This window comes from Trachurus trachurus (assembly GCF_905171665.1).
Source record: "Trachurus trachurus genome assembly, chromosome: 24".
NCBI classification, from domain to species: Eukaryota; Metazoa; Chordata; class Actinopteri; order Carangiformes; family Carangidae; genus Trachurus; species Trachurus trachurus.
Window position 1 is genome coordinate 22687865 of NC_139910.1, and position 70497 is coordinate 22758361.

The 70497-nt window shown below is 42.7% G+C and overlaps 5 protein-coding genes and 1 long non-coding RNA gene across 14 annotated transcripts in view; 4 read left to right on the forward strand and 2 right to left on the reverse strand.

Annotated features, from left to right (window-relative positions):
• The first annotated feature begins 22624 nt into the window (after positions 1 to 22624).
• fkbp3 (FKBP prolyl isomerase 3) lies at positions 22625 to 25589 on the forward strand. The gene is made up of 7 exons (XM_084000499.1): positions 22625 to 22757; positions 23131 to 23232; positions 23898 to 23996; positions 24100 to 24235; positions 24876 to 24943; positions 25029 to 25126; positions 25240 to 25589. The coding sequence occupies exons 1-7, from the start codon at positions 22653 to 22655 to the stop codon at positions 25292 to 25294; spliced, it is 663 nt and encodes a 220-aa protein (XP_083856625.1). The 5' UTR covers positions 22625 to 22652; the 3' UTR covers positions 25295 to 25589.
• Positions 25590 to 25803: 214 nt separating this feature from the next.
• On the reverse strand, positions 25804 to 27561 carry faua (FAU ubiquitin like and ribosomal protein S30 fusion a). Its single transcript, XM_084000646.1, has 5 exons — positions 27480 to 27561; positions 26931 to 27012; positions 26684 to 26828; positions 26162 to 26217; positions 25804 to 26014 (listed from the first exon to the last, which is right to left on the reverse strand). The coding sequence occupies exons 2-5, from the start codon at positions 27003 to 27005 to the stop codon at positions 25889 to 25891; spliced, it is 402 nt and encodes a 133-aa protein (XP_083856772.1). The 5' UTR covers positions 27006 to 27012; positions 27480 to 27561; the 3' UTR covers positions 25804 to 25888.
• A 632-nt stretch (positions 27562 to 28193) lies between these two features.
• Positions 28194 to 35393, reverse strand: prpf39 (PRP39 pre-mRNA processing factor 39 homolog (yeast)). Of its 8 annotated transcripts, none has more exons than XM_084001252.1 (15): positions 35255 to 35393; positions 33775 to 34206; positions 33273 to 33472; positions 33028 to 33153; positions 32665 to 32783; positions 32310 to 32477; positions 31843 to 32023; positions 31314 to 31421; positions 31058 to 31222; positions 30492 to 30618; positions 30074 to 30342; positions 29539 to 29723; positions 29356 to 29430; positions 29034 to 29148; positions 28194 to 28880 (listed from the first exon to the last, which is right to left on the reverse strand). In XM_084001252.1, the coding sequence occupies exons 1-15, from the start codon at positions 35265 to 35267 to the stop codon at positions 28794 to 28796; spliced, it is 2370 nt and encodes a 789-aa protein (XP_083857378.1). In that variant the 5' UTR covers positions 35268 to 35393; the 3' UTR covers positions 28194 to 28793. The 8 variants fall into 8 exon arrangements, with proteins under 8 accessions (XP_083857378.1, XP_083857377.1, XP_083857376.1 ...); XM_084001251.1 differs by having other exon boundaries at positions 28194 to 28883; XM_084001250.1 differs by having other exon boundaries at positions 29347 to 29430.
• A 2241-nt stretch (positions 35394 to 37634) lies between these two features.
• Positions 37635 to 40931, forward strand: arf6a (ADP-ribosylation factor 6a). Of its 2 annotated transcripts, none has more exons than XM_084001035.1 (2): positions 37635 to 37787; positions 37960 to 40931. In XM_084001035.1, the coding sequence occupies exon 2, from the start codon at positions 38667 to 38669 to the stop codon at positions 39192 to 39194; it is 528 nt and encodes a 175-aa protein (XP_083857161.1). In that variant the 5' UTR covers positions 37635 to 37787; positions 37960 to 38666; the 3' UTR covers positions 39195 to 40931. The 2 variants fall into 2 exon arrangements, with proteins under 2 accessions (XP_083857161.1, XP_083857162.1); XM_084001036.1 differs by having other exon boundaries at positions 37653 to 37783.
• A 9972-nt stretch (positions 40932 to 50903) lies between these two features.
• Positions 50904 to 59996, forward strand: LOC311007604 (E3 ubiquitin-protein ligase pellino homolog 2). The gene is made up of 7 exons (XM_084000853.1): positions 50904 to 51225; positions 56154 to 56283; positions 56635 to 56736; positions 57796 to 57993; positions 58181 to 58366; positions 58494 to 58699; positions 59482 to 59996. The coding sequence occupies exons 1-7, from the start codon at positions 51146 to 51148 to the stop codon at positions 59864 to 59866; spliced, it is 1287 nt and encodes a 428-aa protein (XP_083856979.1). The 5' UTR covers positions 50904 to 51145; the 3' UTR covers positions 59867 to 59996.
• Positions 59997 to 69089: 9093 nt separating this feature from the next.
• The window catches only part of LOC311007605, a 7703-nt gene continuing 6295 nt past the window's right edge, over positions 69090 to 70497 (forward strand). The window contains exon 1 of the long non-coding RNA XR_014596430.1: positions 69090 to 69203. This is a non-coding gene — a long non-coding RNA (uncharacterized lncRNA). The remainder of the gene's footprint in view (positions 69204 to 70497) is intronic.

A 70497-nucleotide genomic window follows, 5' to 3' on the forward strand; every position in this document is an offset into this window, starting at 1 on the left:
GTGAATATTGCCAACATGTTGTTTTCTAAGTCAGTCTTTATCATCATAAAATATATTCAGACACAAATCTGAGCAGTTTAAATAAAAGACGAGCAAATGATGAACAAATGGAAAAATATTAAATCTGTGTTATTATTCAGAGTAAGGAAAGTCCTAGAAGTGTCCAAATACTCCACATTCTCTGTTTTCTGGTATTAATATTCTGGCTCTCCATCACTCTGTAATCACATCCCATTCAAAGCAAGTGAGGCTGAGAAAACAGCTCATAATCCAAACTTCATAATCGTGAAATATGCCTTTCAAAGCCACTTAGCTCAACACCTTTCTGCAGCATCCACTGCAGAATCACCATCCATCACCCAACCGTCCTGAGGCTTCCTACTTTGAGTTGCATGAGTTTACAGCATGCACCGCTGGGGGACGCGCCCGCGCACCTCATCCCAAGGATGAGTTGCAAATCAAAGCTGCATTTGGTGATGGATCCTTGAGGTAGCGTCAGGGAGACTGGATGATGCGTGTCTGGATGAGATGGGACCTTGATCTCAGGCTGTTTGGCCAGAGGAGATGACTGGGTAGAGGAGGGAGGCTGAGATTGCTCCCGGGGTAGACAGGCAGGTGCACATTTAATGCATTTATGAATGTGTGACCATGTGTGAATATGAATGTGTGACCATGTGTGAATGGGAGAGTGTAGTTTCATCTTTGTTGCAGCATGAGCTTGTAGCATGTAAAAGTTGGCAAAGGAGTGTTTCATGTGTTGACCTGCACAATGTCTCCTTCAAATTACGTTCATATGTTTGGAGCCATTTGTGCACTGTAGGAAAATGGAGACACCAGTTGTTTTTTAAATGATTGAATGCTACAAGAACATAGACCCTTTCCACACAAACACTGAACACACGGGTGGAATCAATAACTTTAATGAAGACTGCATTTCATTCAGCTGAGCCAGACCCAGGGTGTCATGTCTGCAGTTGTGCATCTTCACTCAATGACATGGTTTAACTGAGGGCACCTCAGGGAGTGTATCAGTTACGTTATTATTGTGAGTCTGTGACAACAAACATAAGTTAACATATGATGATGAGTGCCAAACCATGTTTTACCCTTCAGTGAATTAACAAAACAAATATTTTAATCATCTAATTAATGCCAATAATCCAAAGTGAAAGCCAATTTCACTTGGGGGCAGTTTTTGATTGATAGGTTACCAGTGATGGCCAAGCTCCAAAAAAATGGGCTGAAATACTTGCAGAGTGAATGAGCCGTGCATGCAGCACTCAGAGATGATATCATCCAGATTAGAGGTTAGTAGGTCAATCTACAGACCCCGGATCAGAGCCATAGAGATAGAAGAGTTGATGTCACCGCCAGAGCGAACACGTGGTTCATGTAGCTCCCAGTAGTTCCAAACACAGCTGCTGCGGTTACACCCCGTCTTTCTGAAAATAGACTTCCAATCTAAATATCGCCCATAGGACTCCTAATGACACCAAAGTTATATGGGTGAGACAACGACTGTATTTTATGCCAAAAATAAGGTCCAGGTTGTTTAAAAAAAAAAAAAAAAAACGGCACTTCTTTAATTATTAGTATGGTTTTTTTTTGTGTGTGTGTGGTATTGGTGGAAGATGGATATGCAAGGTCAATATGTAAACTATAGGCTAAACAATCTGATGTTACAATCACTCTCTCCTCCAAGTTGGAACAAAATAGAAGATGAGAACGAAAGAAAAATGTGTGTGAGAAATGTGTGCAAGCTCCTCAGGAATTAAAAGTGTTGTGATCACCATGTTTTACTTTTCAGTGAATTAACAAAGCAAACGTTTTAATACTCTGATAAGTAACAATTATCCCAAGTGAAAGCCAGAGAAGCCAATTCTGCCCCTAAAAATGTTTGTAGAGACATATCTGCTGCAGGATCTGCACAGATATGGAGCTTCACGAACAACAACCTGGTTTCTTTTTAAACATTTGAAAACATTTTTTTCTCTTCTGTAGTTAAAGGGACAGTAGGCTAGCCTATGTAGCTTATTTGGCTTTTTATTAGCAGAAATCAAATATTGCTTTCATAAATACCGAAGTCTAATCACAACCGCATACAAATTAAAGTCATAGCTCAGAATAATTTGTTTACAAATACATAGGCGGTGGGTGCACCCACATGTTGCATCGCCATCTTTGAATACGATATGCGAAAAGTGGACAAACCTCAAACGCACTATTGAGTGTCTGTGACTAGGCTTGTGCCCAGAGGATTTGTTTTTTTCTGCTGTTACAAAACACTCACAGTGCTGGGGTTCCAGGGTGCCATTCCAAAGGGCCGCCATTCCGAACGTTTACTTTAATGTGTGGGAATGCCGGCCCTTAATAATTTATGGAAAAGGGGTGCCTTTCCGAACCTGAAAAAAGTCCGCCATTAAAAGGTTTAAGGAACTGGGTACACACATCACAGAGTGCTTTGGTAGTACAGTGGTTAGTGCATCCACCTCCAGTGTGCAAGATCAGGGTTCAACTCCCGGAGGAGCTTCATATTAGCAGAGACTTTCTTGGCTTCTACCTGATCTTTTTACTAAACTTAACCAACTCCTTTCTACATTGCCTAAACCCAACCAAAGCACAAAGCAAGGATATTTATTTTTCAGCAGGAGCGCTGCGGCTGCATCAGACTCGCACCTGGGTGAAATTTTGGAGGGGGAGGGGGGGGCTGTCTAGCCTGATGCATCAGCCGCTTATTTCATTACATTTCATATAGCGTCTGAACACGAGCCATAGGGATTCGTTTGCTTCCGGGAGGCGGTTGCTTACATTTGCTTCAACTAATCGCTGCTGCTTGGTGGTCACGTGTGCTATACACCGGTTAAGCTCATAGGTTAATCTTGAGCGCTTGAGTTCAACGTCATCGCCTTCACTTACCCGTCTGTTCGCTGATTGGTCCGTCCGCTCTGGCGGACGGAGCAAACCGAAACGCATTGCTAGTTTCCTGACTACATGGTTGAGGCAAATTAAATTTGCCGGAACCAGTAGGCGGCGCTAGCCTGGCTAGGGGCTGTCCCCGTGGCGCGATCGTGTCAAGCCGGGCAGGAAGTCAAACCACGAGAGAATCCGGTCAATTTTCGGAACAGCGGCCCCTCGGAAGGAATTTTCGGACTGGCAGACCGTCGGAATGGCGGTCCTTCGGAATGGGGGTCGCCCCCCCCAGTGCTGGTTAGCATTAGCAGCTAGATCTTGCTGAGCTGTTTTTATACAAAATGCAGCCAAACACCAGGTTGAAGAGAGAGGGACAGAAGAGGCTCCTCTGACAGCTGTGGAGCTGCAGCTGAACCGGCTGGAGAGCACAGCGACCCACGTCTTTCTTTTTTTCTTCTTTCTTTTAGCAGCACCGTTGTTCCAGCTGATCATACTGTATCTATGTCCGAGTACGTTTGTCCTCTGATCTTCCTTAATGGGACCGCACTGCGTCCTCCTGTGTAACTTTTTGCTGTGAAATATGACTGAAGGTACGAGTGTCTGCAGGTGTGTTAAAAAAAATAATGATTAAAAACCGAAAGTAATTGGTCAGAGATATTGTTAGCAGTTAGTTTGCTGTGTTTGTCCTCAGCGGCCACCGTCAATTTGCCGACAGGAGGGGTGAGCGAGTGAGTACTGCAATCTAGAATCTGAACACTGGATGTCACGATTTAGCCCCAATACTACATACTGAGGCGCAGGCCTACTTCCTTTGTAAATAGTATTTATCACTGTGGACATTTTCACACCTGAAAGTCTGAACCAGTATGTTTTTCCTACATCGACTACATGATCCAGTTGGTTGTGGTTTCACTCTGCATTAATGCGAGCGCTCAAAATAATTTTTTATGACTTGATGTCCTGGCCTCATTGGTTTGTAAATAGGCGTGTGTATGACGTGGAACCTTGCGTCACCCGAGCTGTCCCAAATTAGCTAGTTAGCAAAGTAGCAATCTAGGAAAAATGAATAAGTTTGCATCATGGTAATTATACTGTTATGGCATTGCTACTAGCAGCATCAACACCCAGTGCTGGGCAGTAGCGGCATTACAAGTAGCTGTTACTAATTTAACTACATTTCTCAGTAGCGTGGTCTAAACGTTGCTGTTTTCTACATCAAATAATCTTTCAGTAGTAAAGTTATTTTACAGATCAGTAACGTGGTAGCGACCACAGAAGCTACATTTCCTCAGGGATTTCTAAACCGTAAATGCAGCACTTCCATGTGACATACCCGTCTGCACAGGGCCACAGCACCCAGCAGGTGACAGTAAGACAAGGGAGAGACGTGTACTAACTAATCAAGTCCTTAGAGAACAATTACATGTTCGGACACTTACCCCAGGATTGGATGCGGATCCATTGCGGGAACGGCTCCGTGCTCCACCATCCGTCTGTCTGTGATGCGCACTGTTGCGGTTCTGCCGGACAGTGGGAATCACGAGGAATCTCGCGAATTAACGCATAATCGTGTGATATAACAGGAGGTACAACCACAAAACCAAAAACAGTTCATTTAATCTAGAGGAGTAGTAAGAGAACAACTCGGTGCTGAACTGTTGATCTGCCTATCTTGTGACAGTCAGCATCTCCTCATTCATGGTGTCAATGGGGTGAAATGGTGTCTGAAAACCTCTGACCTGTTGACTTCAGGCCAGCCATTGCCAGTTTTGTTTTGTGTTTTATACACATGTTCCTGTCCAGCACAACCTGCTCTGCATTAAATTTATGTGCCATGCTCCGGCGTCTGGCAAAAACAGTTACTTGGCTCGTTTTCTCCCCCAGGATGACGACGGAGGTTGGCCCCGGCCGATCAGCTCAGTAGACCGGCTGCTGCCTCTGTGACAGCCGCTGCCATGGTCCCCGGTTGCGGCTCCCACAGACTCTGCACTTCTCCCAAAACAAACATCAGAGCAAATTTCCTAATAAACGAAACTGACCACTAGGGCTGACCCAAAAAATTTGAAGCTTCGTTCGTTGCCATGGTAATCAATCATAAAGTCCGTGGTCGATTTTTTTTTTTTTTCCCCTTTTTGACAACAGTTCTCATTGGCAATTGTTAAATTAAAATGAGTAGGCTACTTGGCATCCTGGAAACCTGCCTGATTTTGGAGATATGCAGTGTTTGTTTGCCATTACTTTCATTATTTCCGCTACGATCGCGCACCCCCGTCACAGCCCGTCACCAGAGCTGCTCAGCCAGGCAACAGGCATCGTCACCCCGGGGGAGAAAATGAGCTGAGTAACTGACCCACAGGTTTTTAGAGGTTTACCATCGGCTGGTAAATGTAAAATAAATTAGATAAATGTTGCTCTGATGCAATGTAACACACAACCACACTGGTTTGTTTGAATGAAAAGTGAAACGTCATGTGTATTGGACAGAAGAGCAGCGCTGCCTCAGGGCTCATACAGAAATCACCACTTTACATTAATAAATAAATGTTTTACAATGAACCGATCAGTCTGCATTACATTTTATTTTATTTTAAGTTTAGTATGTGGTGTTATAGCATCAGCTGCACTGCTATGAGGAGTTCATGCGTGCTCCCGTGCTCCAACTGCCGTTACCCTTAAGGCCTCAGCAGCCGTTGTGTCGCTATTAAGTCTTATTTCTTGATCCCGGCCCCAAGTCCCTTTAAATTTCATATTTTTATGCTGTATGGGATAATATATTAATGATTATTTAATGTAAAAAGAATTAGATTATAAAAGAACTACGGTACATCATTTGTATTTACATTGCACATCTTTGTATTGGGGGATAAAACCAGTGTACCCACATAGGAACTGGAATAAGTCAAAAGAAGCTTTTTTTGGGAGACGCCAGAAGGATCTTCTTCAGAACTTTTTTTACTGCTGAAGCTGCCAGCGGCTTCTCTCATCTTCCCTGGATGTTCATATCGCCACGCTTGGCGCTCATTGATGCAGGAAAAAGCAATTGCAGTTGCATCAGTTCCCTCTGCACCCGAGCTGCAAAGTCATTGGGTGATGTTAGTCCCAAATTGTTACCACCAGTGTGGGTGACCAAAATATCAGGGCAGCACTGCGTGGATAACTCAGCCTTTAAAAAAAGGGAGAAAACCACTCCCGTGCATGTCTCCTTTACCAAACCATTCCACTTTGGCATCGAGTCCCAAATTCTTGCCGCCTTCTCCCCTCGATGTATATAACTCGACCCGTTAATCCGTATCTTGGTGGAGAACCTCTCTCTGACTTTAGGATGTTTCCAGGAGTCTCACTGCTGGGCCATCTCACTGAAGATATCGCCCCACAGCGCATATTAGGCTCTATCTTTGTCTTCTCTGGGGAGGATTCTGGGCTTGTACTGGTCCTCATTTGTTTCCTTGGTGGAGAGGTTGTCTCTCCACAAATGTTTTTGTAAGGTCTTTTCCTCAAAGATCTTCTTGCCCAGTCTCAGCTTGTTGTCTCTGTGTAGCTGGTTCCCTGTTGCTCCTCTGCACTTGTGGACATCCTCATCCTCATCCTCCACATCCTTCCACAACAGATCTTTCTTCTCTTCCTCTCTGGGGAGGCACAGTCCAAGTCCTGATATTTGTCCAAAATGTTTTTAATACCGCAATCAGAAAGTCAACTAACTGGCACTGAATGTTCAGTAGAAACCCAAACTTGTTCCTGTATGCCTCCATGTCAGTGACAGTGAATGTTTCTACTTGGTATCGCTCCTGAGCTTCCAGTGGTACTTCAAGCTCTGTATTCCTACAAAGTGCCCAATGTCATGACTACCTTGATGCCTCCATCACTGAAGAGTCTGTTCCATCTATGAACCTGCACAAAAGGCATAAAGACTGCATGAGGTAAAAAAAAAAAATGACTTGCATCTTGACAACAGCCTTCTATACTGTTGACACCCACCAAATTGAGAAATCATATCAGACAACTTTATTAGTCCCCAAGGGGGCGATTCAGTTTAAGCAGTTCCTGAAAAAACACCAATGGATTAACTGGTTCTTGTTCTTCCAGTGAGCCTATAGCCCATTATAACTTCCTGACATGTTACTTGCATGCCTGGCCTTGGCAGTTTGTAAGATATAGGATTTAACTTTCAAGCTTAGCCATTACAGTACTGTCCAAGCTCTCCCATGTGTGATTGGCTCAAAGCCAACAAATCGCTCAATTATTTTGGCCTCTTCATTTACAAATCTAAAAATGAAGGTCAGTTGGTCAGTATATGACAGATCAGGAGTGGAGTCCACAATCACAAAAAGTACTTTGCATGCTGTATCTATGCAGCTATGGTAGCCTTTACTTTGTCACCCATTTGCTTAATCATCTCCTCATATATAGAGCATGAAAGATAGGATGTGCTATTCGGGATAAAATTGTTCACTAAACGTACCACTCAATGCATGTGTCTGTGTTTTATAACATTGGCAAGGGAAAAAAACCTAGTCAGACACTCAATAGAGCATTTGAATCTCATCAGTTAGTGGTTATTAATAGGTTAACAAGGGTTAGTAGGTTAACAATAGTTTTTTTTCCTGATTTAAACAGTTGGTGAAGCCATAGACTGCACAAACTTTAGACATTCTTAAGGCTTTTTTGTAACGGCAAATCACTTCCTTACCCCAAACTGCAGTTGTGATGTTCCATGTGATGTATATAGGTTCCTGTCATTTTGGTTGGGCCCTGGTTGCACATGGGACCAGCTGACCGGGAGCAGCGGGTCATCTCAGAGGCAGCAGCCGGTCTCCTGAGGTGATCAGCGGGTCAACATCCGTCATCTTGCCCGCAGGTCTTTAGAGGTTTAGTGCCGGTTGGTTAAATTCTAAGATAAATGTTGGGTTAGGGTTAGGCGCTACATTTACTCCGTTACATTTACTTGAGTAACTTTTTGGATAAATTGTGCTTGTAAGAGTAGTTTAATGCTGCATACTTTCTACTTTTACTTGAGAAGAAGCGGTACTTTTACTCACATTGAGCTTCATTCCGCTCGCTACTCGCTACTTTTTATCGATCCAATGCGCAAACTGTTTTGTCTTGACGAACATACTTCCAACAGAGGCTCTGTCACATGACTGCCACCAATAAAATAAATGTAGACACAATAGCCATGTTTGACTCGCGGTAAACAGGGCAGCCACTCCATCTCAAATTTGAGAAAACACATTACGGTCAGTAGTAAAGATGTTCTGGCAGTGAATAGATGACGTCAGCCCTGGTATGTGAGGGATAATGCCCAACGAGATGTCCACTGATCAGGAATTAAGGCCCATTTATGCTCAATGTTAAATACGCATACGGATGTCCGTACTCTGCGTTCATTACATCTGTATTTCTGCAAATTTCCGTAAAGTTTACGGATACGGACCAAACGGATCAATACCACCAGAAACTGTGGGGGGCAGTGTTGCTGTCACTACCCGATACGTAGCCTAGCTCCAATGTGAGACAGAAGAAGAAAAATGGCAGAACTTTTTGAAGGGAAGTTGTGTGAGTTGGAGAGGAACTTTAAAGGGATAGTTCAACATTTTGGCAAATTGGCCCATTGCCATAATCCCTATAGTCATAGCAGTAGGTTCGTTACCTATAATTGTCGGTGTAAGCTATTTTTAGAACGGCCGAGCCGTGAGCTGCTCAGAGCTACGCTTTGGAGGCTCATGGGATTTATTGGTGTCCCTCATCAAACTCATCAAATAGCCTACATAATCCAACAACTCCAAAACGCTGTCATGGACAAGATGTGACCTTCACATTCAGCATGCCATGAGATAATAACGGAACGTTACAAGATGGAGTTGTTTTCAAGGAAAATTCATGCAAAACAGCTGATGCACTGTACTCTCAGGGGCAGTTTTCCGGCAAGCAGTCTCTGCATTTGTATTTAGCCATGACTGACAGTTGTTACGCCTCCCCGATGACCTATGAACACATGCAGCGTCATGGTCGATGATTAGTCGGGGTCATACCAGTCTCCTGAAAAAGACACGTTAAGAATTCATGCCACTGATTGTATAATGTGACATTGTCTAATTCTGGCATTAGTGATGAGTAGCCTATCACCTCTGCAGTTTCATACTTCATTTGCAAAGACTGAAATGCAGCCAAATTCTAACAATATTTAGATTGAGACTCTAAGTAATAGTTGAGTGTGCTAAGTGTGTAAAGCTCAATAAATCAGAATGTGGCACTTTATAGTGAACAGGATTGATCAGACTGTTTTTCAGTGAAATGTCTGGTGGAGCTCAGAAATAAAGATTTCAAATGATATTTTACTTGTTTTTGTAATTTGGTATGAATAGTGTTAAATCAACAGATGATATTGTCTCATATTGATCACTTGTCCCTGAATTCAACCAAATCAAAATTGTATCATAGTCGACTTCATGATGTCAGCAAACACTGAACTGTTCTCCATTGAACTGATGAAGCCTACAACAAATGTGATGGTGGTGCAAGAAGAAATGTCAGATCATGAAAGTCCCTAGATTTCATCACTGAGGAAGGACAAATGTGTTTTATGATAATTTGTGCAAAAGAGATATTTTAGTCCTGACCAAAGTGGTGAAGCTCCTGACAGACCAATAGACGGACACTGCAATCCCTAGAGCAGCAGTGTCTCTGGCTTGGCAAAAAGAATAATTCAGGCAGCACTACTTTTCTGTGAAATGTGCTGCTGCAAATTTTTAGTATATAAATGTAATTTAAAGAAGACGGGCTCGGCCTGGAATGTAATTGCTCCATTGTGCACATTCTCATAGTGAATTCAGGCAGGAGACTGACTAAGGGAAGTAATAGTCCAACCCTCCTCTGCTGCAGTTATAACAAACAGTGTTTTTTTTAGGTATAAGAACAAGGAAATGATGAGCTGTGGACATAGGCAGAGCTCAGGATGAAGTTATAATGCAGTGTTTTAAATGTATAATTTGCACTGAGGATGAAGTCAGGAATTCCATTGTTTAAATGCAAACAGACAGCATGAGTGTAATATATGGAGACAAGAGTTTTGGGAGCATGTGGCTCATAAGTCTGTCCCTCTAAGCCCTTTGAGATATCATACTGGGACCACTTCCAATTGAAACTTCAAATCCATCTTTTCTCTTTGGTTTCTCATTAGCCGTTAACAGATGATGCATCCTGGAGACAGAAGGCAGAGAGCACATCGCGGGTACAGCAAAGACTCCGGCGGCTGATATCAGCCCCGTGTGCCACCCAGTTCTCGTGATTTTGAGATTTTTCAGGTGAGTGATTTCCCTTTTTCTTGGCACGCCTCGAATCGGGGGTTGGGCTGATCTCAGTTAAACTCTTAATAAGCCCCATTTCACGGCATGCAGCCAAAAGATTAGATCTGACAGGGCAGGCGTGGGCTAGTACTGAGACTACAGATCTGCAGGCTAAGCTGTGGATTGGAAAAGTTCCAAATGTTCCTGGTGCAGCTTGTTGGATGGAGAGCTCCTTGCTGCATGATGATACCACGAGCATGTGTGTGAGAAATTTCACACTCCCTGTTGACCATCAGCACCTGGTATATTGCACCCCCATCCAGCCCTCGCTGTCCTCCCAGGATGCACTATTATAAGTGGGAGTTTATGGAAAAAGGCAGCGGTTCCAACTTTATGGCTGCCATGTTGGCTGAGTTTTCAACTGCTGACTTCCACCACCTTCCACTCTGACAGAGCACCCCGGAGGTGCTCTGCCTACCTGCCTGCCTACTTTATATGAGGTGTAAGCTGTTGGTTTGAGCTGCAGCAGCATATGAATCACGCTCCAATACGAAGCTAAAGATGTGTTCTCGCAGTCCGGGGCACAGGCAGGTGAAGCAGGTTCGCCATATGGCTTAGGGGGAGCTTATTAGACTCTGAGCAGAAAACACATTATCCACAGTGGACCAAGGCCACCGAGGGATGATTTCCATTATGAAAGCCTTTAATTCCACAAGTATGAGTCGGAGAAGGGGAGTGGAAATGTGAAAAAGAGAAGCTGCTCGTGCCGGGGCCAATGATATCTTCACAAAAAGAAATGTGATTTCTGTGGTTTGCGCATAACTTTGTAGGTAATTGCAATGTTTGACAATACAAGCGAGGAACCATCTGACCTCAGTAACTTTTTTCCTGCTTTGTCCGTGTTGCTGTCTCATTTAAACTTGTAAAACTTGACAGATTTACCCCTCTGGGTGTTTGTTCCAGGTAGATAAGTGAGGAGAAGGTTGATAAGAAACTTCAAGGCCTGAAAATGAATAGATTTGAAAAGCATTGTTGAAAATAAAAAAGAAAGGCATGATGATTATATTTCCTCCTGTACTTGCGCTGATTTCACTGGTAAAAGGAAGAAAGAGATAAAGATATGCAAGTCACTTTGTATTAGTGCTGTCAAAAGGTTTTCTTTTGCACGAGGAGACCAGTAAATTACTCTAATGGTTACACATGAAGAATGACTCCTGCTCTGTTTTCTTTCTGCACATAAAGAAGAAACTGATAAAAAATTGTCAATTTTTTTTTGCCTGTAAACACTAATTAGCACCATCCACCCAGACAGTGAATAGTTGACTGTGTAGCGTAGCAGCATTGCACTCTGTTTCCCCTCACCATGCACTTGTCATTTATTTACACTGTTTATGGGATTTGTTATTGTTGTGCTCTTCAACAGGATGAATCATGGCCATTTTCCCTCCTGTCAAGCCTCATTGTAAACCTCATATATTGAAAATATCAATCTTTAGTAACTGTGCAACAGACCCTGCGTCACCCATGTTAACAATGTGTACAGACTGCCCCCGTGAGGTTCAGGGCTGGAACTGCAGTCAGACTGGACTGAAGCGACTGCAGTGGAGACAGAGTTACTACAGATAAAACATGCTCAGTCATAAATGCACATCTTCATATTCCTCACATTGTCTAGGTTTATGTTACCCTGCTTATAATATATACACACTACCTGAGTGTCAACCACAGACTGTTATAAATAAAACTGTATGGATGTGCTTGTGTTTGAGTGTGTGGGAGCGTGAGAGACAGTGAGTGAATGTGCACTGTTGGGCTAAGTTCTGGACTTTGTGTATCTTCATGACTTGGTGCTCTTGTTCCCTGTTTGTCAGTTTGTTCTGTCCATTTTCAAATACTAATGGCCATCATTTCATTTTATATTTCAATGATTTGAATATTATCTTTTCATCTGCTCCTGCCCAGGGACTACAAATGTGGAAATTAACAAATGCTGTTATAACCTAGCTCAAGACATATTTTCTTGTCCTACAAGGTTAATGTTTGCTTGCGATTGTCCCTGTTTTAAATTAATAAATTCCTATCCCCAAGCCCATTCAAAACAATTTGACTGACTGTACATGTGCTTGAATTGAGTGTAACTAAGTGTACAGTTGTGCAAACATGACTTGGAGACTGTGGATCACTTGTTTGTGTAACCTGTAGATGTGGAAAGCTCTCAGGAGCTGTGTCAAATTAGATTCCTCCCTTGTCTGATATGTGAGGTCGTTATACACTTCACCACAATACGATAACACCAGGTTTGTTTGTTTTTTGCACAAACATATCATTTAAAATATGAACAATTATTATGGTTGTGATGAGCGAAGGGGAGGTATGAAACCTGAAAGGGCTTATATGAAGACCTCACCCATGAAGAACATAATCAAAAAACAAATTTGTTACAAATAAAGACAAGAAAATAAGGATAGGAGGAATAATTAAATGATGAAATAAATAAAAATGAAATTAGAATCCTCCCACCTATGTGAGGTCGTTATACTTCACCACAACACGGTAACACCAGGAATGATCCTCAATCGCCTTCTTTCCTTTTCTCCTGAAACTCCATGTGATGCAAGTTTCATCCCGACACTCCACACACACACAGTCAGCGGGTTGGTCATCACTGCAAAATACAAAAGCAAAACATGATGCTGGAGGCATAAGAATGAAAGAAAAACAAAAAATAGAGATTTAAGGATCAGCTTGGCACAATAATAACTCTAACCAGTTGTATTGTACACAGATTAATATTAGCTGGCCTATATGTATGTCACCGTAAAGAAAATGTCACTTTGCAATATCAAAATGCAGTAAAGGCTCATTTTGTCACTTTTTTCCTCCTTGTTTTGTAAAGGTACAGAGCACTAAAATGATTCCTCCTGAAGCCAATTCACCTCCACAGTTTGTTCTGCCGTGACAATCTCTTCTTCACAGGCAGCGCCGAAGATGAAATGAGACCTGGGAGATTTCCTCTAAAGAGATAATTAGCCCTCTCCTCTTCTTCATGAGCTTCTCACCCAGTGTCACTGTTGTTGCCTAGTAACCAATCGGGGTAAAAACTCAGCATGACCCTGTTCTACAGCTAAGTATAGTGGTGGCAAATCATCATCATCATCATCACAGCACAGCTTTTCAAGGTTATTGATGAATAGAAGCGAGGGAGGTCAGTTATGAGCTACATTTATGCAGGCCTTTTCATGCTGTTGGTGCATCAGTCTAGGATTTACACTTGAACAGCACAGACAGAAAGGCTGGCTGGTGTAAAAAAGATGAGATTGACCAGTTAGTGGAGAACGGCAGCAGGAGGCAGAAATCTGACACAACACACGAGACTGTGGCTTTGTAGAATGAAGGTGCAGTAGATGGCTGCTTAGAAAACATGTGGTGACACACGTAGGCTACTGTACATAGCCTACATGATAGTTTCTAATTTGAGGCATCCTATGAGTGCTGGCACAGAGAGATACGGTGGCCCTGAGAGACGCATGCCAAGACAAAGATGCTGAACTTCATCAATTTGACAGCTGCCTGAGCATACTTCAACGTTGATTCAATGGAATTTTGCTATAACTATGTAGCCTGACATTTCGTTTCACTGATGCTGTTTCAATGCACTGAACTAGGTGAGACCACATAATGAGAGGAAGGGGGTGTCAAACATTCAATTAAAGCAGAAGTAAGCGATATTTTTGTGTTAATATAAGTAGGGATGTGAACGTGTACGAAAATATGTACACGTGTACACTGTGCATTTTTTTTCGTGTACACGTGTACACGCTTCAGGACCGCTATAGGTTGCTATAGCCTTATTTTTGTTTAGTCTGATATGCGCAGCCGGTGACACTGCAGCCGCCGTGCCGGTGTTACACCGGAGCGGAGGAGACCGGACGGCGGATTCGTCCCGCCCCCCTCCCCCCCGACACGCACCGCACCGTAACTGGAGAGATCTGCCCGGTGAGCGTTCAGAGTCGACCACCGTACCCCCGTACACCCCCCCCCCCCCCCCCCCCCCCCGGTCTCGCTGACCTCCACCCTTCCTGATCCGCTGCAAGTTGCCAGAGCCCCGCGGAGCCCAGTCTCTCCCCTCCTCTCCCACACTTCAGCACCTGTCCTGGGCTACAGCTTGGCTCGCTCCACCGTCCTTTATTTTTTAAGTATAACTAATAATAATGCACCGTACTGCCTAACCATACACACGTATGAGTGATCAGAACAGTAAATACTTTACGCTACTTTTAAAAGGAGTAAAGTCATTTAAAACGAGGAGCGAGCCGAGCCGACACTGTGCAGCCCAGGACAAGTGCTGAAGTGCGGATGAGAGGAGAGGACAGACCGGGCAGGAGCAACCAGCCCAGAGGCGTCTCGTCAGTCCTCGGCCGTCTTCAGTGTCTCTAGACACCCCTTTCAATCCGTTTAAGGTTATTTGTTTGTGTTTAGGGAGGCTATATTTGCATAGAATATTTTTTGGCAACCAGAAAAGCAATGTTTGACCCGGCGTTTATTTCGGATGGGCGTTTACTCGGTGGCGGCGCCATCACACTCGCTCGCAAAAAAAAAAAAAGAAAGGAAAAAAAAACTCACTCACGCACATTTTGTCTGAAGGAGGGAAGCGCGTCACAGCATCATTTTTATTAAATCATAGTTTTCTCTAAATTAAGACAGTGTGAGGGACTATTTTTCACCCAGCCCCCCAAAATGTACGCTATGTAAAAAAATAAAAAAATAAAAAATAATAATTGCGTGTATCGTTTAGGGATTTTTTACTAAACGTTTACAGTTTCATTCCGTGTAAACGTTTACACGTGTACACAGTCACACCCCTAAATATAAGTCTTAAATAGTTGTATCTTCCGACAGCAATCACTTACATAGAGTGTTTGGACCGAAACACGGGTCTGTCAGTCACTCTGCTCTGCTCTGAGCCGAGGAGAAAACTTTTCTCGTATCCTACAAGTTTTATCCAATGAGGAGAGAGAACGGCATGAATGGCTGTGTGTGCAGCCAAGGGATGCGCATGAATGTGGTGACGTAGAGACGAGGACCAATAGATCCATGACGAGGACGGGGGCTGCTAACTCCATCGGCTGACAAGACGTTATGGTGCGTTCAAGGCAACCCGTAACTCGTGTTTTTCCGACCTGTGAAGTCGTACCAGTTCGATCTGGTACGAGTTCACGGGTCGGAAGTTACGAGTGGCCGTTATAGTGACTTTCACAGGTAAAACAGGTCGGAAAAACACGAGTGGGTTGCCTGGAACGTTACAAAGTCGTAAGTTGTGACTTGAAGCTGTAATTTACGGTTTCAAAAGCCTGCCTGGAACGCAGCATTAGCCAAAACGACCAGATCGCTTACTTCTGCTTTAAGCACCATATGCTGTAGACGTGATTTTTTTTTTTTACTATGTTAAAATCCTCTGAAGGCTTGTGTGTAATTCATAAACGTCTAAAAGTTGTTTTCAGACAGTGAGAGCAAGGAGTGGAGCAGTCCAAAGCTCCACACTTTACACCTAGTGGTGGTAGGCCTACATCCCAACTGCCAGGCGGCAGCAGTCGGCTTTTTTTTTTTTGCCCCTCTCTCCCCTGTTTGACAGCGCTCGGACCCTGCTCCTGTTCAAGCAAGTAAAAATATTTTTATTTTATTTTACTTATTATAAAGATATCGGCTGTGTTTGCTTAATGGAGTTTATTAAATTTTGTTCGTGATGTACTTTAACTGTCTTTGTAACAAAAAGACACACCAAAAAACATCCAAATACCTCCATGCTGCTCGTATGTAATGTCCGTCTTGTATTGAAGCCCTGAAACGCGAAATTGTCCCGAAAAAAAATTAAATAAGTCTATATTTCAAGCTTGTTTGTAGCGGAAGAAGACAGACCCTGGTTCGTCCAAATTTGACGAACCGTGAAGAGGAGCTTCCGCTACAAACCAGACGACCACAGAGTCTGATTTGTGTGCTTCAAGCCATGAAGCCACAAAGAAGACAAAAGGGAAGACAAAGTCCAGAATCCCAGAGAAACAGATCGACGCCACCTGTCTGTCAGATGTCACCATCGAGCCACTAAGGGAACGCTTGTATGCTTCCTCAGACTGTGATGCCATAGACAAGACAAACAACAAAACCTTGTCATTTATCATCAACCTGACAGTAGCACTGCTTCACAAGTGCAACGTTGGAGACCTCAAGAAAGCAAAGGAGCAACCCTATGACACCTACACCAAGCCCTTAGTGAACAAACCACTACAGGGACTCACTCTGAGGGAGGATTTCTCCTGGGATTATTACCACGTTGACCAGATTTGCAAGGCCCTGATAAAAGAACTGAAGAGAGAGTTTGGCAGCATCCGCAAACTAAAGAAGAAGATTTTATCAAAGGAGCCAACTATTGAAGATGCCATCGCCAAGAGTATACAGAATCACATCATGGTCCACTACGCCTACAACCGTGACAAAAACAGACCAAGATGGAGACATAGTGTGGAACCTCTTGCCAGCCGTTGTCATCGCCGTAGTGCTGGTTGGTTTGGTGTTTGTGATACTACTCTTGTAAAGACATGAACACCGTCATCTCACTGTTGCTGCCAGAAAATCATGCAGCCAACACAAGTAGAGACCAGTGACTAGAGATCCTCAACAAGATGAAACAAGGCCATGTGGGTTTGCCATACACTCATAATTTTTGACAATACACAAGAAGACACAAGCGGAGACCCCGGCCTCAACAACATTTCCACCAGTTTCCACCAGTTTCTCCCAGTGTGATGTGGGTGTGTGGGTTTTTCTCCGGGTGCTCCGGTTTCCCACACACTCATAATTTAAAAAATAAAAATATTGTGGGTTTTTCTCCGAGTGCTCCGGTTTCCCACACACAAAAAAAAAACATTTAAATAAAAATCTCTGACTGATTTTCTTTTCACTGTTGAACACCAAACTCTTTAAATTGTGGATAAGTAATATGATTGATGAATAGATTAGAATCAAGCTGACAGGTGTTACTGGTACTTATTCATGCTTTTTGGAAATAATGAAATATGAAAGGTCTATAAGAGATAAACACATCTGATATTAGGAATAAGTCATGCAGGTATCAACACTCTAGAAATGCTTTGAACTGTGTTACACAGTCTGCAGCAAAATTATTTTTGCTCTTTTGTCATGCGTTGGAAAAGGTTTGTTGTGTTCTTAATATAAATACTGTATTATTAACAGAGCAATATTTTGCACAGAATCTATCCTTTGTAAGAAGTGTTGGAAAGATTTAGATAATTGTTGTGTTTTCTGCAATTCAGGCAAGTTTTACAGTATAACCTATTGTTTTTTTTAATGGGAACAAGCAAGCTTGTTTTGGACAGAAATGAAAGACTATATAAAAATAAACAATGATAGGCTACTAATTAAGGTATTTTGTTTTGTTTTCAGTGGGTTATATGTCAATGTCAAATATGATTTTTAATTCAGCTCCTCAAAATTATTGGAAAATGTCACATACACAAATCAAAATGGATGGCGTCAGAACTCAGCTTTCATTCTTTTATTGTTGAAGACAAACAGAACTGCACCTCAATTGAATATGTGAATGGCAACAAAACTGCAAAGAGTTATTGTATTCTCTGCTATCACATCTAAACCCCCCAATGGCTGACAGAGGTTGACACCAATGAGTAACTTTGTCTTTGTTCAGAAGATTTCATCCTTTGATGCCGTGCAGCTGCTGTGTGTAAGGTTGTAGTTTTCTTTCCATCAACTGAGATAAGAAATGTTTTTCTTTCTTTCTTTTTTTTCTTAGGGAGAACATACAGTACATATTCTCCCATCTATTACTCTCCTTTTCATTTTACAATGTGTAAAAGGGGAACATCTGGACAACGGATGTCACACTTACTCATTTTTCCATTAAGGTCTACTGACAGCAATTTTCAGTCATCCCAATAGTTAATAATCTGGTACTTCAAAGCCATATAATAAAGGTACTTAAAGCAGAAGTAAGTGATATTTTTGTGTTAATATAAGTCTTAAATAGTTATATCTTCCGACAGCAATCACTTACATAGAGTGTTTGGACCGAAACACGGGTCTGTCAGTCACTCTGCTCTGCTCTGAGCCAAGGAGAAAACTTTTCTCGTATCCTACAATTTTTATCCAATGAGGAGAGAGAACGGCATGAAGGGCTGTGTGTGCAGCCAAGGGATGCACCTGAATGTGGTGACGTAGGGACGAGGACTGTTATGGTGCGTTCAAGGCAACCCATAACTCGTGTTTTTCCGACCTGCGAAGTCGTACCAGTTCGATCTGGTACGAGTTCACGGGTCGGAAGTTACAAGTGGCCGTTATAGTGACTTTCACAGGTAAAACAGGTCGGAAAAACACGAGTGGGTTGCCTGGAACGTGTGGCAAGGTGAAGAGGGCCCGGGTGGGGATTGAATCCACACCTCCCGGGTAAGAGTCATGCGCGCTTGCCACTTGGCCAAAGGGACATCCCCTTGGCCAAGTAGCCAGGACGCATGATCAATTGGAGGCATAGTGACAGGAACCTCAACTGTCACAAACGCTACAAAGTCGTAAGTTGTGACTTGAAGCTGTAATTTAGGGTTTCAAAAGCCTGCCTGGAACGCAGCATTAGCCAAAACGACCGGATCGCTTACTTCTGCTTTAAAGCAGTTCAGGCCTCCATGATCTTATATCTGATCCATTTTGACCACCATCTCTTAAATTTCTCCAATTGTAGTTTTGACCGAGTAGCGAATGTCAGTCTCCCCATGATGTAGATTTCATCAACAGCTCTTTGCCAGTCAGATGTTTTTCATTTTAAAGGTTTTCTACAACTAATTATGTGGAAAAGCAGTGCAGTACAGTAAGATAAGAACATAAAACACTGAACTCTTACTTTGTAATTGAATGCACCCCTAATTTCCATCCTCTAGGGGGCAGTGGTGTAATGTGGACCAAGCTGCAGCAGGTCCTATCGTCAGTAGAGGACTCCATCAGCTGCAGAAGGACCTGGGCCGCCCCGATCACAGCCTCAGAGCAGAGCAGTACAAGCAAGAACTTGGTTAAAGCCACTCAGGTGTTAATGCATCAGCAAACTCATCATGGTTTCATTACCTGTAACTGTTTGATTTTTTTGTTGTTACCTCTGCAAAGACGACAAAAAAAAGATATTAAATGTCATATCAACTTGATCTACATTTAGTGATGGCTCACTGGTTGCAGATGTTGGAGGACATGGAGAGAAAGTTTGGGATTTGATTCCCATCGGCGTCAGCAAAGGACCAATATCAGGGGGACATTGTGGACCTGGAGAAACATGACTCTGCTCTCAGGAGCCCATTGGCCTGCCACCTCTAGTGATACCTCTATAATTTTACCATGATGTGGTATAGGTTTTTAATGTGATTTTATCTTGATGATTGTCGAGAGAGTTGTCAAATCAAGATCAAGATTGAAAAACCATAAATGATAACTGAGGGGTGAAAAGAACTACAAGCTAATTTTCCTTGTAGCAAATTAATCGAGGGAGTGTGTAATAATTGAGAAGCTGCATTGTTCATCAGTCTGCATCATGTAGGGTGGGCCTGCCACTTTCTCACCTTCACTTCTTTACAAATATTTGGGACTACGGTGGAAATTAATATGAAAATTAATCTCACAAAAATTCTGAAGTAGAACAGAAGAGCACAATCAAGAAGGTAGTGATAACACCCCCGAGGATGTTTGCTAATCATCAGAAGAAGAGCTTAAAGAGAATTTGGAATGTGATAGAAAATTATGTTTGACGGTAGATTGAAGTCTTAGTATTGCATTCATCAAAACAGGGGTGGAAGAACAGGTGGATGGTTGTAAATATCACTGAGTAATGCAAAAACTGAAATATGGTGTGGGCTATGAACACATGAAAAGATGGTGGCACATGGAGGATGCTTTAGTGAGAATCTTTGTTTTCGTTCTGGATATACATGCATTTAGAAAGAAACAGATTACTGTTTACATGTTGCTGGGATGGCATGCTCTCTCCACAGAGAAGGTTTCACTGTATTGCTAAAGAATTGTGAGTTTACCTTCACAGACATTATCTGGCAATCTCATGTAGGGGAGACTGGGGTAAGGTTGCAACGCCTTTTACATTTTTCTCAGTTACTCAGAGACTATTTTGACTAAGCTCACCAAACTTTTATAGATTAAACATACAGGACATGTGTCTGCTAATTATCCATGCCATTTAATGACGGTTACATATGACATAGCCTATCACAATATTTAATTGAATGGAAGAATTCAGACGTTGCAACTGACCCCAAACCTGGGGACAGTTGCAACACGGATCAGGGACGGTTGCAACATATTAAACATACATTAAATTTCACTAATTAACTTTTGATTTTTGTCTCAATAAGCATATGTATTCCTAAAATATGCACTGTCTTACAATGATACTATGTGTTAGCCTATTTATTTATTTCAAAGAACAGTTTTGTTTAGCGTAGAACATAGGCCTTGAGCCAATGTGCAGAAGTTACCGGTGGTATTAAAACTCAATAGCTCATGCTCAAGAATGGAACAATTTGCAACACAAAAAACTAAAAAGAAAACATTTACTCTACTTTTGGATGATTTTGTCACTGTATGACATCAAATGAATGGACTTTTCTCCAATTTTCAAAGGAAAATATGTGTGGCTTTTGTTGCATAGAACAACGGATCATACAACCATAATTGCATATTTCATTTGCAAGTTATTTCGGGAATTTATCTTTAGCATTCGATATTAGATATGTGCCTATAAATTGTGCCTATTTTAAGCTAAAAATGTTCAATTTTATTCATTTGTGTTTGCATTATGCTCTTCCATATTCAAATGGCAGTTGCAACAAGTTGTTGCAACCATCCCCATCCAATCAGCCATGACAAAACATCACGTTTTACCTAGACACAATGACATTGGCAAATGCTAACCATGTCCCTTCATAGTCAACAAAACAGTGATTCAACTAGGTAAGGATTCACTCATACAAAAGGTCAGGACAGACAGAAATACAGCTCATGAACAGAGCTACTTTCATACCTCCAAAACAACTTTGTCCTAGTACAAGCAGGAGCAGATCGTGAATATAAGTCTTCTCTATTCTTGGTAGGCAGAGGGTCTGACTGAGCATGTGCAGTGTGAGTGTCATCATTCCAGCATGTTTCTGATTTTAAAAAAAAGACTTGTTGCAACCATAGACTGTAAAAAGAAGTTGCAACCAACCCCCTGTTGCAACTGTCCCCAGTCTCCCCTAATTAAGTGTAGTAGAATTATTAATCAAACTCATTTGATTGTGCTATGACAGGAGATTTTTGAAGTTGTAGCATTGTGTAGGCCTAATGTTTGGCAAGATTGTGTTTCCACACAAGCCCATGCTGTAGCTACTGGCATCTCCTGAAGTGTAACACTTACTTTTGTCCACTAGGTAGCAGGAGACTCACCTCAGAGAGCTGTAACAGTGCCCATCATTTAGCCACAGGCACATTTTTAGTAATTTCAGATATCTACTGGGTTGGTAATTGCTGATTGAGCATTCATGTTGAATAACTTTGCTCAGTGTGCAAAGAATATCACAATCTATTATCTAAATTTAAAAATACATGGACTCTTATGAAACTCAAACGTTTCCTCTTTTTTTTTTTTTTTTTTTTTTTTTTACAGTCTATGGTTTCCCCTTTAGATATCTACCAATAAAACACCAAAGTATGTTTCCTAAAATGCTTTACTATTTAAATCAGTTTCCATTTCATCTTCAATTTATTGATTGAGTATTGACCACCAAAAATGTAAAAATCTGTTGAAATGTCTGAAATAATGATAGCAGAGAGGATATGAGCAATATTGAGTAAAAATGAAATAAGATTGGACAAATAAGAACAATGAAATAAGCATAAAGTAGCCTATGTCAAGAAACATAACTACATACATATGAAATAAAAGGTAACAGACAAAGATACTGAATAAAAAATATTGAAAGCTTTATCTCCTGTCCATGAAGCATACATAGGCTATCAGTTGTCTGTAGGCCATACGACTTTGATCCTTTGCATGTGTGGTTTCTTTTTAGTCCACTTTAAAAAGGATCCAAGTACAGTCTTAAGTGTTTTAATAGCTACAATAATACACTTCAACAGGATGAAAAAAAAAAAGAATTAAATTAAAAAATTAAAAAAAAAAAAAAAAAAAAAGTTGAATAGCCTACACCAAACCTTTAAATAAAAGAACTGATTGAAGAGATGTTTCTTTCTATTTCTGCATGTCACTTTCAAAGTCTTAACTGTAACTGTATTACCGTAAGCCTCCTCTTGTGTTTCACTTTCACCAAAGTCTTTGTGTTTGGGTGCTTGCAGTTTTTTTAAATACGCCACGAGGGGTCAAAGTTGATTAGTACGCCTCTCAAAATGGCGGCTGAACCAGTTCGGGAGTGGAGCGATGAGCAGCTAAAAAGTGACGATTTACCCAAAAAAGACCTTATAAAGTTCATTCAGGACAATGCAGCCCACTCGGTATGTGTGTCCCTTAAAGTCTCTGTGTGGATTCAGCATGAGTGTCAGTGGGTTTCTGTGTTAGCGCTCAGTGGGACCTGTGCAGCATGCTGCATGTTAGCTAGGAGCAGCCACAGGAGGGGAGCTGCTGTTTAGCATGTAGCGAGGCGGAGTAACGTTACACAATAACATGATGTACCGCATGATACAACAGAGTGTTAGTGGTTTTAGAGAGGAGCCACTGCGGACAGCTCAGTACTTCGTCTGACTATCAGTAGAGACTGTTGTATTTACCGCATGATATAACATGACTCATTGTGCCTGTCGTTGATTTCAGGAGCACATGGTGGATAAATGAAACTAACCCTTATTGTGTCTCTACCTTCTCCTGCAGTTCCTCAATGAACACAAGCTGCTGGGAAACATCAAGAATGTGGCCAAAACAGCAAAGAAAGAGCAGCTGGTCATTGCCTACAACCAGCTGTTTGAGAGCAAAGTAAGCAAATTATACTGAGCACTCATTTTGTGTATATTGTATGTTTTACTATTGTAATGAATGTGGGTGTGTATTGGATGTTTGGTATGCATTGTTTTATTATATGGTGTGCTTTTTAAGTTGGGCCACAGATGAAAATAAGCTTCTGCTAAATCTGGTGTGCCCATCATTTCGTTTCTTGAAAATGAGCAATGCAAGCACACATTGTCCTTAAATACATGAAATAAATAAAAAACAAAGGGATGTCTGTCACACACAGAGGCAGCATCACTGGTTTCATTTATATAGGCTCAACAGAAGTTATCTCAAGGGACTTTAGAAATAGAGAGCAGGTCTAGACCTTCTCTTCATGATAGTAGAGACCAGTCAAGAGCAAGGGAACATAGCAACAGCATAATGGAAAAACTGGAGCAGAATCAGACTCGGGGTGGGTGGCCATATGCCTTGTCTGGTTGGGTTGGAGAGCTACTGTTGTAGTATTGTTGAAATCTAGTAATACAATTAATTATTATAGTAGAATTAGGCAGGATCATGTGGCTGAAGGTTGGCTCACAGTAGCAGATCTGGACTCTTATTACTCTGGAGGTGAGCAGACCCTGAGAAGCACAAGTGGAATATGTGAATAAGTTCGTGTGTGTGTGATGTGTTGTATTTTGTCTTTGCAGAGGTTTAAAGGCACAGAACCAATAGAGGAAGTGACGGAGCAGGTGAAAGCTGTCAAAATTGACGAACCCAAAGAAGTCAAGACAGAGGTGGTGGATGAGGTACTGGTCCACGACGGTCCATATGAACACAAGTGTTCATCTCTGCTTTGATCACACTTGTATTAAAATGATGATCATATGTTGCTGCTTTTGCTTCTCTCAGGGTCCACCCAGGTACACCAAGTCAGTGCTGAAGAAGGGCGACAAGACAAACTTCCCAAAGAAGGGCGACACTGTGAGCTGCTGGTACACTGGCTCCCTGGAGGATGGGACTGTGTTTGATACCAATATCCCCTTAAGTAAGACAAACCTGCACCCACTCTGATAGTGATGTATACGCTGATGAAGATACACAAACAGTATGTGTGTCTTCTTCATTGACATGCTGTGGATATGTATTTTCACCTGTTCTGTTGAGGTGAAGCTGCATATGTGAGGAAAAATATCAACTATACCAATAAGAGCAAAGCAGAGCACAGCAGATACACACTGACATAACTCAATGAAAATATAGCTTTAATTAAATCAAATTATCCGTACCAATAAAGTCAGGTACTCTGCTGTTTTAAACTGCAGGGTATCTAGATACTTTTTTAGTATCATGGCAGTTTGCCCCTAAAATTTGAGACAGTGAAAGTATTTTTTTAATTTACTTGCGCATGTACAATCAGTAAATTTGCTTGTTTTCTTTTTTTTTAACACTGGTGATACATGACTGGTCGATTGATGGTATGCACCCCTAAATTTTCTGCTTGCGCTCCTCAAGTGAGGGGCCACTGTGCTCCTGATTTTTTTTTTTTAAAGTAAGCCTGGAGCCCTGTACAGTGTTAAGTGTCAAACAGGAAACCTACAAACTGTGTATGTTTATAGATGCAGATCAGATCCTTCAATAGTGACTCTGTCCGCAGGTTATAACCATAATTGTATTTGTCACTACAGCAGCCAGAAAGAAGAAGCAAACCAAACCACTGTCCTTCAAAGTCGGCCTGGGCCGAGTCATCAGAGGAGTAAGTCAATCCTGCTTTTTACTCTGTGCATACACGTCTTCACTTCCTCCACCGTGTCATCATCAGTAATTCTTTACTTTCGCAGTGGGACGAGGGCATTCTGACGATGAGCAAGGGTGAGACGGCTCGACTGGAGATTGAACCAGAGTGGGCCTATGGAAGGAAAGGTCTCCCTGACAACAAGTATCCTTTTCCTCGGCTGATTCAGTTTGTGCGTTCTGTCTAAAGATGTATGCATTTTTAACTTAATTTCATTCTGTCAGACTTTGTCTTCTCCTTAACTCCAGCTCTATCAGAGTTCCGCCCAACGCAAAACTCTTCTTTGAGGTCGAGCTCGTGGCTGTGGATTAGCCGACAAACACCGGCCAGCATGCGTTAACACTTTACAGAGAACCCTCATCCGACACCACCTTGCTGTAAAGTATAGAGTTGAAATGGCATTCCCTGCTATTACCAGTTCCTCTGCACTTTGTCTCAATCATTATGTACAACATGTTGGATTAAGAAGAAAATGACCGGTTATTACATTTTGTTTTTGGCCAAATTAAGATGGCTTGTCAATAATGTATATAGACACTGAGACAGTCTTTTGTTGTTCTTTTGCATGTACTCTGTAAATGGAAAAATAAACCTGGTTCATACAGAACTAATCGTTTTCTGCTTTTCACTTAAATGACCTGCACACAAGTACACATGTTTGAACAGCATTATCTAAGGCTATCTAACGGCTGCCTCTAAGTACCAATTGTGTTTAAGAACAAAACTTCCATCTCACATTTATGAATTCCACAACAGGACATAAAGTTTTGAAGCCACGGGAGATTTCAACTTGTGGGACACAGCACACAACACTCATCATGTCCAAGCCAAATTTTATTCTGTACAAGACAACATTTAACTTGGTAAAACTGACAGTGATCAAGCTTCTTAGGGTCACTGAAGCATTTAGGAGTTGGCGTTGGGTCCCTTCTTCTTACCGAAGGTGGGCACAACGTTCACGAAGCGCCTGTTGTACTGGATGCGACGCTTGGCGCGGCCAGTCTTCTTTTTCTTCTTCTCCTGCTTGTCAACCTGGACGATGTGACAGCAAAGAGATGTTTTGTCATTTCTCTAAGCTCATAATATAATGCATTTAGAGTCACAAACAAATGTGAAAGTAATTTTAATGCAAGTCATTTTGACATGAAGTGTTTAAATGCTACTAGAACATCTCCTTACCTTGGGTGTCTGTCCCCTCACTTTTCCGGCACGGGCCAGAGAGCCGTGGACTTTACCTGTGGAGGAAAATAAGTTTTATTGGACATTTCGGAATAAAAGCTCAATATACAATAAAAAAACAATAATACAAGTCCTAATTAATGAATCTGCATTTAATAACACCTATGTGAGGGTAACAATGCCCGGAAGCATCTAAACTAAGTGCATTCAGGAGTCACTTTAAAAACATCTTGACTTCTGTTTTAGAGGTGATAATTTAATTAACCATACATCAAGTTTATTTATTTATTTGAAAGGGACAATACACATTAATGAACATCAGTACGGGTGTACAGATGTAAATGTGTCGGAGTTAGCAGCCTGCTAATTTACATCCGCAGTCCCTATTAGTATTTACTACCCACAAACTCCACAAGAAAAAGGGAATGTGCTATGAGCAACAGAAAGCACCAACTTGTAACTGATTCCCATGTTTAGTGCATCTTAGATGGACAGATATAACCAGATTTAAGAGACACTGACCTCCCAGCAGCCTGCCAGCTACCTCCAAGGTGCAGTGCTCTGAGACTCCACAGGATGCCAGGGAGGCATCATCCTCCAGTGGGCACCCAGCGAGCAGCAGGACCTGATCCTCGACCAGGAGACCCTCCACAGTCTGGACATGGGCCTGGGAGATAAAGAGCATACATTTAATCCATCAGATATTTGAATATGGCAAATTGATTAACCCCAACTTTTATAGATATTACAGATGGATAAAGATATTTACCTTGATCTGTCCAACAGTCTCCTGTCCGGTCACCTCAAGGGTGTGAGTGTTCTGGGCACGCAAGAAGAGCTGCATCTTGATGCTGAAAGAAAAGCAAAAGAGAAATTATAAAAACTTAGGTCGGTAGTAACGCGGAAATCAACCAGTGGCGTTTAGGTTTCTTACTGACAGCTAACAACAGCTACCAAACCCGTCATGTGTTCACTTTATGTGAAATCAAACCCATCATCCACCGTGTTATTTCCCAACACAACAGCACAAAAGCTCCCTACGAAACATCTCAGTGAAAACTAGAGGGGACCGACTGGAGGCAACGTGCCGGGAGCTCGCTCCTCTCCACCAGGGTCCAGCTAATGCTACGCTAGCTTAACTAGCCACATGGGGCACGCGTTTCACAAAATAGCGTTAAAACACGATAAATATCCGACAACTAACCAAAATAACACGTCGTTTGTGATAAATGATGATTCTGGTGTTATATTCGTCAACAAAAACCTGCTGAGGGTTTACATAATATGAATTTTTTTACTTATATTGCACCGGCCTTACCTCGTTTGATGCTAGACGTTCAACGCTAGGCATAAAAAGGGCTGATGAAAGGCCGAGACTGCGCATGTGCGGATTTACGTAGGCGCAGTCGGTCTCAGAGGCCACGCCCATTGCACTTTGGAGCTTGATAGTGAGTATTTACACAAATAAAAGAGCTTGATAGGGATCGATAATTGGCTTTTGCTTCATAAAAGTAGGGAACAATCCTCTATATTGCACGGCAACAGCACGTTTAAAGTTATAAAGTAAATCATTCACATCAATGGTCAGTAGATCTGCTGAAAAGTGATTTACAGACCATGAAATCATTCACAAACATCTTAAATGTACTTAACATTTTCAAGTCTCATGATTCATATGACTGAGCACTGGAGATGACACTGACTGGACAACATTTTATGACACTATGGGTTCTGCCTGGTCATTTGCCCACAGACTGCACAGGGAACATGGAAAATGTTTGTGCTGTATTTAAGACGCATACATAGGCCCAGTTCCACTCTGACCCCTAAAGACTCAGGTCCTGAACCCTCACTGACTTAGTTGACGTCAGATGTAAGTGACTGAGAGCCTGTAAGGGCTCCAGATGCTATAAACAAGATGTGACAGCACTATAATTTATTGTAGGATTGTTGTGTGTAATGTCTCTAAAAACCTCATGTGATCTTTTATGACCCTTTGAATACAATTAAAATCAACAAAACAAACTTCAGGATATCAATCTCTTTATTATGAAATCAAGTCAAAAAACAAGGAACTCTTCATTTCTCATTATGGAAACATAACCATGTAATATTAAAAATCTTTCAGTTTTGGGAAGGAGAAACACATGACTCAGAGGTACATCAATGAACACCTCCTTTACAAGTTTAAATCTTAAACACAAAGAAAGAGACCAAACTAAGTCATCCAATCAAAAAATTAAAAAGCCTGTCTTAGGGAAAAATAACTCTGCTCTCACAAATAACATGCATTAAAGAACCTCAAAAAAGCAGCCCGTTTTGGAGATGATGAATGTAGCAATTCATTTTTTTATTTTTTTTTTATCTTTTTTTATTTTTATTTTTTTAAACATGACTGGTCAACATGACTGCCATGGAGGGCCAAGTCTATTGTACTCCAGCGGCTACAAAGTGTAATTAAACTGATCACAATCTAAACCAGAAAGAAGGAACCAATTGGCTTCTGTAGCATGTGGTTGGACTAAAATATCCATGACACCGTGTTAAGAAGCTCTGTTCATGTTCAGAGATGTAGGCAGGTCAGAAAGGATGATTTTCTCGAGTCTCCGTCTTCATGTCAGGATTTTGTCCATCATGTGGGAGGAGGTGGGTAGTACTGGTTATACTGGGCGTATTGGTTGTACTGCCCCCAGGAATTCTGTCCCCAACCGCCGTACTGCTGCTAACCAAAAAGGAGAAGAAGAGAAGAGCAGAGTTACCTTGGAACGACATTTTAAGCAAACATGACCTCATGTGTGGTGTGGTTTTGTCAGCCCATTTTCATTAAAATATGTTTTTCTTGCGAAGTCGACGACTCGATGACGAAACCTACCTGGTACCAGTTGTAGTTATATGCAGAGTTGTTTGCCTGCATGTCTGTCATTGTGGTTGCTGCAGCTGCAGAACTGTCATCCACACGCTGTCTCTTGGAGTCAGGTTCTTGAGAACTGCAGACAAGTAGATTCATGTCAGCAAAAATCCCTTGTAAATTATTTCACTCAAGAAATAGCCTGTTACAGCCTTAACAAATACTGGGAAACAATCTGTAACTGCAAAAACTGTAGTTATATTTAGTTTTTTTTGAGAAATTTGTGAAGAATATTGATGATGTGTTGAGGTGTCCCAAACCCAGTTCCCTTATCCACCTGTCATACCCGTTCTCGGCTTTCCTCTTTGTGGATTCGCTTTCTTTCTGTAGTTTCTGCTGTTCTTCATATGCAGCCACGAGTCTAAGAGATGTACAAGAATACACATCAATCAGGATCAAACATTCTCAAAGAAATGTTAAGAACATACAATACGCATGTCTGTCTTTCTGAAAGTGGCACAAAACTCACATATTGATGTCGCTCCCAAAGTCCTCCAGGAACTCCACCTTGCGCTGGGAGAAGAGGAGGCGGGCCTCGAGCGGCATTGGACTCTTCAGGGCTCGATCGAAACAAGCCATGATCTCTGCCTCGTTCTCCGTCACGTCCCCACTGTATTCCAGCTCAAGCAGGTTCAGATACAGCTTTGGACTCGTCTGTAAAGGCAGAAAATTATGAGCATCTGCTTGACCAAACCATTTTTTTAATAATAAAAAATATTCATAGGTTAAGGCAGTGAAGAGTCTCTGTTTTCTCTACACCCTGAGCTGAATGAATGTCTGTAAACCATATTATTATGCTACATACAAGTTTCATCAACTACAACTAAAACGTGTTGAACAGCAACAGGAATAAAAGAAAACCCATTCTTGCTTATTATAAGAAAAGCAAAAGATGTGAAGTAAAATATCATGGTGATTAAGGATTGAAGTGTGCAGAATTATAATTCCGTCCGTTAAATCCACCGTGTGAGCATGTGTGTGTCTGTCATCACCTGGTTGCTCACCTGGTCTTTTTCGATGGCTTCCAGCAGAATCTTCCTGGCTTTGCTCAGACTTCTCTGCACCTTCATCGCCATCCTTGCCAGCTTCACGGCGTAGAACGACGTCTCGGTGGCGGTTTTGGCAGACTCCATGGCCTCCTTCAGCAGTGCCTCGGCTTCCTCCAGGTTTCCGTGGCGACGCTCCAGGCTGACCCTACGAAGGCGCACCATGGCCAGGCCTGGAACCGCTGCCTCCAGAGACTTCAGGACGCCGCGTGCCTCTTCTACTTCCCCTGAGAGAAGGTAGGCAGAATACTGTGAACATCCAGTCTAATCACAGCCATTTAGTATTTTTAGGACCACGTTTAAGTTCCTCGTCGTCCTGGGTTCATTTGACTGCCGTGGTCCATTTGCATGACTGATTTGAATGAGTGTCGCTCACCTTGCTGCTCCTCAAAAGCTGCCCAGAGCAGGTGGATGGCGGGTTTCTTGGGCAGATGCATGGTGCACGCCTTCTTGTAGACATGTCTCACGCCGTCAGTGCTGTAGCTCTCTAGATACTTTGCATACTTCAGAGTGAGAGAGAGGAAACGAGGAGAGGACAGAGAAACAGAGCAGAGGAGAAAGAGGAAAGAGAGAGAGGCAAAAACAGACAACACATTTTACATCGACATTTCCAGGCGGCGGAAACAGTGAATTTCTTCATTGACAAGATCGTTTTTAGAAATTTTCTGTGTAAACCCATCAGCACCTTCATGGAACCAATTAGATAAGTTTCTGTAAGGTAGTGGGAGACGAAGTAGATGCAACGTAGTAGTTGGCAAATGCTGCAGTCAAATCTTGTGTGGCAAGCTGGCCATCCCCTAATACAACAGATACAGTCACATATCAACGTTACACGCAAAGAGAGTGCAGGACGATTTACTGTGTCGATGTGATTATCATCGTTGATGGGGGGGAAGTGCAGGGAAGTAGCAGGAGTGAGAGAGGGGTCGACGGCGGCGTTACCTTGATCCAGAACTCTTCGTAGAGAGCACAGGCGATGAGGCATCGTTCATACAGAACGACCACGCGCTCCGGAGTCCCATTCTCAATCTCAAAGTCCAGGTACTCCTTCCAGTTGTTCAGCTGGGTCTTCTCTAAGGCTTTGACATGGAAGTATGGTCTCTTAATCTGTGATGACATGAATGAACGCTTGTTAAGCAGAGTCAAACATGAAAACGCTCGACGGTTAATATTGTGGGGGAGAAAAGCTGACACACACCCCTTCTTCAAAGGCCCAGCGCTTGCTGACTTCATGTTCGTTGTGGTTGAACACCTCCTGGCGAACCTCGATGGCTTTGTGGCGCATGTTCTCGATCTCTGTCACTCTCTACATAGAAACACACAAAAAAAGGAACACAGTCAACACCCTCTTGCATGTTTTGCATTTTCCACTTGATGTAAAAACTGCTAGTCCTGCAGCCAAGGATTTACATCACCATGAGCTTGCCAGAGACAAGAAGCCTGCAGAGGGGAGAGGTTTGTATGCACCCTGCATATCAGCCTCAGGGTGCAGGTGCTGGGGTCAATGGGCCTCAGGTGATCCTTTAAGAATTAGGACGAGCCCCTGACTGGACTTGAATCCCCCCTGGCATTCATTGGCTTGGCTGCTGACATAAAAACACCTCTTCAAACCTGAACAAATTTTGCTTTCCATTTCAAGATGGAGAACAGGCAACCTCCTGCTATCCCCTGCAAGCAGTAAACTTGTGATTTTGTCTCCCCTGCAGGACTGGAAGTCAGATTTTTACCTTGGCAGGGTCCGCCAGATCTTCTGTTCCGGGCGGAAGTTCCTCCTCAGGCGCCGGCGTCTCTTCGTCGGTGCTGCTGACCATCGCTAAGCTGGCTTTAGAGAGCTCCAGCCGCAGCTGAACAAACTCCTGCTCTGACAGGAAATGTTTGGGGTTGTTGCTCTGGACGTGTTCCTTGAACCTGCAAAGATTGAAAAGGATAAATAAGACTCGGCTTAATGAGCCATTTCACACAATATGGTCCAAGTCTGGTCTGGTGTAATGGAAAAAACTCTAAGGTTTACATGTACTGTGCAGCTCAGTAAAAAGAGAACCCTGTTCTGGTCAAAGATATTTTTAGTTTACATTCAAAAATAAATGTTGACCTTTTGATACACAGAAACTGTGCCTCTGGAGTGTAAATGGAGAACTGATGAAATCAGAAACAACGTGACAGCAACCAGTCTCATTCTGTTCCTTCTCCCTACCTCTGGAAGTGCTGGGAGTAGAGCTGGGTTGGGATGCCCAAGATACGATCGTAGATGGCGGTGACGTTGGCCAGCTTCTGCTGCTCCGTCTCCCAGGTGATGAAGGACTCCCACAGACGATCAGAGCGAAAGTCTGTGCCTGCCGCAAGCACCGAATGATCGTAGGCACTAATGGTAAAGAATTAAAGGAAAAACAGTTAATTATATGAATCTGTTTTTCTGTCTAGACCACTTGTGTTCTACATCTACTCAAATTCAATAATTTATACTGAGAAATAAGGCAAATTAGATTTCGACTGCAGTCTGTACTGTGATAGTCGTCGCATAACCTTGGAACTATATAATGGATATTCACCCTCGAATGCGCCCCTCAGTCTCTGGGTCAGTAGGGTCTGAGTTCTCCTTAATGAAGGTCAGGTAGTGCAGCCACAGGTCCACACTAAGAGGGATGGCCTGCAAGCCTCTTCTGTACACCTGGAGAGCAATAAAGATAAAGTCTGTCAACTACAACATTATAACTGGAGCAATGCCAGAACAGAACTATTTGAAGGAGCAGTTTACAGCACTCATTTAAAGGGGTAGTTCAACATTTTGGCAAATGACATTTTATGACAATGGGTCAATTTGCCAAAATGTTGAACTATCCCTTTTAAATTGAGAAATTACAAATACATAAAAGAAACATGTGTAAAAAAAAAAAAAAAAAAAACATATTTACCTCTTCTGCGACTTGTATATTGCCGTGCTTCTTCTCTATGTCGGCATACTTCTTCCAGTAGCCATAGCAGTAGGGATAGCGCAGGAAGAAAACATCGAATGCCTTTCTCACAGCTGTAAGGGCATTCTGTAATGAAGAGGGAAAAGAAACAAGATTTACTGAATGTTATGTTGAAAAGTTATGGATTTGATTTCCTTATGTCCAATTTCCAACAAAAACAAACTGAACATTTCTTATTCTCTCACCTCTTGCTCCACATACTGCAGCATGTACACCCAACCATTAAAGTCTTCTGGGTTGTCCTCACAGCCTTTAAAGAGCTTGTCAAACTCGCTGGGCAGCTCTGGCTCTGGCTCTGTCGGAACAGTCGGTTCTTGCGTCGTCTCTTTGGACGGCTCTTCCAGCTCCATGCCATCTTCTGTCGCCTGTGTTGCCTCAGTCCCATCTGAAGAAGTTAATGGGGAATTAATAAGCGTATAGTGTTGTTGCAAGCAAGATACTGGTACTGGCCCTAGTGACCCAAAATCTTAGCTTAAACTGAGGGAACTAGTTTAGTCCTTTTTGTAAAATGGCTTGGGTTGACCAGTGATAAACCTCCTTATTTCCCATTTAAGTTGATTTCATTGCTGCTATACAGACAATCTTTTATAATAATAGCCTTTATTTATACAGCACTTTTCAGACAAAGTATGGGAGTTAAATGCATCATATACACAGCAACAACTAAACACTGCCTTTTTTGATTACCTTGGACACCATCCTCTACAGTGGCTGGAGGCTCCACACTCATCTCCTGATTGGATTGCTCAGAGTCCTCAGACTCTGCTTTTTGTTCTGGTGGCTGTGCCACTTCTTCTTCAGCAGGCAGGGGCGGCTGTTCCTCTTGGAAAAGCTGAGCACTGGCGATCTGAAACTGCTCCACCGCCTTCTCCACAGATCCCAGCTCTGTAGAATTCATCTGCTCCTCCGGCGGCTGCGGTTGATCCACTGCCTCCTGGGAAGCATCGGAGTCCTCGGGCAAGATGTTGGTGAGTGACTCGGGGGCAACCTGGTCCAAGGACCAGTCAGCAGTTTGGCCTAGAACAGGAAGGTCAGGAAGAAACGCATCCCCATTGCTCTCCATGGCAGGGGACTCAGTGTCCAGCATTCCAGTAATGGTGTCGTCTGAGAGGTGTAGGCCTGTTGAAAACAACACCCACTTATCAATACGCATATAATAGAATCCTAATAGAAACAATGCACTCATATCAGGCAGGTAAAGTAAACATTATTGTATTCTTTTAGCACATAAATAGACTTATAGGAACAGGTAAAAGTTTCAATTTGTGCCTAATGTAGAAAATAAAGTAACCAGCCGAAGGGCACATACTGTGCGTTAAAGAAAAAAGGGAGATGTATGGTTGCATGTTTCACTAAACAGAAAACACCACGAGATTTCACAACTTGCCACTTGTAAGTATAATCCAAGTTGTAGGTTACTAGGGCTGGCATGTGCAGTGTTTTTAGTTACAGTTGTTATAGAAACAGACACAGTTGAAGTTAACTACCTCCTCCTAAAAAGGGCACCGCGGCGCAGCCAGTAACCGGTGCAACAGGATACTTCCTTGTTGTAAGGCTGAAAACGGCCGCCGGCTTTAGCTTAAATCCCAACTTGACTACTAAAAATAATACATCCACGTATCCGGTTACTTAAATAACTCGACGCGTAGCTAATAGTCCTAACGACAAAGGTTCACTACATGTTCAAAATCGGTTAATAGTTGTATAGTTAACCGTGTGTGCTGCTCGAGTCCACCCGGGAGCTTGTTTGCACAGTCAAAGTTCAATTAGAAGTTGGGCCTCGGTGTCCGTCTACTTCCTGCAATCTATCGCGGCGGAAACGTGACTAAAGGTCGACGGTAGCTTCATACAAGCGACCGGTTAACAACGTTCAAAGTGAACTCAAATTCATTTATAGTTACTCGACTATGATTACTGACACAGCAGAAATCACCTCGGTGACAGTACCAAAGTCTGTACGACCGTGGTCGATTACAACATAGCGAGATGTTAACTACACCAACTACAACGTGCCAAGACTTTGCCTCGATCTCCAGTTAATAGACGGCACCGGCGGCTTCTCCGCGCTAGCTAGCACTAGTAGCTAGCGTTAGCTAGCTGTTGAGTTGCCACATTTGTAGCCACGCTACTGCAAAGCCATGGGTAAAGATGCGTTCAGGGTCCTTACCGGTATCTTCCATGAAATTTGGGCCGATCTTGTTGACTTGTGAGCAGCTTCCGAAGTCACTTAATCTAACCTACTAGGACCAGGCGCGCTTCGCCCACCATTCTTATCAACTTAAAGGAAGCACTGAGGAGACACGGCGCATGCTCCGTGTGTGTGTGTGTGTGTGTGTGTGTGTGTGTGTGTGTGTGTGTGTGTGTGTGTGTGTGTGTGTGTGTGTGTGTGTGTGTTACTGATAACAACTCCACAGTTTTTATTTATTTACTACAGCGTGCCACGGTATCAAGGTCATATATGCAGACAAACTAACGGGAATAGTAAGAGAGGTCAAATAATAAATAAATAGGCTAAATGAAATTCACTTAATATTAAGTAGCCTAATAAGAACATTTAGGGATTTGTAGACAGTTCGGTTTTAAATGTCTAAATATGTAGGTAGATCATTAACAGGACAGAAACTGATAATAGTGTAATTCATTACTTTTTCATCTTTTAACTGATGATCCAGATGAGTATTCTTACTGTTGTTACCTAATATATATTTAACTAGAACCACTACTCATTAATTCGTATCAAAATGTCTAATAAAAACAATATCAGCTAATATATCAGTGATCTAAAAATATCAGTCTAGACTAGAGTAAAGTTATTTGAATAACATAATCCCAAATGTCTGGGATATAAATAACATTTACATTAGATAAAATCTGCCAGATATATTTTGCTAGAATGATTTCATATCACTTCTGTTAATACATTTATAAAGAGGACCCTAAAAACATTTTTAAAATGGCATGAGCCCTACAAAGTGGACATACTCTAGGCTAACTGTAAAGTTTAGACCACTGCTGCTAACTTGATCTCATAACTTCCCCCCAACAACATGATTGGGTTCTCAGATAATGACAGTGTAGGTTATTTAATGTTTATTGTGTTCTAGCCCGGTATAATAAGCAGGTGTGCTTCCTACAATGAAACTTCCTACTCACTTACAGCCTCCACGTCACAGACTAATCATACAGGAACCGTTTGAATGAATGATCAGACATGTCGGACAGACCCGGCTGTAAACCCCCTTCTGAGCTCATTGATCCTCCTAAATCCTTACATCTGCTTCATATGCACAGGCCTTTGTGTGTTTCCTGTGACACACGTAATGCTAGAGGTGATTAAATACATAATGAAAGCTCAAATGGCGTCAACAGCAGCTAATGGGCCGGTCCGCAGTTCGCTGTTTGTGCAGCGCGCATGCGAAATGGCGTATGGTGCGTTTGGGGGAAGTCGGAATTCTTGTAAATTGTATGAATGATGTACTATTTGATTCAGCTTTGATTGAAGTCTGGACCTGAGACATGCAGGGTTTAAATTCACTGAATCAATTAACAGAAACATTTTTAAACAACTAATATAATTTAGTTCCCGAGTTTTGAACGATCAAGTCAAAGTAAAAACCAAAATACGTAACTTATAGGCCTATCTGTTTCTTATCTCAAATGTCATTGAATTGATAAATTACTTATCGGCCAGATGTCATGTGCTCCTTCTTCTGCTCTGTGTGTTGGACCTCATTTCATTTGTCATTGTTTCATATCTTTAAATAGCTAGTTAGTCAGCTAAAATGATGTAGAAGTGTATCCCACAATGAGTCAGTGCACCTGACATCACTGTCGGGTGTGGTCAGATGTGGACGTAAACCAGAAGGGCCAGTGAAACCCTCCTCCAATTTGGTGTGAAAGATAGACAATAGAACTATTATCTATTGAATAGTGATTATTCTGTCGTCATCTTCTCCTAACAGGTTTATCACTGTAGTTTTTACAGTAGGTCTACTCTTTTTTCTTCTTTTTTTTCCTTGCATGTTTGAGCTGCTTTGAAATTAGAATTTATAAAACTTAAACTTTGTACACTTTCCTTCCTTCCTTCCTTTCTTCTTTCTTTCTTTCTTTCTTTCTTTCTTTCTTTCTTTCTTTCTTTCTATTGACACACAGGCACTGTGTATAGAGAAAGCAAGCAGGAAATAACTCAAAGACATGTGATCTGTAAATAAGCCTGAAGCATTTAGTGCTTAGTAACAGCCTAATGAATTGGTGTGAATGTAAACTGAACAAAGAACAAAACTACAGTAGCCTAATGAAAAAAATGCATGATTGTTATTTATTGCATCTCTCTATTAAATCCTAATCCTAAAATAATACTAACTGTTATAGAAAAATGATAAGATAAATGAAAGACAGGTTTAAAAAATAAATAAAATACAGTAAAGTTATTTGGGGGAAGAAGAAAAAAACAGTTTGGGTTCATATGCATTGCGCTTCAGATGTCGGAGCTCATGATGAGTCCTTGAACGCACCACTAGAGTGTGTGTGAGCAGTGTAGAGGAAGTGGCGGCTGATCTGGGTCCGCACCTTTTCCGGTAACACAGCACCGCCACAGCTCGACTGAACGGCTGCAGAGAGAGAGGGAGGAAGAGAGACAGAGGGCGGCAAGAGCGGGGAGACACGGCCCGGGGACTGGGGGACGATCGCCGCAGACGTAGGTAAAAAAAAAAAAAAAAAAAAACCCAAACAAACAAACAAAAAAGCCACTCCGCTCCGTGTGTTCTTTGGTCCTGTTCCGCCTCTGTGTCCGCGGAGAGAATATTTTTTTCGGATCCAAAGTTGTTCTCTGTACTAACACCCCTCCCTTCTCTGGACCGCTCTGTGTCACAGGGGGAAGAGGAGAAGAAAGTCGGATGAATCAATGACCTTTTGAGCAGCTCTTCCTCTGGATGTCCCGATGAGCAGCAGTCGGACCGGAGAGCTCGGATCCTGGCGTGTTTCTCCAAGAAAAACACTTAGCTGTGACTGAGATCCATCGACTGGAATCGGGCGAAGTGTGAGTGTGTGTGGACAGCCGGCTGCCAAGGAGGAAGTGGGAACCCCGGGCTCGGACTGGGCCTGGTTTCTATAGAAGGCTGCTTTTCTTTTTTTTTTGTAAGGAGGCTACAGCAGCTGGATCCTGAAGGAGACATAAAGACTTGAAATGTGGGGTTGTGAAGAAAGTCTGCTAGTTTGAGACAAGAGGGGGATGTAATTTTGTCTCCGCACATTGGAGGGCAGTGGATCATGAAAATATATCCCCACCCAATTCACAGAGGGCTCCACACACAGCACTGCTCCTACTGAGTGCTCGGCTCAGCTCAGCTCAGGTCACATCATCCCAGTCCAGATAATTGTACCTCACTTGAAAGCCTGCCGCCTTTTGAATATTGACACTTGTGCCAGGCGAGCCCACGTGGAGGGGCTCCCATCAGCAGCACACACACTGAAACTGTAACTTCAACTCAGCTGTGGTGAAAACAAGCCCTCGCTCTCAGAAGAAGAGACGTCGACGATTTTTTTTCCTCCCAACAGAGTATTTATGCACAGCAAACAAGATGGGGAAGATGCTGTCAAAGATCTTTGGCAACAAGGAGATGAGAATATTGATGCTTGGACTTGACGCGGCGGGGAAAACCACGATCTTGTACAAGCTGAAGCTGGGACAGTCGGTCACCACCATCCCCACGGTCGGCTTCAACGTGGAGACCGTCACCTATAAGAATGTGAAGTTCAACGTGTGGGACGTGGGGGGCCAGGACAAGATCCGGCCTCTCTGGAGACATTACTACACGGGCACCCAGGGCCTCATTTTCGTGGTGGACTGTGCCGACAGGGACAGGATCGACGAGGCCAGGCAGGAGCTCCATAGGATCATCAACGACCGGGAGATGAGGGACGCCATCATCCTCATCTTCGCCAACAAACAAGACCTCCCAGACGCCATGAAGCCCCACGAGATCCAGGAGAAGCTGGGCCTGACCCGGATCAGAGATAGGAATTGGTACGTTCAGCCCTCGTGTGCAACAACAGGGGATGGACTCTACGAGGGCCTGACCTGGCTTACCTCAAATTACAAATCTTAATGTTTGTCCCCTCACCCCCCTTACCCCCCCCCTTACCCCCGCCCTCATCACCAGCCTGGACACTTGGAGGCAGAAAAAGTAGCTGAGAATGAAAACATGAGTTTAAAAAAAAAAATGCAATCTGAAGCAATTAATACCACAACCTCTCTACTGAGTATATATCAAAGAGAGTAGCAATTATATTTTGTTTTATTTTTTCTTATTTGATAATGACGACTTCACTATAACCCCAGATTTCATTTAAACAAAAAAAGACAATGGCTTGTTTTTTCTTTTAGTTTGCTTTGGTTCACATTCTTTATAATCAGTACTGTTTAAATATACAATAAGCTTTTGAGCTCTTACTGCATATTCTTTTGTTTCCCTTCATTTTGTATCATTTCTTTTTTAAGGGGACCTTTTTTTTTTTTTTAAGGGACACAAACCGTTTTAGTTTCTCCCCTTGCTTAGCCTCTCACTCTGGTCTTCTCATGACCCAGCTACATATCCAAAGGATGGGAGACGTCCAGAAAACCATCGCCTATAGCATCAGCATATCACTTTCATGGCTCTAACTGCCTCTGTAATGTGTAAGAATGTGTATTATGGAGAATGTTAGGACCATGGAGAAAAAAAAAAAGTAACTGTTTTCATAATTGATTGTACTGGGACGAATGAGGAAACGTGTTATTTCCTGTGCAGTGATCACATCCATAATGTCTACTGTGGCGGTTTGTTCGAAAAGACACTATGTGGACGCTGGATATTCACACACTGTGATATGGATATATGTTTTTTGTTGTTTCAGGGTCTCAACCTGTTACTATTAGTACTTATTATTGCCTCTTTTTGTTTCTTCCTCCCAGAGCTTCCATTACTGTTGAGTATTTGTAGTTTCAGCTGCTGTAAGGGGGCGGGGGGGTTACAGGTGCCCCCACAAGCAAGACAGTTACTACGGCAGAAGGTATTCTCATCCGCTGAGTTTGCACTTTGGGAGGGGGCGGGGATTACCGACTAGCTGGCTGTGCACATTTTGACTTTCTGTGACTGACTTTTGGACCCCAGCAAGTGTTTACGAAATTCCCAACCCCCCCGCCACCTCCAGGATAGGTGCTCCAGTGACTGCTACCCTCCTCTTTTAGTTTTGTTTTGTTTTGTTTTACCCATCATCACCTGCCTGTATACCTAAGGTCATGCAGCCTTCTGTTAATAGTTCATAGATTCTGCTCTGTTTCAGTTTTGTTCCCCTTTTTTTCCCTCTCTTTTTTGCTCTGCTAATGAAATAATAAAAAGATATATCCAGATCAGTACGGAAGTGACGCCTTTTCAATAAGCAGCTGCAACTGTCGAAAGAGTGTAGAGCATTATTTCACTCAGGCTCACGAAAGAGGAAGTGAGAGGTCGGGGCGTTATGATGGTTGACAGGACTAGTTAACTGTGAAGTGAAGTGAGCCTCGGCCCGTTTCCTTTCTGCGCTCTGGTGTGTGAGTCACTGGCTGTGAATAAGTGATGAGATCTCTGGTTTCAGTGAAGTGATTGTCAGGTAAACTGTGCTTTTGAGCCAGGTCTTAAAGTATCACTTGGTCGACTCAACAGACGCCACAGACGACTTTCAACTTTTTTTTTTTTTAAACAAAGCCGGCTTGTTAAAGGGGGGCGAAGGCGGTGAGAACGGTGAGAGGTTTTAGAATCTCCGCCTGTACGGACTCAGATCAGTCCTGGTAATGTGTAACTTCACATCACATGTCTGTTTAAACAAGGCTGCTGTCACACGCTGAGGTAAAACTAGACTTTCATGGGCAGGAAATGACACATTTCTCAAACGCCAAGATTCCTGCTGTCATCACATTTTAACCTGATGAGAGAGAAAAAAAACAGATTGTGTTCAATAAACGAGATGAATCTGGGTTTCTGAGAACCTGACAAGACCAGTGTGTTACTTCAAGATTGTGTAACTTTGTGCGGCGAGGGTCACCGCCTCCTGAAAAGGTCTGAGGCGGCCGGCATGTTGGCCTGAGGCGCACATCTGAGATGGCCACGGTTTCATTTCAACCCCTTTCCTTCCTCCTTTACTGAAGCACTGAGGTTGTTGGGTCTCCGACTCATTTGTAATAGCAGAAGAGCCGTGTGTGTGTGTATCTGTGTCTGTGTATGGGGCTGAGAGTCTGTGTGTGTGCGTGTGTTTAAGGTCACACGTTGAGAGAGGAGGGTGTGAAGTGTGGTTAGTGACATCAGCGTTGTGTGAAGTCAGGAAACGCTTGACAGAAGAAAACGGTTGTCATGGAAATGGGTGGTTTAGGGCTGAGTCGCCTGTTGGTGAACAAAGACAGTTACACCAAGTGTCAGGATGTGTCTTTTAAAAATAAACGCACACACATAGGCCTACAGGTGAAATGTGATAAGTTTCCAGCAAAGCTCACATATTAGCAGATTTTTACATTAATGTGACCGCAGCTGAGTTTTCATGGGAATCACAGTGCAGGAATTCCAGCGCAGGAATGCTGGCTCTGGCTTTCTGTATCTCTGTGCATTTGCTCTGTTCGGTCCATGTGGTGTTTGTTCTGTGGCTGTTGATTTGAAGTTTGACCCGTTGTGCTGTGCCGAGAGCCGTGCCACGCATGTGACAGGAGAGAACAGGCCGACCAGCATTATCTCTCCTGAAACTGTCGTCACCTCAGAGTCAGGTCCTCTGGAATCAGTGGCACCGGTCGCAGGAATTTCCTGCATTTTCAGAGCGAGCGCCATTGTACTGAAACCACTTTATTTGAACAGTCGAGGGGCAGTGGCTCGGCTGTGTCAAGTATGATCTTGTTTGCCTATGATTTTTTTTTCCATTGTGGATATGGAAATTCCGAAAGCGAAATCTTACGAGCGCTTTTCTTTTTCTCAGGAGGAATGGAAGGAGAGGAAATCTGGAAAGGCAGAGAGAGCAGTTTGAAACGGCTCCTGATGTTACGTCAGCACTTTGAGCCACTGAATCATGCTGCACATGTCACAGGCCCTTTGTACAGCTGTCACTGCACTCAGCTGCACATGCATTACAACACACGGGCCGGTGTCAAATGCTGCCACGCTCACCTGTGGCCCTCACTTCAAGGGACGTGATCTAAGAGTTCATGATGTGGTTTTAACCGGGTGGAATGTATATGAATTAAACTGAACTCTTGTCTCATCCTGGAGGTGTAGTGATGCCTGTCAGGTGACCCTGCGGCCCACACCGATGCAGTGGGATGTTAGTTTCGGTTCCTCTGCACCACCGTCACCATCAGCAGTCACATCAGGGGTTGAGATGTGATTCACTTGTGTTTCCTGTGACCAGTCGCCCAGTGAAAGCTGCTGCTGCTGCTGCTGCTGCTGCTGCGGAAGTGTTGGATTTGAATGAAAGCCCGGAGCAGACCTGCTCCGTTTTCTTTCTCGTTCTGTTTGGGCCCTGAGCGCTGCCATTGTATTTCAGCTGGGTGGGGGGGCGGAGCAGACTATTGTACGCTTTTGAAGGGGGCGGGTTCAAAAACAATACTTTTAAACAGAGCTCATTGGCAGTTCCTCTGTCATTTGTTTACTCGGGCGTTCCTCTTTGATTTTAATCTCGCCTCAGTTCTTCTTTCAGCAAACCAGGAAACCATCAAATACGGACAATGTGCCGTTCAACATAAAGGAGTCAGAGGTTCATGAACTCAACATTTATACAAATATGACAGTACAATCTCTAACACGGTCTTTCTAGGAAAATCAGTTGTTAATCATCCTGTAAATCTGCAGTTAACAGCAGTGACTGTGTTTATGACACACAAACACACAGTTTCATCATCACACCTGTTAGTCACTATCTGCATCTGAATCTAAATCTATTCTTTGAAAAGAACATTTTGAATGCTTGTACTTGTAATCGTGTCTGTTTATACTTTTACTGAAGTGAAGTATCTAAGTTATGTCTGCAGGCTGTTGTAAATGTGCAGGTGTTGGCATTTCACATTATTGACTATTTCACAAATAAGAGTGATTAAAAATCTTGGCCTGGGGTGTCGTATAGCTCACTTGGTTGAGCATGTACCCCACAGACAATATAGTCCTCACTGCAGCTCAATTCCACCCGGCAACTCCATGTCATTCTCCTTTTCCTGTCTGTCTCTCTCACTGTCCCATCAATTTAAGGGTTAGCTAAGGCCTCAAAAAAACCTTAAAAATAACAAAATCTTAACCTGAACTATTTGAAAACCCCAGTATTTATCAGTAAGTTGTTGGCTTACCTTCAAACCACACCCGTAACATATCTGGTGTGAAATCTTATTGTGTAAAAATCACACGGTCTACTGTTCATCACATGTAAATCTGATTTTAGAAACGTATCATTCACTACACAGTCATTTATTTTGTTAATTTGTCCAATATCTCTGGGTTTTTAAAAATAAATAAACCTATAGGACCGTGCATCCTCCCTTTGCCATGGCAACGAGACAAAAAAAGAGAGAGAGAGAGAAATGACAGGACACACACGTCTCTGGCTGATCTTTATCCACCTACATCAGTTCAGTTCATCAAGGACAAGAGTCACCCTTGAGTTGTTGTTCTGTCGCCGTAGCATCTTTTTTTCAAAAACCTGTGTGTTTTGATTGAATGACTGTCTGCTGTGTCTGTGTTTACAGGCGTTTCCTGTCAGCAACATCCACCATTGTGACACACAAAGGGACTTTAGGACTGGGTGGAGGGGCTGGAGCTGCTGCTGCTGCTGCTGCTGCTGCTGCTCAGACAGTGTCAGTGTCTCGGTTGTCATGGGGCCCGTTTAAACTGTTGTAAAAGCAGCGTGCCCGGTGACATTCAGCTTCCAGGCAGTTGTAAGCTCTTCAGATTCTGTCGCACGTTGCATTTCCCTCCGCCTCGGACAATGTGCTAATAATTACAGGGAGCCCAAGGCCTGTGTTTGCATTTGGGGGAGCAGTGATTCAGACCCACAGATGTAATTAATGGAGGCTGTACGCTGAGAGTAGTGCTTTTTCACATCCTGTAGAAAAAAAGAAAGAAAGAAAAAAAACGTGGGTTCACAGAATCTTTGTTCAGTATGTAAATAAGAGCAGGTGGAGAAACCTTATGCTTGCAGATGAGAAATACTAAACCTAAGGTTTTTTGTGAGGTGGTTTTAATCTTCATTTCATTTCATTTCATTGATGCACTTTTTTTTCAACCTTTATTTTACCAGGAAAGTCCCTTGAGATTAAATCTCTTTTGCGAGGGAGACCTGGGTGCACTGGTACAGCAGAAGCAGGTTACATAACAATATAAACACTTACATATAATACAAACATATCATCATTCAAAGCAGGTGCACTTTTCTATTACTTTAAAATTTATAAGGGTTTTGAATTCACCCAGGGAGATAAAATTGGATAACTGAAGTGTGATTTGAGTGGTGTTCCAGGACCAAGGGGCAGCGTAGGAGAAAGCTGCCTTACCATGCTCAGTATGAGTCCTGGGAACTTTGTACAACTTCCGTGTAGAGGAGCGGGAGTTGTATATAGTGTGTGCTGGGGATAACAGATCGCACAGATATGACGGCAACTTATTGAGGAGCGCTTTGTAGGTGAAAGTAATCCAGTGGTGATGTCTTCTTCTTCACTTGTGCTCAATATCTTTTGAATCACCTCCCATATTTGGTAAACCCTCTTTAATCTGATCTTCGATACTATAAACAGCCTGAAATATGTAAGAGAAAACTAAATTATTGTTATCATTTATCTACATAAAGACTTTCATTTTACGCATGAAGTCGCCAACTGGTGGGTAAATTCTCAAATGTGTTTTCGTTTGTGACAGGAAGTGACATGCTGCAACCTTCCTGTGTGACACATGGCACTCCACAGCAACAGATGGGCACAATGAGATATAAAAACAAAGATTAACAGAATACTGTAGCAGCGATAAGTACAACAGAATGGCTGTCAGGGCCTAAGATACGACAGCTAAGACAGGGTTATTGTTATCCCTGGGGAACAGGGCCGTTGCTAGGAATTCTGGGCCCCCTGAAAGACTAAAATGGGCCCCTACCCCCTGACTTTTCCCCTCCTTTCTTAGACTACGTACGTATTGTCATTTTTTATTTACTTTATTTGACGCTAATGCAGCATTACTATGAGTATTAGTCAGGGTCATATGCAGAATAATTCAGCCATTCAAAGATTAGACTACTGGGGTTTTTCGTGGGCCCTACTGGGCACTGGGCCCCTAGAATTATCATCACCTTCTCCCCTATACAACAGCCCTGCTGGGGAAACGATACGTGTGTTGTAGTGGCTGTAAATACGTGGAGTCATTTTTTTTGCTGTGAAACTGAGAAACGGTGCAGAAAGGATCCTGAAACTGGTGTCATATGAGACCAAGAGGAGGAGTAAAATCAGCAGGACCTGAGAAATAAGTTTATTTCAGAGTAGTGATAAAACAGTAGGACAACTACGCCTCAGCTCGTACAAAGTTGTTGTAATAAACCTCGTTGAACCCAGGTGAAAGGTCCTCATTCGCACGTTGTGTAATTATTAATAGGTCTGTTGTGTAAGTCTGTCACACTGAACAGGCAGCCACTTATTCTCAATGTCTCCCTCCCTCTCTGTCGGCTGCCTCCCGCTCACACAGATGCAGAAATAGTCACCACTACAACTTTCATCCCTAAATAACACACAACACTAAATCCAAAAATAACCCACCACACACAGCCTCCCCACCAACTCTTTTTAATGACCCGTCTGACCATCTGCTTTTGTGCAAAGCACTCAGAACTGCTCACACCCGCAGCTGTGTGTGTGCGTGTGTGTGTTTGTGTGTGTCTGCCCGCGCTCCAGTGATGAACATGTATGGCAGGTTGTTGGCAGGTGCTCAGTGTGTTAACAGCAATTGTCTCGGCTCACGATCTATAAATGGCGTTTCATATCGCTCACTGGAACAAAGCTATGTCTTCTCTCCTGTGAACATTACACTTCCCCACTCCCCTGCTGTATAGCAGCTTGTGATGGAACATAATCGTCATTGAATTCAAACTGGAAATACTGAAATAGATAAAGTGTAACTGACAAGACTACAAAGGTTAATCTTGTCACAAGTTTATTTGGTCCGTCTCAGATTGCAATTTGGCTCAAAAGTTATTTCTATAAGGTCATCAGTTGACTTCCTTGTCTTCTGCTTGTCACATGACCTCCTTTCCTTCAGTCATATGCAATGCAAAATATCAAACTGCCCATATTTCAAAACTAGCTGTAATTGTGTTTAAAGCTATTATGTACATTACATAAAGTCAGATACAACGGTTTATTATCAGTCATTTCCAGTGTTTTGCAACAAACCTGCTTGTGTATGTAATTAGTCTTCTCTGCAGGGAGCCTGAATCCCTCGTAGACTCTGCTGTGTCGGAGTGCCCGTAGAGAATGGAAATATGCTGAGCCATCTGCAGCGTCATGACTGTTCTATGCAGGATGCAGCCTCCTCATCAAGTAGCCTATAGTGGATGTAATGCCTCGTACACACACAGACACACACCCTGCAGGCATGTGTGCACCGGCGCGTCACATGTAGGGCAGGTAAGCCTTTTTTGATACAAGCCTGGCAACATGCTCTCACACAAGCAGACAGAGATGCTCACGTCCAAAACATGAGCTCATATTATGACTCTGGTGGTTGGATGGCCGTCGTTAATGTTCGGTGTGAGTTGGATCCTTCAGCTTCATCATCAGGGGAGACGGGATTGCTAAATGACCGAAATACCTTTTCTTTGTTTGCTCTTGTCTCTATGGCAACGTCGACAAAGACTGAGCAGCAGATGGTTGTAGCACATCTGAGTGGTCTGAATTGACTGTCTTGACTCCCGTTTCTTACCGACCAGTTTTTCCTGCCAAATATCTCGTCTCATATTTTAAAAATCGTCATCAGCTGAATCCAGATGGCGGAGGTCACAGATTCTCTGACATTCTTGGTATAAATCAAGGAAACAATCCAAATGTCACATTCATCACAGTCATCCGTCTGATGGTGTGCAGGATGTGAAACAGGCTCCTAAGTAAGAAATACCAAAAACATCACCATGATTATACTTCCTTTATTTATATAGCATCTTTTAAAAACAAGACTTTACAGAGTCCTTTGGCAGAAAAGCAGGAACACATAAGAACAATGGCCAAGGAACACAACAACAGTGATATAAAACCCAGAGCCCAAGCAACTCGGGCAATTTGAGAACCAAATAACATAAAATGAGACCAGAAGGACCACATTGAGATGTAAGATGATATAAACAAATAAAGGAGATAAAAAATAAGAGACAAGCTCTAAAACAGCATAAAGTAGAATGAGGTTAAAAAGGAAAAAAACGAGTAAGAATAGATACAGGCAGGGGAATTAAACAGTGCAATAGAATAAAGAGAAAGCAATAAATGTAAATAAAAACAACAGAAACAGATTTTTTTTTAAACATATATGACAGTGAGGAATAAATGAAGGTCGGATAATAAGGAGAAATGAAGGCCATAAAAAGGAGTAACGCCAATATAAGAATACCAAGGATGTGAGGGAACTAAAACAAATAAGTAAAGCAAGATATTTCGTAAGACAGGACAAACAGGACAAACTAGAAAGACCACGAGAAGATGACATCATAAAAGCAAATCTGTGTGTTTTTAAGGAGTAGGTCACTGGGCAGGTCGTTCCAAAACCCGGAGGCCCTGATAAGCCTCGGCTCTGGACCAACCAGGAGAGCCCCATCCAAGATCTGGGTCTGTGGGCTGGCTCTTAAGGTGTTACCAATTCTGAGCCAGGCCAGTGCAAGCTTTAATAATGATCAGTAAAGTCTTAAAATCTATTCCAAGACTAAAAGAAAGCAAATGCAAGGAAGCTAAAAGTGATAAGTGATGTTTAATGTGTACACATGGTGCATCTGTTTGTCTTGTCTGTTATAATTTTGTGATTTATTCTTGTGGCTGTAACCATTTATTTTTGGTACATGTATTTAAACATTCATCATGTACATAGACTATACTGTATATATTTATCCACTGATATTTCAAACTTACAAGAGTTGAGTTGCTCCAAAAAGGTCCTTATTTGTGTATGTTCTGCATGAACATCCACCTCTCAATGATCGGTGACCACCCCTCTTCTCCTATGTTTTGCATGACTGCCAAAAGCTGCATAATGATAGCAGGGATAATGCATTCCACATGTGCACAATTAGGCATAGAGTCTGATCTGTGATTTGCACACCAAATATGGTTTGTAGATAACTCCTGTGATGCAACACATACTACTCTCTGTGGGTACAGACAGACAATAAATTCCTTTGCAATGTGGCTGCTTGGTTCCCGGTTATTCATACCGGCGACATAGATGTCAAAGTAAGCTATACCATAAATGGAGGTTGAATTACTTTGAAGAACATAAGTTACCATCATATAGTTTGTGAACGGTGAGGGCAAACACCACCGTGCAGCAGCTACGTGCAGAGGTAGAGCAGCAACAGCTCGCCGTGCAAGCCAGCAGAGATCTTACAGTGTGATAAATTTATCTGTCTGGTGAGGCCATCGTTAGAACAAAGTGTCTGTCAATCAAAACCGTCATGAAAATGTTATTCTAAAATTAATCACATCTGTTTTTTTTTATTGCTTCAGCATTGAGATAATGTGCACAACAGAATGTAACATCACAGCAAGTCAGTATATAGCCTCTTTACCTATTTGTGTCTGTGGTGTGATAGTGTACACACGAGATGGTTTATTAACAGAGCCCTGTTTAACTCTATGGCAACAAGCATCTGTATGGATAAGGGTCCACATCTGAGTTCATGAAACCCTCCGTTTGTTCTATGGCTGAAACTGAAATTCCCTTCTGAGGATTGATGCAGCATTATATAATCAATAATTGTATAACATCAGATGGAATTGATTATCTGGCACTAAATAGATTTTTGTACTATAAATATTGTTGTTTGGTTGAGAGAAGTAGTAATCCCCACAGTCCAAACTGGATCCTGATTGATTATCATAGTGATAAACTATGTAAATTGAGGGGATTCATTCTGCATGATGGAGGCCAAACATATTTTCTAGTTTAATGCAGAAACTCTGCCAAACAAAGACAGGGACAGCCAGAGAGAGAGAGAGAGGGACGAGAGAGCACAAGAGGCAGAGAAAATAGGAGGGAGGGATAGAAAGAGGGGAGACAGAGAGACAGAAAGAGAGAGAGAGAGAGGAAGGAGGGTGTGACCTTAATCCCTGAGTGGGAAAGAAAGAAAGTTACACACATTCAACCACACACACACAGACACACACATCTGGTCCATCCAGTTTCTACTTAGTATCTCAGAAGAAATGCATGTCTTAGATTAAACTGAAACTTGCACACTGCTATCTACCTGCATGAGGTGAGTCAGCAGCTGGTTGATTAGTTACTGTATGACCTCATACATTGAGGGTGTAGTTGTTTTTTTTGGTTTATATAGTCTTGTACAGTCTTGTAGGTACAGCTCTTTGACTAGCAGGTGAGTAAGGGCATGGCCATTTCCATTTTGGTGTGTAATTATATCTGTAAATTTGCACAAGCAAATGTTTGAGATGACTCTGACATATCTGATGGCAACTAAGGTACAACTACAACCACACACTGCAAAGTCATGCCGACTAATGCATGGTGCCTCTGTGCAAGCCACTACATGTTACACCACCACAGCAGAACAAAAAGTAGGCTACTGTTCCAGATGAAGGCACTGCCATGCCACTGTGGAGACTGAGCAGATTCTGTTACTGACACCCCAGGTCTGGGTTCGGTCCAAAAACTCTGCAGCAAAGGTTTGGCTTTCTGTCTCATCAAATAGCAATGAACAACGACCAGGATGTTGGAGGAAAACCGTGACGAGCGTGTGACCTGTGAAGACTCTGATCCACCATTTGAACATTAATGGAACACTGTGATGTGTAGAGAGACAAAAATGAGCAAATAGTTTCACTTCACCAATTTCATAAAAGTGGAAAGTTCTGCTTTTGCAACTGAGGTGCACTGCCCTCATGTGGTCAGCAGCATAGTGAGTCAGTCTTACTACAGCCCTCTGTGTGTGTATGTGTGTGATGGAGAGAGAAAGAGAGAGAGGAGGGGATAGAGAGAGATGAAGTGATGAAGTGTGGGCTCCAGTCGGCCTATATCTGTCTCCCAACTCCCACATGAAATGCTGAAACGCAGACAACACGAAAAGAGGGTGTCTCGTCTGGGGCGCAATGGTGACCCACATCCCAGCTACACCACACCCCCGGAGCATCTCATTACGTCAGACTCCATAATCACCCACGAGATCTGAGCTGTATTTTTTCTATACATAAAAACCAATCGGCCTTTCCTATTACTTTAAATGTATCAGGACGCCTCTACGTGCCAGAGGATGTGGGCACTTCCTCTGGATTTCGAAATCCCTCATTTTTATTCTATCAGTGGGAGCCAGCGTCTCATCAAGGCTGCGTCCATTTCCTCTTCAATAGGGGTGTTCGTGCAATAATGCGTGTGTATATTGGATTCCGAACGTGTGTTATTTTTTCTTGTAATCTCTTGTTACGTATTTAATCTTAAATATAGAGAATACAAATGCACTGATCCTTATTAAGCTAATTTTACCCACTATTTTAAGATGTGTATCGACCGAACACCCCTTTGAAATATGGTACGCCCCACTCCCTGCCGTTAGCCGTTGTTGTATCCTATGCTAGAGAACAGATTTGTCGTGATACTAACTAGCTACACACTGGCACGAAAGCCATGAAAAGATGCTCCTTCACGGGATTAAAACAATAAAACAGGCAGCAAGAAGTCTGGAAAAACTTTGCCGAACTGTGGCCAAACTTTGATAGACTACAACCCCGAACTACTTCCCGACAGTTTCGAGTGTGTTAGCATTGTTTTAATCTCACCACTATCGCCACTGGACGCGGTTCTTTTTTCTCCTGGAGCAGTCCAGTCTGATGAATTCACCGAAAAAAGACGGAGATGATGATGTGCCCGTTAAAGACCCGGTAAAATACGGCGAATTGGTCATTTTGGGGTAAGTCTGTTCAAACCTGAAGCTTATAGTAACATTGTGTAGGATGGAGAAACGCTCCAGCGGCGAATTCACGTTAAATAGCGGCAGCATCAGTACAATACAATAAACCCACAGATGACGTGTGATTTGGGGGTTTAATCCACCGCTCAAACATCACATAAATCGCTCTCGTGGAGTTTTTTTCGGACAGAAAATTCATAATTGCAACACGTTCAATTCGTCTGTTTTACTGCACATTGTGTATGTCTGTGTGTTAATGTCACAAACTAACTTTACGATCCAGGGGAAAGCAGATTCCCCCAAACTATGTAAACTAGCGTATTGTTTCGGGGCATCGTGTGTGGTGCGTTTGGGTGTAATAGGTGCAGCATCATCTTTAGCCGTAGTACATGAGGCTGTTAACCGATGTAGCTGCTTTTTCATCAATGGTTGTAGTGATGGAGGAGGAGGAGGAGGAAGAGGAGGAGGAGGGGGGTGCTCTGGCTGAAAATCCCAATGATGTCATACTATGCTGCTGGATCTGTAAAAAGTAGGGCTGGGGGTGATATCACGGTCTGAAAAATGTATGCACTTTGCTCATATTGTTTCGTCAGAGAGCATCTTCTGAGCTGTTATTACTAATTAATAAAAACGTCGCATCCAGATGACCAGCCATGCTGAGGAGGAGGAGGAGGATGATGAGGATGAGGAGGAGGAGGAAGAAGAGGAGGAGAGCCCCTCTACATCACCAGCAGCACACACACAAGCAACACAGTAGGCAGGATGTGCTGATGACAGCCACCGGCTTCCACAAGCGTTTCCACCCGTACCGCTTCACACTGTGCACAGTCTGCAGGGACAAGAAATGCCACCACACACACACACATATACAGACACACACTCACACAGTCATATCCAGGCTTACACAGGCCTCCCTGCTGCCCTGCAGAGCTTCCTGTGTATGCCAAAGATAACTGACCTAATGGCCTATCGCTTCCCCTCCGGCTGAACATGGAGTGAGGAGGCTGTAGCCCGCCTGTATCGGAATACTGATTAGTCGTCCTCCTCCTCATCTGACTCTTTGAACAGAGCAGCCCTTTACATCCTCACAGGAGAATAAGGAAATGACAATTTAATGCCAATTTTGGGGTTTAAAGGCCACGCAACTTTATACACAGGCGTTATGGCTCTGCGGTGCAAGCCTTAGCGCTTAATGTGCTTCTCCGGGGGGGAAGAAAGTGCATGCATTTGTATCCGCTCGCTTTTAAACTGTAATGATGATGAGGTTTGGTTTGATCTCGTGGTCACAGGCTCGGGGGCTGATAAAGGTTTCCTCTGTGTGGTTTTCAACAAAGGCTGAGTGATACTGAGAAAATAGATGTTGTTATAAACGAAGATCTTCTGATTTTGCGCCTGCTCTTAACAAGCAACACAATTTATGTGTTGTAAATGTCACGATCAGACGCGGCGGTCTGCTGCATTGATACGAACATTATGACACGTCACACCTGGATCAGTAGGATTTCTCACGATCACTCGAACATAACTGCGGGCCACTGACTACCACTTCCTGTCAGATTCATCACATTTTTTTCTGCTTTGTTTGTGTGCAGATGTGGTTTTGACTTTGCATCTCACCAGCCTCGCATTCACGTGCCCCGTGTGGTCGATGCTTGCTTCACTGCGGGGGCCATGTGATCTTTGCAGTGGCTGCCTGCCACCGCTCATTACCTTAGTTAGCCTGGACACCATGTACAGCAGCACTGCCCCATCCAGCCGGCCCAGCATCGCATCCCCCTTCCCACCCCACCCCATCACAACCTTTGCTCACTATGCAAACACCCTCTTGTCCTCACTGTTTATCTCTCCCACACCCTCTCCCTCTCACCCGTAACCCCTCTTGACTCTATCTACTGTCGCATTCCTCCCCCCTCCTCGCGCCGGCCGGGTCCCTTCCTTCCCTCCCCAGCCTGCCGCTGTTTTGCTGAGTGCTCGCTTTCCCTCCTTGGTGACTTGCCTTCAACGAAAATAAACTCTGTGTCGAGGGGCAGAACGAGTGAATATTTCATATTGTGCTTTACGATGCGCACACATGCGTGGTGGTTGTAGGCCAGGACCGAGCCTCTCCTCCGTCGGCCTTTTCCACCCCCCACCACCACTCCACCTCGACCCTGCTTTGCGCTGTATCTCTGCTCCTTCTCTCCATCTCCTCTCCTCCGTCGGCCCGTTGCTTCATTTCATTCATTAAGCTTTAGTTTTCTGAAGCTCCTGACTGCTTTTCCACCCATTTTTCCGTCAAGGCTCTCGCCACCTCTAAGCTGATTCTGTCTTCTGCTCATCTTTGCTCCCATTTCACATCTTCCACCTTTTTAACCAGACCCCCCCTCTGCACGCCGTCCCCATATGTCTTCTTTTCCTGACCCAGCGCACTTCAGTTTGAAGAGTGGGGCAGGGCCGAGGAGGGAGCGGGTAGCACTGAGTCATCTTCTTTGATTGGACTCCGCATTTAAATTTATCACAAGTAACTGTGGCCCGTTTGAAGGTTTTTCATGGTTACTTGCCCAGCCCTCTCAGTCTCACCAGCACCCTGCAGACCGCTGTTGCCCATATTAGATGCATTTCGGCCCTGAGTTTCATTAAAATCACATAGTGTCATAAGTTTAACCATCAAAACAGTTTTCAGATCTTGAACAAACTAAACTGAACGAACGAACGCTGAAATAAAAAAAGGTGCATCATGTTAACATATGAAAGGTGTAACTGTTTTCCCACTTTGTCAGGTTAGAAAGATTAAAATCTCACTGGATTTCCTGACTTAATCAGTGTCTTATTGGATTAGTTTGTTTTTTTCTTTTCAAACTTTAATTAGATGTTTTTTCGGGCTGCGGCTAACAATCGTTTTCATTGTTCACTTAACCTGCTTGTTATTTTTCTGATTCATTGCAGCTCTTGAAAGCTGCACAGCACACCAACAGTGGATAAGAGGCGGTGTGTTGGGCTTCGGTCCAGCTTCAGAGTCGATATATAAAACAGCAGATGAAAGGGAAAAGAAGAGACTCGAGAACAAATGTTAACTGCTGTTTGTGAAGTTGCAATATGTTGTCGTCGGCCCCATATTGCACCTCTCCATAGATGTGCTTTCCTACCTCCTTTGGTTGGTTGTTTGTTTGGGTAATCTCTGATATTCAGTTGATGTGTGAAAGGCGTCTGATTAGCGCGTGTGTGTACTGACTGAGACTGTGATATCACACTTACAATGAACACACTTGTGCTTTATCAAACCTGTAGTTTGAGGGAGTTGACAATAGCAAAGCTGATATGTGTTGAGAATAAAATGTTCCAACCAGTAGCCCAAAAACCCAAAGTCTTCATGTTGTGATCATAATAGAAGAAAATTTCACTAATTAATGAATAGACTCATCATTTCAGCTTCAGTTCAGATGAACAATTCCAGTGGATTCCAGTTTGACCAGCAGCAAAACCAGCTCAAAGTGTCTGATTTGTATCAATATGAAATGAATAAATCAGACAGTTTTGCACCAGAAGAGCTGTGATCAGCAGATTATTAGCATCCTCATTCTACATTTTCAACACATATAAAAAAGTGTCACAGATTGATTTGCTGCTTGATGAATCAATCGCAGAGTCAGAGCTCCAGTGCACAAACCCAGTCGGAGGCAGCGGTGTGTTTCCACCCCCTCTGTCACACTGTGACACAGATCACAACAGAGCCCGACCAGATGCTCCGTGATCTGATCCGGTTTGAAGGGCCAGTAAAAGCAGAGTTATTGTCCCTCTCAGAGTCTTCCTGCCCGCTGGGTGTCCTCTGAATAGTTTTAATAAAGACCATGCCCTGCTGATTAGTCAAAAGCTTAAAAACCAGAATACTGCCTTCTGTGTGAACCCAGAGTGTGAAAACCATGTTCGACACGGCCTCAGGAAAAAAAAAAAAAAGAGGTACAGTTTCTGGATTTTGGTGGGCGCCAACTCCAGAGAGAGAGAGGTTCATCATCTTCTCACACAGACAAGATTGATAGTGAATTATAAACGACTGCAGGTTCAGAATTCATTATTAATCACCTTCATAAGGCGAATGTAGATTTTCATGTCAAGAGCACAAACCTTCACACCAGCATTCAGAATCCTAACCGGAACACTTTGTCAGCGTTTGTATGGTTAATGGCGCTCTGAAAAGGCTAGAGCAGACGACGAGCACGCTCCTCCACCGTGCGCGTGAGGTGAAGTACAGGATGAGTGAGGCAGATCAAGTGCTGTTTGTCCTGTTGGTTGAAGTTCAGTGCTTTAATGTGAATCACGAGTGGTGGTGGTGGTGGTGGTGGTGGTGGTGGTGCGCTGCTTTGATTCATTTCATTCGGAGATGTATAACTGTACAGATGTACAAAATGAATTAAAGCTTGTGCTTAAGTTGTTATGAGTTATGAGGACATACTTTCAGCACCAGTGGTGTTTTATTTAGGGCAACTAACAGTTAGTCGATTATTTAAACGATTAATCCTAAAAAATGTCAATCAATGTTTTGCAGGACGCCTTAAAAATGTCTTGTTTTGTCCACAATCCAACGAGAAACTCAGTTTATTGTCATAAAGGAACAAAGAAACCAGAAATATTCACATTTAAGAAGCTGAAATCAGAGAATTTGGACTTTTTTTCTTTAAAAAACTACTCAAACCGATTATTCGATTATCAAAATTGTTGACGATTAATTTAATAATCGGTTATTGTGTGATTAATTGTTGCAGCTCTAGTTTTATTCACAGCTCAAGTTTTCCAACGTGTCACAAATTGTGTTCATCCACCTTTTTTAGGCAGGATGAACTGCGTGTGTGCTGTCGTCACCTCAACGCCCGGGTTGCGCTCAGCCGTGGCATAATGGCCGTGTTTCCGTGTTCTTATTTCCATGTGCTTGTTTTTTGTTTGTCTCTGTCCAGGTACAATGGCTCTCTTCCAAGCGGAGACCGGGGCCGCAGAAAGAGCCGCTTCGCTTTGTACCGAAGGGCCAAGGCCAACGGTGTCAAGCCCAGCGCAGTGCACATCCTCAACACACCACAGGACAGCAAGGTACGTGTGTGCGCGCACATGTTTTGCCTTCGCTTGTGTTTTTTATCAGTGTGTAACATTAGTTTCCTTCCTGTGAACTCCCAGTTGTCTGTCGCAAATGGGACGGAGGAAGGATGACTAAGCACGTAGACGGAATGTGTGTGGCCTGTGGATGTGTGTGTGTGTGTGTGTTTCTGCCTACACAAACGGCGACTGACACATGATGGGGAAAAATGTAAAAATAAATCATTATCCCCATCCGGCCATTTCCTTTTCAGCAACACTGTTTTCAGTCAAAGTGTCTGGGAGATGACAGACTGTTCCAGAAGATGAGCATCAACTCAACTCGCTTGTTGCCTTTTGTTGTTGCAGGCTGTACACAGCAGGGGGCAGCACAGCATTTCATTCACGCTGTCCCGCAACCAGACAGTGGTGGTGGAGTACTGCCATGACAACAACACAGACATGTTCCAGGTAACACGCTAAGAAAATCCAGCTTCCTAGGTGATGGCAGGTTGTTGTTTTTTTAGAACTTTTTATTTAAACATTTCATTTAATCATTTTACATAACATTTTACAGAACATTTCCTGACATATGACTTCATATAATAAATGAATGACAGGCCTTATAACAGTATAAGTTACAATTAATATAAATAATTAAATAAATATATAACAAAATAAAATAGTAGTAATAATAATAAGAAGAAGAAGAAAAAATAAGAAATTAGATAAAAAATAAAAAAAAGAGGAAAAATTGAAATAGGAATTAAATACTAAGAGTATAAATAAATAGATTAAAAAAAGTAATAATAAATAGGTGAAATAAATAAATAAATTAGTTAATTTAATAAGTATAAGTACAAAATAAAGATATGTATGTAATAAAACACACACACATCCATACATAAATATACACACACATGCATACAGTACACATACCTTCATGCACATATACACCCATATAGATTAAGATAAGGAAGTGAATATGATTAATGCATAAAGATAAAGTATAGTAAAAGTAAAGCAAAATAGAAATAGTTACACAAAAGATGAGGTAAATGAAAAAATAAAATAATTATGATATTAATAATAGTAACAATAAGAATAGCAACTTAAGCAAAATTTTCTAAAGAGGAATTCAGGTAGGCATCTCTTCCCGACAGTAGTTCATCATATCATCCCAGGTGACGGCAGGTTTTACAGCAAACAGAACCCACATCTGAAGTCACGAGCAAGTATCTCCAAAATTATGCTGTTACATAATGTCATCAAAGGAATTTCTGCCGTCAGTAGATTATTTTGGTTCAGAACCATTAAGTATTAAAAATGGAGGCCTGTGTGGAAAACCTCCAAGACAGTCTATTTTTACACTCTTGAGTTTTGCTCTTAAAATAGTATCACATACTTATCGTCATGTCTAAAATTAAAACAGTAGAAACCATACAGTGTGCACCAATATCTCATTTATAAGCTTTTTGTTTTGACGATTGTCATCCAGAAAGTGTTTCTCTGTGTTTGTCCCCCCTGCAGATCGGACGCTCCACAGAAAGTCCCATCGACTTTGTGGTGACAGACACCTCTGGAGGGGGAAAGGAGGGCGAGGACCCGTCCATCGCCCCGAGCACCATCTCACGTTTTGCCTGTAGAGTCGTGTGTGAACGTAACCCACCCTACACCGCACGCATCTACGCTGCAGGCTTTGACTCCTCCAAAAATATCTTCCTAGGGGTGAGTAAACCGACCATCCAGCCAACAAAGGTGTCTTAATACGAGATCTATTTTTGGAATCTGCCGTTTAAAAAAACTGATTTGATGCCGTTGTTTGAAGCTTTGTCAGCGGTGTTTCTGTGTTGTTCTTCAGGTAAAACAACAGTCTGATCATGGATGATTTATATATCCCTGTGTCTATGCACAGGAAAAAGCAACCAAATGGAAGAACCCTGACGGACACATGGACGGCCTGACCACCAACGGCGTGCTAGTGATGCACCCAGAGGGGTTTCCAGAGGACCCAAAGCAGGGGCTGTGGAGGGAGATCTCCGTCTGCGGTGACGTCTACGCCTTGCGGGAAACACGCTCCGGACCCAGCCGGGGCAAACTGGTGAGTCAGCGCTTGTTTTAACACCACGTCCACTCCACGCGCCGCTCTCTGACGTCTCCAGAGTCGGACTCTTCATCCTAGGCTCGGCGGTAAATGTGTGTCTGTCTCTTTACGTGAACTCTCGCAGGCGGAGGGAGAGAGCAGCGCACTACGAGACGGCTCCCTGGTCGACCTGTGCGGCGCCACCCTGCTGTGGCGCACGGGGGAGGGGCTGATGCGAGCTCCCACCCTGCGTCACCTGGAGGCGCTTCGCCAGGAGCTCAACGCGTCTCGGCCTCAGTGTCCTGTGGGTCTCAGCACACTGGCCTTCCCCAGCCTGCCACGCAGCCACAGGTGGGACATAAGACATAAGACTTTTATTAACCCAGCACATGGGAAATTTGGTTGTTGCAGTAGCATTTGTAACAAGCAAGGTAAAAAAAAGGAGAAGGATATGCAAATATAGAGATATAAAAACGATGTAAGACAAACAAACATATTGTTATGTCGCTACCAAAATGTTTCATTACAGTTATTTACAAGGTTACTATAGTAACTGACCGATTGACCTATGGCTAAGGCCCGCCCCCTCCACTCACTCGGACAAACAAATCAACATTGTGTGCGAGGCGCTATGTCAGCTGTTTGGGATTCAAAGACATTTTTCTCTTAACTATGTCTGTGTTTATGGACAAGTGTCTGTGCTGTTAGCAGAGGACTAGACAGCCGTCATGATAGCATGCAGGCTGAGCTTCAGTAACATCACCGTGCTGGCTCCGATTGGTCCTGCCTGTTAGGATACCTTGTGTCTGAGTTGCATTTACCCCATGCACATTGTTTGACCATGTTTTAAACTTCAAATCTTTAAAAAAGCTCATAAAACTGAGCAAAACTGACGTTCTCTAATGCCTTTCAGTGGACATCCAGGCAGAGAAGGTCCAAATGTATGGGAATGGGTATATACGCGCTGTGATTGGCTCATTGTGTTTGAGGGCGGGGCTTAGCCATAGGTTAATTGCTTACTCAACAGCAAAAAGAGATGCCATCTGTCAGTGTTTCATACTTTTTCACAAAACTAAAAATTAAAAAAAAAAAAGGTGTCGGTACTGAAATATCTGTTGTCACTGTTACCGCAGCCTTGAAGAACGTCAGCCCTGGGTCTACCTCGCTTGCGGCCACGTCCACGGACGCCACGACTGGGGCCAGAGATCCGAGGGGCAGGAGGATCCGGGGGAGGGCGAGGGCTCCACGACCCGCCGCGAATGTCCCCTGTGCAGGACCGTGGGTCCCTACGTGCCCCTGTGGCTGGGATGCGAACCCGCCGTGTACGTGGACGCCGGCGCGCCGACGCACGGCTTCGTGCCGTGCGGCCACGTCTGCTCGGAAAAAACAGCCAGGTACTGGGCCGACACCCCGCTGCCCCACGGGACCCACGCCTTCAGGCCCGTCTGCCCCTTCTGCTCCACTGCCCTCAGCACGCCTGGCTGGACGCGACTCATCTTCCAGGGCCCCATCGACTAGTCGCTCCGACACAGCAACCACTGTCACAGTAACAGAAAAGACGCCCGAGCTTCATTCACGCTGCACATGTTGGAAAGGTATTGATAAGGAGAGTTCAACATCATCTTCGTGTTATTAAAGTGATATTTCAACATTTTGGCAAATTCGCCCATTGCCATAATCCCTATAGTCATAGCAGTTGGTTTGTTACCTTTAATTGTCGGTGCAAGCTGTTTTCCGATCGCGGGGCAGAGATACAGGCTGCTCAGCTACGGAGGCATATGGTATTACCGGTTTTCCCTCATCAAACTCATCAAATACACAATCCAACAACTCCAAAACGCTCTCGTGGACAAGTTGTGACGTAATGCGTAGCCGGAACTACATTTCAGACACTCTGGAGTGATTTCAAAAGCAGTAGTTCAGAGTATTTGCTTCTTGTGTCGCAATGTTGCATAACTATACGTTATTTTTTCATAGCGTGGTGAATGTGAAGGTCACAACTTGTCCATGAGAGTGTTTTGGAGTTGAGGGATTGTGTATTTGTTGAGTTTGAAGAGGGAAACCCGGAAATACCATATGCCTCCGTAGCGTTAGCTGAGCAGCTCGCGTCTCTGCCCCGCCGATCGAAAAACAGCTTGCACCCAACAATTAATGCTAAGGAGCCTGCCCCTAAGACTGTAGGGATTGTGTCAATGGGTGAATTTGCCAAAATGTTGAAATCTCCCTTTAACAGGTGTGATCTACAGACAGTATTCTGTGTTTTCACTGAATGCAGCTCGGAGCTGAAGAATCCCTCCCCCTGTTTATCCTTCAGCGCTTGATAATTGGCATAAGATGAGGAGGATAGGTGGTTAAATTATGGCAGAATAATCAATACTGTGATGTGAACAGTATTTACTATACACTATATAAGGTGTCTGCGTCTTTGTCATTCAGGAGTCTGCTGTCATTCATTCCAAAAAAACACTAAACCAGCTGATCTGGCCCACCCCCCAACACAGAGGAGCTTGAATGTTTTTCTATTGTGCCATGTGAGACAAACATTTCACTCCATTATCTCCTTGCACAGCCTTCCAGTAATTAGACATTTCGTATGAAACATTCAGAGCCCAACACTTTCAGCAACCATGTAGGAAATGACAAGCAGCTTTTTGTCTCGCTCAGTGAAACATCATTTCCGACATGTCTCCAATTATAGATGTGTAGAGTTGCACTTTGCTGTCCCAACACTTCTGCATGTATTTGCACACTACGTTTTCTTCCTGAGCGATCAGCTGAGTTATATTTATAGCCGTGTTCAACAGGCCAAGTTAACCACTCATGATAATTCTGGGAAGTAACAAGGAAGTATCAAAGCCTTGTGCTTCCATTCAACATCTCAAGTTTCTAGTGTTCCATGAAGGGGAAATTATTAACCACGGATAAATGAGACCCCATGTGTGCTATTAGATTGGAATGAACCCCCGCAGACTCTTTGATTAGCACTGAAGCGACATAAGGCCGGGTCTTATCCAGATTATCAAGCAGACAGAGGATAAACAAGGACTGGGACTGAAACTGGGTAAACTCCACTTCATAACTCTCTATAGCAATAATGGCACTCCCATAGATAAGCTATATGTCGTGCTACGTTTAGCCAAGTGTTATATCAGTGGTCACTTCAAACAAGGCTAAAATGGTTTCCAGGTTAAGGGCTCAACCAGAGGCGTGTTCAATTCCATGATGTATTTTGTTTCCAGATGGGGTCTCGGACCACGGGTCAGTGTTTGTGTGACGCAACCAAAGCCCTAGAGTTTTTTAAAAGATGAGCAAATGAATCTGTGACTGAATACCTGGCATTAATTTAACTTAACATTTCAAATGCATTAAGTAGCTTCTTCATGCTGACAGAAATCACCGTGTTTAGATCAGCACAGCAGCCGCCACAAACACACCCACAGTGTATTGTCGCATTACTTTGAACACACTTCTGGTTACTGAATTATGCTTAACAGGGTCTACATAATGTGTGATAGAGTGTCCGAAAGGTTTGACCTTGCATAACCTCAAAAAGAAAACCTTTTTTTTTTTGTTTTGTCGTCGTTTCAAAGAAAACTATTTTGTTAGGAAATGGGGGTGGGGTTTATTTGGGGACATGGGAGGAATTCTTTTAGATGTTCAGTGTTAAAAGACAAAAAAACAGACTATTTTTCTAACTGATAATTGGTTTTAGTTAGCCGTTGTTACTCAGTGTAAGCAAGTTACGTATGTTTCTGAAATATTATAGTGTGGTAGATGTAGGAGAGCTTGTGAGTGAGAAAACATTGCCAACACTGTGTCCAACAAACACACTTAACACACTGCTACCGTAAAACATTGCCCAGACAATGAATGTAGCCAAATACTCAGGCTATATTTAGCCTTCCCTGGTGCTCATATTGAATGGTCTATATTGTGATACTATTTTTGTAACTAAATATTATGGTGTAGCTTGGTGAACTAGCTCGAACGAGTCCGATAACTTCAATAATAGCCTCAAGTATGGAAGACGTATAACGGATAATACACACTCACAACGGAAACTGTGTTTAGCTTGCATGTGCTGAACGTACACACACATACACACACACACACACACACTATGTACACAACACAGACACGTACTCAGAAACTTTGCACGGTGGATTGCCAACCTGTTATTCATGCTGAGAGCATCTGATGTCTTCCGAGTCCTCAGCTGTTACAACTGCAGCATTTTAGTTTTGGGTTTGTTTGTTTTTTGGATGACCTCTCCAAAAAAATGAATAATGATACAAAAAAAAATAAAAATAGAAAGACAGGAATAAAACAGAAAGCCTAAAAAATCCTCATACTTGATAGATGCGTGATGTTTGTGAATGAGACCTATCAAATCCCACTTTGTACTACTATGCTAATATTTTTCACCCAACCAATCCAGTGCAGAGAGACGTCCGCGTCAACACTTGTTTGCATTTTGTATTTAGAAGGATAATGGTTGGTTTCAGGCTAACGGATGGCAGCCCGCTGCTTCTAAAGCACCGCGGTTTCCATTCGAAGTCTAAATGCAAGATTTAAACTCGGGAGCGTGTGGTGGATAATTGACGTCGTGTTGATAATTACTGTAGCTCAGGATTAGTGATTTCAGATTCACAGCTGGGGAGAAGCCTGAAGGAAGTCAAAAGGCTTCAGAAGCGCAGAACGAACACAGAGCAGGTGTGAGGAGACTTCTCTGATGTAACAGGGGATGAGACAGTAGGGCAGATCACCACAGGTCCAGGATCAGTCACATACGGGTCTTACTGTAAGGGGGAACAGGCCATGAAAGCATCACGATCAGCTGCCCCTTTACTTAGCACGCCAAAATCCAGCGAATCCTGCTTTTGAAGTTAATATATACAACAATTAAAGTAAACACCATTGGCATGTGGATGGAAGAACCGTTGCAGCACCCTTTTTACACTTTATGACTTTAATTTGAGCCTATTTCTCTTTACTTCTGTTTTCCTCCTTAGTGAAACTGTTTGGGTTACAGGTGTCCATATGCAATTTCCTTTGCTTTGTTTTTAGATTTTAATATTGGTGAAAAAATTCTGACATATGATCTATTTTAGTGTGACATCAGGTTTTTTAAATACCACCAGTAACATCATTAACTATTCCTAACTTTTTTTTAATTATTATTATTATTATTATATGTATCAATTGACCTTCATTCTAGATGGCAAAACCTCAACCTCCTCAATGTATGAACTCACCTTACTCTAGGCGAGTGAGTAGCTGACACTTAACCTCACAGTTAATACTGCATTCCTTTAAATACATCTGTGTTATGTACAGCTGTTTTGTATTATTTTATATCATACTCTTCTGTAATCGTCCGGTGCACAGACAATCGCTATACACATGTCAATAAACCTGTTCAAAAGTTGAATTATGCTTGCTCACTTTCTTGTATGCGTTGTGTCCAGCAGAGGGCGCTCTCCACCACTCTCTGAGGCTGCCAGCAGGCCAAACAACACCGTGATGGAGTTGCTCCGAGTTGCATCACCTCTTTAAAATAATCAACCGTTTTTAATGAGCAGTTTTGGCAGTCATGTTCATCACCACACACATGTGATAAGAAGCTGCGAAATTACACAACGCCTGATTTAAAATAGCTGTTCAATAGACTTAAGTTGGTCTCTCCGCAAAAGAATCCAGGATGTCGGCTGAAAGAGCTGCTGAGAGTCGTGTTATTCAGAAGTTAGTTCAGAAATGATTTCAGCGGGGAGGAGGCTTTTCCTCTGTCAAAGATTATGAAGCCTATTTCATGCGTATCTCAGTGACACACTACATTTAATCTATTCCAAAGCATGTGAGGGGGCAAGGCAAGTTTATTTGTATAGCCCATTTTTGCAAACAGTTTGTCTCAAATGGCTTTACACAGCATCATAACAACATCCTCTGCCCTTTAGACCCTCACATCCACTGAGGAAAAACTCCCAAGAAAAAAACAAAATAAACAGGAGAAACCTCAGGATGAGAGACAGAGGACGGGATGGGACATAGATGTTGTATACAGACAAGAAAAACAGTTTACAACATGGAATATGGGAATAAATAGGGATTCTTTAGTCAAGGAAGAGCTGATGAAGGCAGCTTCTGGTGGGCAGACTGGGTCATGAGCAGGAATGGCAGGGAGAGCAGGCCAGCTTAATGGGAGTACTGGATGGCAAACTGGTTCATGAGCAGGGAGAGCAGGCCGGTTTAGGAGCAGAAGAAAAGAAGGGATGCAGAGGGATGGAGCTCTGGATCTGTGGAATCAGAGAAAGTGTGAGACACGAAGGCCAAACTACAAGGTGCAACAAGTAATGACAGTTAAAAATGTGTGACAGGGCTCCATGTAACCTGATGTGTCCCCCAGCAGTCTAAGCCTACAGCAGCATAGCTATAAAATGGTTCAGAGCTACCTAAGCCAGTTTGTAACTAAAAGCTCTGTCGTACAGGAAGGTTTTAAGCCTAGACTTAAATGTAGTCCGAGTGTCTGCCTCTTTGACCCATGGAGAGAGCTGGTTCCACAATAAAGGAGCCCGGTAACTGAAGGCTCTACCTCCCAGTCTGTTTGTAGCGACACTGGGAGTCACGAACAAACTGCATTCTGGGAGCGTTTTACTGCAGCAATAGGTCTTTAAGACAGGACAGAGCTTTGTCATTAAGAGCCTTATAAGTCAGTAAAAGGATCTCGACCCAAAAGCATGCTGAAACTATGTGAAAACAATGTCAATAAACATGTTATCTTCATGCTGGGGACTGAGGGCTACTGTTAAAACCTGGTATTTACAAAATTATAATGAGGAAGGAACTCATTGACAACTCATTTAGTTGTTTGTTTAGTTCGTTCTTGATGTTAATGCCGGATTAATTTTAGCCTCCAGATCTCCACCAGGCAGCAGCTACAAGTTCTTTTTTTTCTTCTTTAAAAAAAAAAAAGAAAATCTCTTTTTATTGAAGGTTTTGCAAATGGGAGATAAAGACATGAAAAAAGAAGAAAGAAAAAGAAATCAAAAAAACAATGAAGATCTCCGATATGTCTAAAGACATTATATCAAAATGGGCACCATAATTTTCTCATATAACACAGCAGCTACATGTTCACTGTAGCAATTAGTTTAAGGTAATATAATATCAGTTTGAATTTCATTAGGGACTATGGGAAAAGTCACCGCTTAAGTATTATATCACCCACAGCACACGCACAGGATGTGTGGCATATGAGAGGCTGTCAGCTACTGAAACAGATGATGTGATAAACGTCTGTGCTCTCTAGAGGGATGACACCTGCCGACACTGAAGTAGGACAGAGATGTGACAGCGATGTGTCCCGATGAGGTGGCACATTTGAAGATAAAGTCGATCCACTTGAAAGAGCTCAGATGATACTGTGAAAGGTGCATTGCTACAGTCATGTGTGTTTAATGAAATGATCAGAATCAGAGGAAATTGTTATGTAACAGCACTCCCTTTCAAGCATACAGATATAAAACAGAAGCTCCACATATTCAAGTGTCTCTATAGAGCTCAGGCCACTGGGATGTTTGATTTCCTGCCTTTGCAAGTTAATTTCTAATTTATTTTGACAGAAAATATCATTGAAGTGCCACTGTCTCCATATGCAGTTACTATATGATGTTTAAAATATGTTTTTATATATTTTTTCCACAGATATTCAGATTCAGGTTTGATCACGTAATGCATTGGTTCCCAATTTGGGGTCTGGGGTGTCAGAGATTTCAGGTGGTCCACAGAGCTTTGTCTGTTCTGAGGTTGTGAAGTTATCAGTATTATATTTGTGCATATTTACATTTTTAAATCCCAATAACACACCTAATTGGATAATCAAAATCAAGTATAAACAAAGACAATAGGAACAAAAAACTACAACCTACCTGCTTATAGGGACATGATAACAAGTATGACACAACAAAGGAAAATGGACAGAAAGATTAAATAAAACAAAATAGGATAGAACAAAATAGATTAATTATTAAGGATGGATTCAAAATGTATATGGGGCTCTTCGTTGTAATTAGCAAGCAAGCAAGCAACCTTTATTTATATAGCACATTTCATTCCATTGTGGAAGTGCAATGTGCTTTACAGAGCATTCCACAACAATGGGCCACCAAAAATTTAAATGAATAAGAATAAATAAAATAAGTTCCCCATATTTACATAATACATATTGGGCTCCACCTTTTATCAACAGTTTACTTTTGTAAATAAAAGTTTGTATTACATTATTCTTTTGATGCGTCCGTGCAGGTAGAGGTTTTGGATGGAGGGGGTCGGGGCTTGTCTTTGACAAAAGCAGGGGGGGGCTTCAAGGAAAAACGGCTGGGAACCACTGATTTAATGGGACCACAGTGAGAAACATGCAACTCAGTGTGTCCGCTCTAACCTGTTAACACGTTCCACAGCGACGCAGCCACCGTGTTCCCAACGTAATAGCGGCCCAGCAGGTCTGTCTTGCCCTGAGGCCCCCTTCATTGGTTTATCCGGCCATGCTCAGTATGTGTGTGTGTGTGTGTGTGTGTGTGTGTGTGTGTGTGTGTGTGTGTGTGTGTGTGTGTGTGTGTGTGTGTCAGGGGATGCAGCATAGATGCTGGAGGCAGGGTTTAGCAATACAGTTGTATTCTCACTGGAGGGATTTGTAGGTTTTGATCCTAGCTAATTAATGTGAAACCCTCAATGGGAGTAATGGGAATCTGTGACCGGGAAGTTTGAAGGGGACTCTCCTGCCCCTGTGTGTGTGTGTGTGTGTGCGCGCGTACATGCACAACCCTGTGTGTGTGATGATGGGCATGTGAAGGCGTTGGTATGTGGGTGTGTTAATCAATGCCTCTGAAATCTTTGGTCTCTGTGGACTCTCTCTGAAGGTAACAGGGGGCGTTCACACCATTGTTCATCAATCCACCCATTAACTCCAGACACTGGGAAACTTTAATTAAGCTGGGGCCGCAGATGATTAATTAACTTTAAGACTTTCACTTCTTTTTTTCTTTCCTTATACACATTTCACTAAGTCACCAAGCCATAGAAAGTGTTAATTTAGCCACATCATTTACAAATCCAATTAAAGCCAATATTAAGGCACCACAAGCTGCTGTCCTGTGTTCTCCAGTCTTATAACATTATTCTCTTTTGTGGCTCGACTGGCAGTGGATGCCATCGCACATAAGCTGAGCAGAGTGTATTAAACAGGGGTTAAGAGTTGTAATAAGTTTGATTATTTTAAGGAGTTTATTATGCTGTGTTATCCTGTTAGGGAGGTGATGTCGTGGCACCGGGTTGGTAATCCAGACTGTCTTGTGTTTCATAACATCGGGTCTTCCTCTGCTGTCGTCACACAACCTGAAAGTGACGGGGTGAGAATATATGACAGAGGAGGAAATCTGTTCCAACGCCTGCCGCGTAGCAGCTACTGCAGGTCTTCACTGTGGACGTCCTGTGGAGCTGCTGATGATGTTACTTCAGTTTATACACCCACTCCATCTCCTCTCTCCCACTAATCCTCCCCTCACTTTTTATATAGGCTACCTACATTATTCCAGCAATTTACATCTAATTTCATAGGAAGCAGTAATAATGCTGAGTGACGTCGAGGTCATACCCTCCTTTTATGATTCCAATATTTAATTTTAATATTAATTTTGACTTCTCTAAGGTTAATGTTTGAAAGACCCAGTATTTTTTCCACTAGAATTTGATTGCTGCTGAAGTGATGAAGGCAATATTTGGACTTTGATGTTCCAGATAAAAAATATTATATGATTACAGGGATAGTTCACCCAAAATTCAAATTTCACTCATTATCTACTCACCCTCATGTCGACAAAGGGCTGGGAGAATTTTCATCTGTGCCTTCTCTGAGTTACGGGGGGGGGGGTCCGTGCAGCAGTATTTGTCCATAATGGGGCTCACTTTTCTTCGTCCAAAAAGACACACCAAAAAACATCCAAATACCTCCATACTGCTTGTCTGTAATGTCCTGCTTGTATTGAAGCCCTGACATGAGAAATTGTTCTGAAGTCTATATTTTAAGCTTGTTTGTAGCGGAAGCTCCCAGTGTCTCAGTTCACTGCTCTTCCTGTGTCAGTGCAAATCTCACGTGATTTGCACTGACCGGCAGAACAATTTTTCATGTCGGGGCTTCAATACAAGAGGGACATTACAGACAAGCAGTATGGAGGTATTTGGATGTTTTTTGGTGTGTCTTTTTGGAAGAAGAAAAGTGAGCACCATTCACAACCATGGACAAATACTGCTGCGTGGACCCCCCCCCCCTAACTCCGAGAAGACACTGAGGACTCTGAAATTTCTCAGTCGACATGAGGGTGAGTAGATAATGAGTGAAATTTGAATTTGGGTGAACTATCCCTTTAATAAATAAATAAAAATAAAAATAAATAGGCCTAAATGGATACTTAGTTGTGGTGTTCCTCTGAAAAAAATCATCTGAAAAGAGGATATAGTATATTGAAATCATCAGAAAACCTCTGGACTCGCTCAACCGATGTGTTTCATACGTAGCCTACGTTACGTGTTGCTGTGCTGCTTCTTTTTCAAGTCGCTCTGACCAGCACTCAGGTGAGTGACACCTGGAGGTTCTCTGACGTCACTCGGACCAGGAAGTAGCAAGACCTGGAGCCCCCATGGACGTCAGTTTCATGGATATACCTTTACAGGTAGCCTACATCACTCAGACCTCTTCAATGGCTGCTCTTCAAAGGCTACTTTACCCAGAAAAGTGACGGACTGTGGGTCGCAGTTTGTTCAGTGCTTCTTCACACATTATGAGGACGGTAACTCTGAAAAGGTAAGTTTGTTTTATTGCTAATAGGCTACGTAATATGTAGCCCTAACTGCAGTCTTTTTTCTTGCGTCACCGGAAACACGTCTGTTGTTTGTTTGTTTGTAGCATGTGAATTGATACATTGATAAACACTGTTTTCTAAATTTGTGGCGCGTTTGTATTTTTGCATGTGGTTTCTTCAGTGACAGTTTGTTGAGCCACTATGAGATGAGTTTGTGGTTAGATAGCTAGCTTAAACCCATGTTGTTTCAAGGCTACTGGCTAATGAAGCTGGTGGTAGCCAAGCAGGCTGTTTTTTTGTTGTTGTTTTTTTGTCTATCTTTGTTTCTAAAATGTCCATTTTTTTCCCCTTTTTATTTAGCTTTTTTATTTTATTTTTTATTTTTAATAGTTGTAGGCCTATTTGATATGTATCACATTGAATTTGAGTGACCTGTTCTGTTCCTGGACCAGTGGCGTGTTCGGGTAGCTAGTGGCCTTGGCCCTCCTGAAATCTGATTGACCACCCCAGGTGCCACCCAAAATATGATGGGCTGTATGCCCAGTCAGAGGCATTCTTTTTTTACTATGTTTTATACTGGCTTGTCAAGTAATTTTTTTTTCAAGAATAAAAAATAGGCTTTCTATCACAATTGTGTGTTGCCACTCCTGTATTTTGACTAGTTGGTCTAGTTTTTCTTGCAGTGTTAGTAATTGAAGTAGCTATGGGTTTTGCAGACAAAACTGGGTATGGCCAAAACCTTTGTGGGTGTGTGTTGTGTATGCATGTGCATGTAATGTGTGTGTGTGTGCAGGCGCTCATGCTCACATTCATGCCGCCCCCCACCATAAGTCAGTGCCCCACTTGGACCACCCTTATCAAAAATGTCTGGACACGGCCCTGCCCTGGACCTGTCAGTGTGTAGGCTACTTTGTACTGAGCTAATTTATTTTTCCATTTCTCTTCCTACTTTTGGTGCTTTTGAAACTGAGCTTATTTGTCTTCCACCTTCTTCATTTTGAAGAGGAGGATGCTCTGGCAGTGATGTGTCTGCTACAAAGTGAATATAGGCCACTCTTCTGTTCCCACATTTTCCCAAAGTTCCTTTTTCCCCCCTCTCTCTGATGTTCTCGCTGCTCGCTCTCAGTGTGACCAATAACAGCCCCGAGGAGGCATCGGTTTAATACCCTGTAAATGACAACTAATGAAGATGGTATTTCCCCCTCATTACTTTATGTCTTTTAGGGGGCAGGGCTGTTGCTGGTGGTTGGTGGATGCAAACACGTGCTGCTCTGATTTTACTCTCTGCTTTGTGTT

Excerpts from the sequence above, each read along its gene's own strand:
- fkbp3 (XM_084000499.1), top strand. The coding sequence starts at position 22,653 with ATGGCGGCTGAACCAGTTCGGGAGTGGAGCGATGAGCAGCTAAAAAGT. Across the intron at positions 22,758-23,130 it reads AGGACAATGCAGCCCACTCG|TTCCTCAATGAACACAAGCT; the intron begins GTATGTGTGTCC and ends CTTCTCCTGCAG. Across the intron at positions 24,236-24,875 it reads TGATACCAATATCCCCTTAA|CAGCCAGAAAGAAGAAGCAA; the intron begins GTAAGACAAACC and ends TTGTCACTACAG.
- faua (XM_084000646.1), bottom strand. The coding sequence starts at position 27,005 with ATGCAGCTCTTCTTGCGTGCCCAGAACACTCACACCCTTGAGGTGACC. Across the intron at positions 26,829-26,930 it reads AGACTGTTGGACAGATCAAG|GCCCATGTCCAGACTGTGGA; the intron begins GTAAATATCTTT and ends TTTATCTCCCAG. Across the intron at positions 26,218-26,683 it reads AGCTGGCAGGCTGCTGGGAG|GTAAAGTCCACGGCTCTCTG; the intron begins GTCAGTGTCTCT and ends TTTCCTCCACAG.
- prpf39 (XM_084001245.1), bottom strand. Across the intron at positions 31,223-31,313 it reads GCTGGGCCTTTGAAGAAGGG|ATTAAGAGACCATACTTCCA; the intron begins GTGTGTGTCAGC and ends ATGTCATCACAG. Across the intron at positions 29,724-30,061 it reads AAGACCAGGTGAGCAACCAG|ACGAGTCCAAAGCTGTATCT; the intron begins GTGATGACAGAC and ends CTGCCTTTACAG.
- arf6a (XM_084001035.1), top strand. The coding sequence starts at position 38,667 with ATGGGGAAGATGCTGTCAAAGATCTTTGGCAACAAGGAGATGAGAATA.
- LOC311007604 (XM_084000853.1), top strand. The coding sequence starts at position 51,146 with ATGAATTCACCGAAAAAAGACGGAGATGATGATGTGCCCGTTAAAGAC. Across the intron at positions 56,284-56,634 it reads ACACACCACAGGACAGCAAG|GCTGTACACAGCAGGGGGCA; the intron begins GTACGTGTGTGC and ends TTGTTGTTGCAG. Across the intron at positions 56,737-57,795 it reads ACAACACAGACATGTTCCAG|ATCGGACGCTCCACAGAAAG; the intron begins GTAACACGCTAA and ends TCCCCCCTGCAG.